General features: G+C 45.2%; 2 protein-coding genes across 2 annotated transcripts; both read right to left on the bottom strand.

Annotated features, from left to right (window-relative positions):
* Positions 1–4,913: 4,913 nt before the first annotated feature.
* Positions 4,914–31,968, bottom strand: PWP1 (PWP1 homolog, endonuclein). The gene is made up of 15 exons (XM_069952959.1): positions 31,810–31,968; positions 27,888–27,946; positions 25,203–25,375; positions 22,500–22,585; positions 20,415–20,511; positions 20,170–20,280; positions 17,111–17,241; positions 14,314–14,387; positions 13,376–13,472; positions 11,955–12,016; positions 9,222–9,333; positions 8,745–8,835; positions 6,629–6,750; positions 6,167–6,272; positions 4,914–5,290 (listed from the first exon to the last, which is right to left on the bottom strand). Exons 1-15 carry the CDS (start codon positions 31,873–31,875, stop codon positions 5,193–5,195), a joined length of 1,485 nt encoding a protein of 494 aa, XP_069809060.1. The 5' UTR covers positions 31,876–31,968; the 3' UTR covers positions 4,914–5,192.
* A 3,252-nt stretch (positions 31,969–35,220) lies between these two features.
* Positions 35,221–42,071, bottom strand: LDHB (lactate dehydrogenase B). The gene is made up of 8 exons (XM_069968600.1): positions 41,964–42,071; positions 38,576–38,709; positions 37,887–38,004; positions 37,447–37,620; positions 36,827–37,000; positions 36,632–36,749; positions 36,319–36,442; positions 35,221–35,490 (listed from the first exon to the last, which is right to left on the bottom strand). Exons 2-8 carry the CDS (start codon positions 38,702–38,704, stop codon positions 35,323–35,325), a joined length of 1,005 nt encoding a protein of 334 aa, XP_069824701.1. The 5' UTR covers positions 38,705–38,709; positions 41,964–42,071; the 3' UTR covers positions 35,221–35,322.
* Positions 42,072–60,948: the final 18,877 nt, after the last annotated feature.

Genomic DNA, 60,948 nt, shown 5'->3' on the forward strand with positions numbered 1-60,948 from the left:
TCCATGCCGCTGCTGCTTCTTAGAGTGTGTTCTAAAGATACAGAGATGCCGTATCCCCCCTTGTGTGTGTGTACAGTAGATGGGAGACATCACAGGAGCCAATCTCCACCCACTAGTTTGGAGAGGAGTAAGAACTGAAATGATATTTATCATCAGACATGGTGTAAAGTGAAACTGGCTCAGTTGCCCCTAGCAACCAATCAGATTCCACTTTTCATTTTCCAAAGAGTCTGTGAGAAATGAAAGGTGGAATCTGATTGGTTGCTAGGGGCAACTGAGCCAGTTTCACTTTACACCATGTTTGATAAATCTCCCCCATAATTTTTACATTTCATTAAGACCCCCATACAAGGACCTTTTCGTTATAATTATATTTTTGTCTCTTTTTGCTTTCGGATATGCACTAGTATTCGGTTGCTTTATGATACTGTTCATCCTCACGGATTCCTAGAGGTGACTTTGGCCGTCCTCTCACCACCCGCCGTGCAGGGAACGGTAACACAGCTGCACTCCAGTGAATAAGGCGATGTCATAGTGACATGCATGGTAGGGGTCCTGGAGCGTCGCTGGGGAAAGAAAATAAATAATGGTTCCCCTAGAGTCTGAGGATGAGAATCAGTAGGGAATCCAGCAGGCTGAAGGTGAAGAAGAAGAGATGGTTTTAACCTTTTAAACAGGCGGCCCGGTGACTTTTACTTTGGATCTGTCAACTATATCATAGTAGAGGGCAATAGCTGGGACACCCATCTATTATATATGGATGTCAGGCTGAGGGCATGCTGGGAGAAACAGAATCCCAACTATGCCGGATAAACCAGGGGGAAAAAACAACTCTGGAGCTTTGTAGATTCCTAGATAAAAGAGCATAAAGTGCCAGTTTTGGGCTTAAAAACTGCAAAAAAAAAAACAAAACAAAAAAAAGCAAACGTATATTTTATTGGCTTTGTTTGGCTATTTTTCATCTACTTTTTTTTTTTTTGGTTCATTACAAGTCATGTGATTTGTTCATTGTGTGATTTCAGGATATTACTTTAGGAACAAACTTAAAGGAGAAGTCCGGCCAAAATTAATTTTTGATATGTTGTTACTTATGAAAAGTTATACAAATTTCTAATGTACATTAATTATGGGAAATGCACATATAGAGCTATTTCCCTTAATTTAGTAGATCAGGAAGTGTTAGAAATATCTCTGAAGAAGTGACGTCACGACCCAGGGTGTAATTCCTATGGAGTGTCCAGCAGGGGGTGCTCTCTATAGAAGTCTATGGGACTTTATTGTTTCTATGGGTTTCTATGTAATGTAATGTAATGTAGTGTACAGTGCTTTATTGAATGAATACATCTATGGAATACTTTGGGGAGCAAGTGTCCTTGCTCCCCAAAGTATTGCATAAATGTATTCATTCAATACATTCAATACACAGTAAGCCCGCCGATCCGCCGCATTTCCGCCGAATTTCCGCCGATCCGCCACACGCTGATCCGCCGCATTCCCGCCGATCCGGACCATATACATTGAACTACAGCTCCCATCATCTGCTTCTAGTATGAACAGGTGATGGGAGCTGTAGCTGGGTAATGGATATGACATGCCGCCGGGCGCAGGGGGGAGCCGCTCAGTACACAGGAGCGCTCCCCCCTCCTCCTCCTCCTTCCGTGATAACTTCCGCCTATACCAATGCTGACTCCCTGCCTGGCCGCCGCTCTCCGCTCTCCCCCCATACATACCGGCTCCCGATGCATCCTGGTGTCCGCGCTGATGCCGGGAGCCGGTATATGTGAGCGGAGAGCGGCGGCCAGGCAGGGACTCGGCATTGGTATAGGCGGAAGTTATCCCGGAAGGAGGAGGAGGAGGAGGGGGGAGCGCTCCTGTGTACTGAGCGGCTCCCCCCTGCGCCCGGCGGCATGTGATATCCCTTACCCAGCTACAGCTCCCATCACCTGTTCATACTAGAAGCAGATGATGGGAGCTGTAGTTCAATGTATATGGTCCGGATCGGCGGGAATGCGGCGGATCAGCGTGTGGCGGATCGGCGGGAATGCGGCGGAAATTCGGCGGAAATGCGGCGGATCGGCGGGCTTACTGTGTATTGAATGTATTGAATGAATACATTTATGCAATACTTTGGGGAGCAAGGACACTTGCTTCCCAAAGTATTCCATAGATGTATTCATTCAATAAAGCACTGTACACTACATTACATTACATTACATTACATTACATAGAAACCCATAGAAACAATAAAGTCCCATAGACTTCTATATAGAGAGCGCCCCCTGCTGGACACTCCATAGGAATTACACCCTGGGTCGTGACGTCACTTCTTCAGAGATATTTCTAACACTTCCTGATCTACTAAATTAAGGGAAATAGCAGTATATGTGCATTTCCCATAATTAATGTACATTAGAAATTTGTATAACTTTTCATAAGTAACAACATATCAAAAATTAATTTTGGCCGGACTTCTCCTTTAAAGAACTCGGGGCTGGGGTGATTTTTGACAAAGTGCTGGGGAGGATGAAAGAAATAACATGCTGCCACCTCCCCCTGCTCCACCTGTTGACTGGCTGAGGAGGCCTAACACATCACGTCCCAGGTCCCCAGCCCCAGAAGGGTCCATGACTGGGGGACATGAGCTGCAGGATACCGGCACCAGGGCTGGAGCAGAAGAGGTGAGGGCATATGACTTCTTTCATCCTCCCCCTCCCCAGCACTCTCCCAAACTCTGAACACCAACACGTTTCAGGCACTCAGGCCCTTAGTTGTGATACCATGGCCATATTGAGGCAAGTCACATCCTGCCAGGTCAGCACTCACTTTGCCCTCATTCCCTGCTCACTGCCTGTGCTATTACACACACAGACAGCGGGAGGGGCTGCCCAAACAATCCTTAGATCGTTTGGGCTGCTCATTGAAGTCAGCTGACCATTGCTGACATGATCAGGATCTTTAAGCATGTTGAAAGACCATGATCAGCTTACATGTCGGTTGACTGTTGCCTTTCAACAAGCGGTATTACACTAAACAATTATCGGCCTGAACGGCCTGTAATTTGCCAAGTGAGGACAATAATCGTTTAGTGTAATAAGTTTCAAATAAGTTTCACCAAGTTGCTGGCTATCTTCCTTTTCCAATATGCTTCCATAGACCTCTATGGTTTGGAAAATGGCTAGAAGAATGTATGTGTAGGGTTAAGGGGGTTATATTGCAGATCAGTTCATTTTCATGTGAATTGAGCCAAGCTGTAATACCACACACAACCCTAGGACAGGGGTGGAGCAATTTTTTTCTTCTTAAAAACCTCTAAGGTTAGGTTACACTTTTTTTTTTTTGTGATTTTTTTTTTTTTTTTGCTATACAGAATAGCATAGTAGCTTGAGCAATTGTGTCCAGCAAAAAACGAACAAACAATAAACGCATCTAACAACGTGTCAGTAGGAAATAGATCTATTTTAGCCCCCTTTAATGTACGTTTATAAGCACACCTATGGATGTATAGAGCAGTGTGCCGGATGATTTGGTATATTATAGATGCTGGGAGTTGCAGTCTCCGAGCAGCTGGGAAGCAGCAGTTTGCAAATCACTGCTTCATTTAGATAAATGTTGCTTCATTCTGCGCCATGACAGCTTCCCGAAAATGTACGAAAATAGGAGATTTCCGGCTATAATGATGTGAAGCGCTCCTGTACCTTGGCGGCTGTAACCATTAACCATAGCACAAGCCTTAACAAGTATCACTTGTCTGCAGAATACGGCTTCTCCCTGTTAATACTGGAAAGGTTAATTCCTGTTGCAGCTGTCACCCGCTCTGCCGTGTGATGTCACTTATCTCTATACGCAGTCTAATTGGCAGCAATAGAGGGCAATGCTCTCTTATTTTTTTTCTCTTCCACCTAGGCCAATAATAGGGATTAGCGGTGCTTCTCATGACGACTGTACTCTCCAGCAAGAGCCAAACGTAAGAGGATGTAAAAGTCACATCATATTGGAGAATACCTCTTCATGTCGCTGCCAACTGCTCTTTCGTGTTTGTTTGTTTTTTTAACCCCTTAAGGAAAGGGCCAATTTTTATTTTTTTCTCTTCGTGTTAAAAAGGCCACATCGCCAGCATTTTTTCACCAACAGACCCCACATGAGGCCTTGTCTTTTGCGCCACTAATTGTACTTTGCAATGGTAGACTTAATTTTCTTCATAAAATTCATAAAAAATTATTTGCACAGGGAAATAAAAATAAAAAATAAAAAAAAAATATATATATATATATATATATATATATATATATATATATATATATATATATATTCCTCAAGTCAGTACAATTACAATATGTAATTTATATAATTTTTATTTTATCTGACTGCTCTTAAAAAATTAAAACCTTAACATTAATCAGAAATCAACTTGGGGGACTTCTAATACAACTACATTGCTCTCTCATAGAGATCAGTGTAATATACATTATACAGCACTGATTGACTAGATCAGTGCTGTATTGCTCTGGGTTGCTGCAGACCAGATCTATGGATTACAGAGCGAGGATTAGTGTCAGTGCGACGCTGAAGCCTGGCCACGTAAGATAAAGTAATCTCCCCTCTGTGATCGCATTGCGCTGGGGGTGGGGGGGTAGATCCCCTCAATAGACACCAGGAATGGCTATTTGGAGCCATTGAAATGCAGCTGTCAGTTTTGACAGCTGAATTTAAATGGCTAATTCGTCAGGATGACAGCGGTTCAGAGTGGGATCACCGCGGGACTGCTCTCTGAACCCACCAACCCGCATTCTGATGCGTGAAGGGGTTAAAGATGCAACTGTTTTACCTTCCCATTAGGTACCTGGGAGATGTGTCACCATATAGGACATCAGAACAAATCTAAAAAAAGAGATGTCACTTAAAAATAGGTTTTAAAATTTTAATTTTTTTCTAGAAACAGTTTAACCAATAGAAGAAGGTACGAGGCTGCACCCCGATACCGCTTGCTCAGGGTGTATGTGGGATTGTATTGCACACAGACCTCTCATCATCCAGAATAAGGCAGGTCTGGGATCACCGTATAGAGCAGTCACTATCAGATCAGGATGATGTCATTCTGGATAATGGTCTGATGTATAAGTTACATGGAGATGTTGTCTGGATGGTGGAGAAGAATCCGGGTCTATTTAATCCGCACAATGGTTGTCAGGATTCTAAGAATCCATTGAGTCTGCGGCTGCGTCACTGCTCCCTGCCGCGCTGGTGGATGTGGTCACCATCAGCCGCTCTCTGCCACCAAAAGCTTCTTTAACTAGAATAGATCAATGAGAAATTATTCATTAAGTTATGATTTTTTTTTTTTTTAATATAGCCATTAAAAACACAGATAAGAAAACTGCAGGTGTGATTCCAGCCTTACAAGATCAATTATGCTCAGGAGCTGCATTCACAATTCTGCTGGTTATCTGGGCTAGCTTTTTTGCAATTTTTGGGAGCCAAGGCTGGGAATGTACTGTAAATGAAGGACATGTATAAAGGAAACACTGTTCCTGCTGCATTGTGCTCAAGACACAGAAAACTGTGTGTGAGCTGTTCACTTCATCTCCGCTCTGATCTCCCTCCTCCTCCCTTCCAAGATGGCTCATGTAGGCATCTCTGGTCGGCTGTTTCTGCACTCTGTAATACCGGGAGGGTTAATCTATGGTCAAGTTGCTGGTGATCTCACTGTGATTAATCCTCCCGGCATTACAGATTGCAGAGACAGACAGACAGGGACGCTGTTTACATGAGCAGTCTCAGAAGGGAGGAAGAGGACGAAGCTCTGAGCTGGGATGGACTGAACAGCTTACACACAGTTTTCTGTGTATTTAGCAGAAAGCAGCAGCTCAGAACTGGGGGAAGGAGACTGATAAGGTAATAACCAGTATAGAACAAGGGGAGGGGGGATGACTCAACATGTATTTACCTGAGCGGAATACCCCTTTAGGGTAGCTTCACACATACTGTATTGCAGCAGATTTGATCTAAATAACTGAACACAGCATCAAATCTGCTGCGGATCCTGTATGTGTGAACGCACCCTTAAGGTTATCCACACAAGTGTCCTTGAACATTATAATTTTATCATTGATTCTGAGGCAATGTATTGCTTTTTATCATGACCAATATCACCGGGCCTTATACTTACCAGCTGCAATGGTGCTAATGTCCCATACTCTCAGTCCGTCCTTCTGACCGCCAAAGGCATAGAGGAAAGGAAAGTCTGGGCAGCAGGCCGTGCAGAACAATATGCCCTAAAATAGGATGAAAGGAAAGATGAAGATTAGGAAATTAGGTGCTATGGATGGAGCTGAATTGCAATACCACACACAACCTGAGGACAGGGGTGGTGCTGTACTGGCAAAAAAATATAGCCTTTTTTAAAATCCTGGATAACCCCCTTTAAGCACAGCAGTCTGAGATTTCCATATCCCCAACCTACGCCATCAGTCTGTGACAAACAGCCAAAATGTTGGAAAATAAAGCTATACACCCCATCACTAATTCCATAACGTAAACTTGTTTTTCAGGCCTAGTAAATGTAAGACTTGGAGACGTGTGGGCGGGTGATTCAGGAATGACTAATAAGGGGGGAGGGGGTGTTTCTTACCATCTTCATATCCCGGGAATGGATCAGACTCGGTTTGTCCATTAATATGTCCCAGATCTTGACGTGTTTATCAGCGGAGGAAGTGACCAAGCAGCCTTTCACCTGACTGCTCAACTCCAGACCTGGGGGCAAAAAAAATAAATAAAATATATCATATAAAATCACACAAAACATATCTATACTCATTCCAATTTGGTGCATTAAAAGAATTGTTTGAAAATGTAAAATAAAAAATCTCAACAGCGCCAGTTGTGTCTAGTGGTTAAACTTGGTATTGCAGCTCAGTCTGATTCACATGGCCGTACCATCCGAATATGGTGTCCAGCCCCAATTCTTTATCGGAGAAATGAAACCACAGGAATCTTAAACAATACAGAACAGTGGTAGGAACGGCTGAAGCCGACACAGATTACATCTGCTTCACTGGCGGACATTAAGCTGACGAGTGACCTTTACGTGGTGCCACAAATCAAAGTAATTGTAATCGAAATTCTGCAGTCAGCGAGATCTTTATATACAGCTACATTGTGAGGAGAGCAAATAAAACATCAATAGCGCATTGTTACAGCAATAGAACGAGACAAAGAATATTACCGCTTCTACTCGCTGCAGGTAATGGCTGAAGTCAAGAGACAAAGCGGCTTGAAGGGGTTATCAGAGATTAGGAAAAAACACAGCTACTTTCTCGCAAAAACAGTGCCACCCCTGTCCTCAGGTTGTGTGTGGTATTACAATTCAGCTCCATTCACTTTAATGGAACTAAGCAGCAAACTTCACACCTAAACTGAAGACTGAAGAGTGGCCCTGATTCTGGATGTTAAATAACCCCTTTTAAGGGAGATGGGTCCTTAAAGGGGGTTTCTACTAATAACTTAAAGGGGTACTCTGGCGAAAATCTTTTTCTTTCAAATCAACTGGTGGCAGAAAGTTATATAGATTTGTAGTTTACATCTACTATTATTATTATTATTATAAAAAATCTCAAGTCTTCCCATACTTATCAGCTGCTGTATGACCTGCAGGAGATGTCATTTTATTTTAAGTCTCACACATTGATCTCTGCTGACATCTCTGGCCGAGACAGGAACTCTGCCTCAGTTTTCTATGAATCCCCATAGAAAACCTCTCCTGCTCTGGACAGTTCCTGACATACACAGAGGTGTCAGCAGAGAGCACTGTGTCAGACTGAAAAGAAAACAACATTTCCTGCAGGACATACAGCAGCTAATAAGTACTGGAAGACTTGAGATTTTTTAATAGAATTAAATTACAAATCTATATAACTTAGCCCTTAGCACTTCAGCTGCTTGGGAACACCTCTTTGGGTCAGCAGCATGGAACGTGACAGATTCCCTTTAAATGAGTACTCCAGAGAAAAAAAAAAAATCTTTCAAATCAAAAATCATCAGGGGTCGGAAAGTTATATAGATTTGAAAGGCTGGGTTCACACTGCATTTTCAGCATCCGTTTAACAGATCCGTTTTTTTTAACGGTCAAAAAAGTAGTGTCAACAGTACTTTATTGTGCGTCAAAAAAAAAAAAAAACGCATTTGTTTTGTTCCTTTTTTTTTTTATAATGGAAGTCAATGGAAAAACGGTTTAAAAACGGATGCACACAAATGCATCCGGTTTTTGCAAAAAACGGATCTGTTAAACGGATGCTGAAAACGCAGTGTAAACCTAGCCTAATTGACCTCCGCTTGAAAATATCCAGTCTTCCAGTACTTATCAGCTGCTGTATGTCCTGCAGGAAGTGGTGTATTCTTTCCAGTCTGACACAGTGCTCTCTGCTGCCACCTCTGTCCATGTCAGGAACTGTCCAGAGCAGCAGCAAATCCCTATAGAAAACCTCTCCCGCTGTGGACAGTTCCTGACATGGACAGAGGTGGCAGCAGAGAGCACTGGAAAGAATATACCACTTCATGCAGAACACACAACAGCTGATAAGTATGGGAACACTGGAGATTTTAAAATAGAAGTCAATTACAAATCTATATAACTTTATGAAATCAGTTGATCTGAAAGGAAAAAGTTTCTCTGGAGTACCCCTTTAAGGCCATTAAAAACTACCACTATATAACAATCCATTGAATGACTTATAATGTGAGATACATACCAGACACTTCACAGTCATGAGCCTTCAATGTGAACAGGGGCTTGTCTGACCGGGCGTCTAAACAGTACACAAAACCGTCCTCTGTGCTGGCCTACAGCGGATACAAGGGTAAGTGATATATTAGTAGTATTATTGACCGTCTAACCTTTCTACCGAATCCAAGTGATCCGAGAGGACGGGACACAATGGAAACTCCCATCATCCGGCTTCTTACAAATCAATTCATTCTCGTAAACTTCATCCTGACCTCATATAGGTGGAACATACATCTATATACAGTCATGACTGGCTGGGCAGCTGTTGCAAAACTACAACTCCCATCATGCCTGGACAGCCAAAGCTAAAGCTTTGGCTGTCCAGGCATGATGGGAGTTGTAGTTTTGCAACATCTGGAGAGCCAAGGTTCCCTACCCCTGATCTATACTCAGGATAGGCCATCGATCACTGACTGAAGGGGTAAGTGACCCTTATACTTACTAAAAAGTTTCTAGGTGAAAAATGGTTCCATGTGACTCTCTCGACTTGTCCGCTAAACCTCCACATTCTGTGGTTTTGCTGGGGGCTCCTGCAGTCGTATAATATGACAGACCTAAAAAGGAAAAAAGACACGGTATAAACATAGGGGGGAGATTTATCAAACATGGTGTAAAGTGAAACTGTCTCAGTTGCCCCTAGCAACCAATCAGATTCCCCCTTTCATTCCTCACAGACTCTTTGGAAAATAAAAGGTGGAATCTGATTGGTTGCTAGGGCCAACTGAGCCAGTTTCACTTTACACCATGTTTGATAAATCTCCCCCATAGTGTGCTGGTGAAGTTACCCCTGAAGAAGCCGAATCTTGTGGAAGAAACTCCTCACTGATCGGAAAGTGATTTCTCTGCAGCACTACCAGTGGAGAAAAGAGGTATTACATGGTGTCTATTTGTCTGTGTAATTGACGGACCTGTCTGTTTTTTTCGAATAGGGTAAGTTAAAAGGTCTGTCTGATGAAGGACGTGTACTTTACGTTTGCTCCTCTAGGGGCAAAAATGGTGAGATTTTCGTGGACCCAAGCCAGCCTTCAAAGATAGTATTACACTGTGGCCATTCCAATAGATGTAATACTAAATTTCCTGGCTCCCATATGAGAGGGGATGTCTTAAATAAAATAACCCTTCAAGTCAGTGTTTTTCAGCCTTTGGCTACCAAGGAATGACAGAGGTGGCAGCAGAGAACACTGTGTGAGACTGGAAAGAATACACCACTTCAGGCAGGGCATACAGTAGCTGATAAGTACTGGGAGACTTGAGATTTTTAAATAGAAGTAATTTACAAATCTATATAACTTTCTGACACCAGTAGTCTCCCTTTAATTAAAGTTAGAATACCCCTTTAAGCATTTGCTAAAACAGACACATCAGGTTTTCTAATACCTTAATGGAGAATAGAGCTTTACTGGAACACAGCAGCACAGAGGAATCAGGAGCTGGGTTAGCTATCACTTTCTATCCATGACCATAAAACAGATTTCTAACATAGAAAAATCAGAAAACAAGAAGGAAGCCGATCCCCAGAAGTGCGAATCCTCACAGACTTCAGCTTCATCTACAAGTGTATCCGAGCACCAGGCATCAGAAGATAATTGACTATAAGTGCGTATGCTCGACGCATTTCAGACACGACGCCTCTGAAACCCATGCATCAGGGGAACCGCACGCGGTGACGTGATTGATTACAGCGCTCATCAAAAAGTAACACTCCCGTCCCACCGAGGGATCCGCCGCCTTAGATAAACGTTCTAAAAAAACAGCAGCACAGGCCCATCTGCTGCAGAGATAGCCGCGTCCCCCACGTGCCGCCATTTACATTATCGATGTGCTCTGTGACAAAAAAAAAGTCAGATGATGGAACTGGATACAGTTTTCCTTCAGAACGACAGATGGCCTGAGGTACTTTAGCAACGTTTCGCTGGTCTGATGGCTATTTTGCCCTTAGTTATCATTGATGAGAATTGTCCACTTCTCACAATTATTTGTAGACTTAAACCTTCCAGTACTTATCAGCTGCTGCATGTCCTACAGGAAGTGATGTTTTCTTTCCAGTCTTACACAGTGCTCTCTGCTGCCACCTCTGTCCATGTCAGGAACTGTTCAGATCAGTAGCAAATCCCCATAGAAAACCTCTCCAGCTCTGGACAGTTCCTGACATGGACAGAGGTGGCAGCAGAGAGCACGGTGTCAGAATGGAAGGAATACACCACATTCTGCGGGACATACAACAGCTGATAAGTACTGGAAGACTGGAGATTTTGAAATAGAAGTAAATTACAAATCTATATAATTGCAATGAGTTGGATAGATCACAGGGAGTAAACCGCACTGCTTTCTGCTGCTCCTGGTTATATCTGAGGATTACAAGGGGTCAGGGGTCTTAGCACCGAGACCGAGACCGCACTTTGGATATGTCTGTGTGACAAATGTCAAAAGTTGAAGTAATGATTTAACGTCCCTAGAACACAGTATAGGTCCTGTTATAGTCTATGGGCCAATGCACATTAACATGGATGCCACAGTCTGTGCACTTGCCCTGGTGAAGGGGCCTATGGAGCCCAAACCACAATCTGCCAGGCTTATTTTATTTGAGGGTCCGGGTACTTTAGACTTTAGGCCCCTTCACAAGTACATGGTAGGTTATTGCATATGGCCCACAGAGTGTCATCCACGGACTGACTACAATCGTGGCAAACAGGGACATATACAGGAGGCCTAATTTGTGAAAATCAATGCTCTGTGGTGCCACCACTGGTGAAATTAAGTATTACAGTTTAGACATAGAGTGGGAGATTTATCAAACATGGTGTAAAGTAAAACTGGCTCAGTCGCCCCTAGCAACCAATCAGATTCCACCTTTCATTTTCCAAAGAGTCTGTGAGGAATGAAAGGTGGAGTCTGATTGGTTGCTAGGGGCAACTGGGCCTGTTTCACTTTACACCATGTTTGATAAATCTCCCCCATAGAATATATAAGAATTTGCTACCAAGGTTTTCCCTTAGTCCGTCGTCTATTTGCCGAATGCCTGATACATTGTGGATATGACGTTTCTCCTATGACGAGTAATAAAGCATAATAATATGATAATATTGCTTTTCCAGCCACTCCATTGTATTTCTATAAAAGTAACATCTCACAGTTTCCTTCAGAAAAGACATTGAGAGGAATGGACGTTACTTACTTGTCAAATGATCCAGATATAAGCGTCTGGGGCTCAAAGGGATGAAACTGTAACGTCTGGACCTGGAAGAAAAGAGGCAGGCGGTCTTAAGATGAAGCAATAACAGCACAAGTATATATTATAAAGAGAGATGAGCGAACCGGGTTCGGGTTCGAGTCGATCCGAACCCAAACATTCGGTACTTGATTAGCGGGGGCTGCTGAAGTTGGATAAAGCTCTAAGGTTGTCTGGAAAACATGGATACAGTCAATGACTATATCCATGATTTCCACATAGCCTTAGGGCTTTATCCAACTTCAGCAGCCACCGCTAATCAAATGCCGAAAGTTTGGGTTCGGATCGACTTGAGCATGCTCCAGGTTCGCTCATCTCTAATTATAAGCTTATGTTCACCATGGATCTATGACCATCCTTATCCCATGCATATCTATGGGGCTTAAGCAACCCTGCTCACATGCCACCAAAGGTGATCGCTCTGTGTAATAGAGACAACGATCAGCCGACTAAGCGATCATCGGCTGATCGTTAATTTAGGTTTGATAACTGTGTGATAGGGATGCGCGGCCAAAAGCTGAAGATTGCTCAAGCACCTGACACCTTAGCTCTCCCCGCTCCCGGTCTTCTCTCCTGTGTTCCACAGCTTCCTGGTCCTGGTGGCTGCAGCATCTAAGCAGCCTGTCAGCTGACAGGCCACTCAGCCAATCACAGGACGGAACCACCGCGGCCTGTCAGCTGACAGGCCACTCAGACACTGCTGCCTCCAAGACAGGGACCTGCGGAGCAAAGGAAAGAAGACCGGGAGCGGAGAGAGGTAAGGCGCCAGGTGTTTGGGCAATGTCCATGCAGACCTTACTGCCCAATTATCAGGTCGTCTAATAGGCCAAGTAAACAAGCGCCTTTGTTAACTAAAATGATTGGGCTGTAGTGGGCCCATGTAATAGGACCTTTACATGTAACATACAGGCAGCTCAACCCTAGGAGGTGCGAGCACAGGATCGCTCACTATATAACTAGCTCTACCATATTAGCAGGGAAGCTGGGGATGGAAAGGTGCAAAGACAAGGAGATAGAGGAGAGGGGGCAAAGACAAGGAGATATAGGAGAGGGGGCAAAGACAAGGAGATATAGGAGAGGGGGCACAGACAAGGAGATAAGAGGAGAAGGTGCACAGACAAGGAGATAAGAGGAGAGGGGGCACAGACAAGGAGATAGAGGAGAGGGGGCAAAGACAAGGAGATATAGGAGAGGGGGCAAAGACAAGGAGATATAGGAGAGGGGGCACAGACAAGGAGATATAGGAGAGGGGGCAAAGACAAGGAGATATAGGAGAGGGGGCAAAGACAAGGACATATAGGAGAAGGTGCAAAGACAAGGAGATATAGGAGAGGGGGCACAGACAAGCAGGTACTGAGGCATGTTACCTTGTCTGTGTGCATTGTGAGGCTGGCAGCTGGTTTAGCCAGGGACATATCCCATAGTAACACTGTGTTGTCTGCTGAGGCGCTGGCTAACACATTCCTGCCAGGAAAAAAGAAAAGCAGTCAGCATCTAGAAGCTTCTTCACTAAAAATAATAATTACTATAACATCTATCCATTTCTACTCCTTGTGCTCCAAACCAAGAGGCTGGAGAAGGAAGCTGGGTGGCCAGATGAAGCCAAACAATGGAGAAACGCGTCGGCTGAAAACTCTTTACATTTACAGCGGATACAATTTAACATCTAGAATGTCTAAATTATTTTGGCATGAAGGAAAGAGACCAGAGTCCTGGTTCCTTCCAAACAAAATGCAGATTCATCGTGTAGATCAAACAGGATGACGCAACTCAGAAGCACGGCGACTGGGGTAACCGTTTCCAGAGACGTCCACCACGCTTATATTAAAGACAGATTTACCCCATCATCATGTAATAGAATACACGTCTACTGAGAAGTTATAACAGCGCGACCTGTATACCCAGATGTCTCCTGCTTCTGTGCCATTACACCCAATGCATCATGGATATAGGGGCAGGCAGAACATATGTGCTGTACAGCTGCGCAGGGGCCCGGCAGCGGGTAGCAGATCATTACTGACTATAACTATATACTGAATATAATACAGTCGTGGTTATAAACTGTATATAAAGAAGGAGACGTGTAACTATATATTAGGGGGATGGTTAAAGTGCATGTCCATATATTATAGACCAGAGGAGGCGAACCAGCAGCCCCCCAGCTATTGCAAAACTACAATTCCCACCATGCCTGGGCATGATGGGAATTGTAGTTTTGCAACAGCCGGTCTGCTTCCCTCTTGTAATTTATCTAGTAATGACCATCTCCACCTTCCTGCAAAGGAAATGACCAGAATCTACTCACCGAATCTGCTTATTCCATGACAGATCCAGGACTGCGTCAGTATGGCCCTCCTGGGCTTCCTGGGATGAGGCCCCCTGGTACAGAAGAAAAAAACGGTACAGCAATGAATGAATATATATGAACCAGCAACAAAAGGTAGGGAGTAGAAATCCCCTGCTGTTTAAAGCACCCTATAAGGGTATGTGCACACTACGGAATACGCGCATGGCAATACTGCGTGGCCTCCGTTTGAAGTTTCCCCCGTCCCATAGACTCAATGATATCGCCGGACGGTGGAGTCACTGAGTCTATGGGACATACGGAACTTTAAGCGGAGGCTGTGCGGTGGAATCCATTTGAAGTCTCTGCACGTATTCTGTAGTGTGCACATACCCTTAGTCAGAACAGATTTCCCTTAAAAGGTGTTGCAGTGCCTCTACTAATCGTAAAAACTATGCACCCCCCTGTTCCCCGACTTCCCCAGTAGTCACAGCAGGTTCCTCCCCCCTTTTTTTCACATCCTGTACCCTTCTCCTGCAATGTGTGCTCAGGAAGCTAACCTGTATTCTGCTGTCTCTCCCTGGTAGGAACAGACTGTGATGACATCTGCAGGTTACACCATGTAGACTCCAGGGAAGCTATTTTGTGCAGTTTCTGTGCAGCAGGAGCAGTCTGTGACCACTTCTGCAGGGTACTGTAGCCTCTACCATGCTGTCTCTTTCCAGTAGGAGCAGTCTGTGACCACTTCTGCAGGGTACTGTAGCCTCTACCATGCTGTCTCTTCCCAGTAGGAGCAGTCTGTGACCACTTCTGCAGGGTACTGTAGCCTCTACCATGCTGTCTCTTTCCAGTAGGAGCAGTCTGTGACCACTTTTACCAGCAGACTTCTTAAAGTATATCTATCATCTCTTGCAGGCAGCAGGATTTGCTGTTAAAATCCTACCACCAGCATGTCTGTTCGGGCACGCGCCAAGGATAAAATTCATCCAGCAGCCCCAATGACTGTATACCCAGAATCCTCGGGGCACGCCTGACAAGACATCCCAGCGGCAGGATTTTAACAGCATATTGTGTCATAGCCTCCTACATTGTAAGGCTACTTTGTACTGACTCTACCTAGCAGGTGCAGTCTGTGACCACTGCTTTTCTGGAGCAGTCTGTGACCACTTCTGTAGCCCCTACATTGGAAAGCTACTGTATGCTGTTTCTACTCTACTATGACTACTTCTGCCAGGAGAAATAGTGAGGGCATTCACGTCATCTACTAAGGCAGTGATTTTCAACCTTTTTTGAGCCGCGGCTCACTTTTTTTACTTAAAAAATCCCGGGGCACACCACCAACCAAAATGGCACAAAATGACACTAAAACAGCACATATTATACATATAGTTAATAATATAGATTCTAAAGGTGTGAAACCTGGGCCTGTTTTCTTCTCCCCCCTGTGCTTCTCTCCACCATACTAATCCCCCCTGCTTCTCTCCTGTGCTTCTCTCCCCTGTGCTTCTCTCCACCATACTTCTCCCCACTACTTCTCTCCACCATACTTCTCTCCTGTGCTTCTCTCCCCTGTGCTTCTCTCCACCATACTTCTCCCCCGCGCTTCTCTCCCGCGCTTCTCTCCCGCGCTTCTCTCCCGCGCTTCTCTCCCGCGCTTCTCTCCCGCGCTTCTCTCCCGCGCTTCCCCTCCCGCGCTTCCCTCCCGCGCTTCCCTCCCGCGCTTCCCTCCCGCGCTTCCCTCCCGCGCTTCCCTCCCGCGCTTCCCTCCCGCGCTTCCCTCCCGCGCTTCCCTCCCGCGCTTCCCTCCCGCGCTTCCCTCCCGCGCTTCTCTCCCGTGCTTCTCCCCCATCCCCAGGTTTCTCTCCCCCATTGTTTTCTCCTGTTTCACAGGGGCACCATAGTTTGGGGAACTTTCCCCACGGCACACTGGTTGAAAATCACTGTACTAAGGCAATAGAGGGCAGAAGGAAAAAACCCTGTAGACAAGGCTGCGCCTATACTGCTTGCTCGGACCAGCTAAGCTGCCATCTGGTGCTGCCACTTATGGGGAATCAACTGGGAATCTAAATTCAATTCAAAACTATTATACCAGGGAATTGTTAGGTATGCAATTCCCTAATATGATCATGGCGATGGTACAAAACCCCCAGCTCCACTGCTAAGCAGATGGCATCACGTATACTGTACATACAATCTATTTTACAGAATATCATATCATCCTAGTACAGAAAATATTATATTATATATATATATATATATATATATATATATATATATATGTAGGGGGCTCTATACTGCAGCATACTGTTGAGTGTGTTTGTGTGTGTGTGTGTATATATATATATATATATATATATATATATATATATACACACACACATCTATATATCTCTATCTATCTATATATATATATATACACACACACACATATCTATATATCTCTCTATATATCTCTCTCTCTCTCTATATATATATATATATATATATATATATATATATATATATATATATATATATATATATATATATATATATATATATATATATATATATATATATATATATATACACACACATATATACACACATACACACACACACACACACATATACTCAACAGTATGCTGCAGTATACCCGTAACACAAATTATCCAGCCCTAACATTTGTCTCCAATCTGTTTCCCATTGAGCGCAGTAACCACACTGGTATTTACTAGCGATTCTGCTTTCCAGTTCCATTAACCGCGAGATGAAACTGGTCCTGGATGGGTTATATTTGGGGTGGGTGTGTGTGTATGGGGGGGGGGTACGCAATTACCTTCTTTCCTTTCTTTTTCTTCTTTTTCATTTGTTTGCTTCCCAGGGAAAAAACAGGTTCTAAGCAGTCAACCAGATCCAGGTCCCAGACGTCAATGACGGGGGTCATGTTACCCACAGCTACGTAGTTTCCTGGTGACGGCAGAGAATGAGAGACTATATAGGAGAGGGTCCAGAACCCTCATATACACACACACACACATATATATACATATATATATATATATATATATATATATATATATATTATATATATATATATATACACATATACACACACACACATATATATCGCAATCTATGGCTAATATCTAAACAACACCACCTGAAAAATTCCAATAATCCAGAATGTCTAATAATTTGGCACCTCTCTGTATATAAGCCTGTCCTCTCTACTCTGTATACCAAGGATGGGGGACCCTTCGGCCCTCCAGCTGTTGCAAAACTACAATGCCCATCATGCCTGGACAGCCGGAGGCTGTCCAGGCATGATGGGTATTGTAGTTTTGCAACAGCTGGAGGGCCGAAGGATCCCCCATCCTTGGTATATCCATTCCACATAAAGTTTTCTTCTTTGTCTAGCGTATGGTGGAGATTTATCAACCCTGATGTAAAGGAACAGGGGGCAGTTGCCCATAGCAACCACAGACTGCTGCTCCAAATTTAAAAAAAATAAAAAACTCTGTCTGAAAAGTGAAAGCTTGAATCTGATTGGTTGCTATGGGCAACAGCTCCTCTGCACAAGGGATGATAACTCTCCCCTTACAACCCCTAGAACACAAGTCAATGGACAATGTCCTATACAGGAAGGGATTGCCATTCCTGTATCCTGGTATTAAAGGGGTTATCCAGGATAAGAAAAAAAAAATAGCTGCCTTCTTCTTAAGAACAGCGCCACCCCTGCTCAGGTTGTGGTATTACAGCTCCATTGACCAATGGAAGTGAGCTGCAATACTACACCTAACCTGGGAAGAAAAGTGGCACTTAAAGCGGCCATGTTTAATATCTAACCCTGGACAACCCCTTGATAGTTAGGAAATACTGTGGATTAAAGCCCTAGAAAAATATATAAACCTATGTTTAGGTAGTAAAACTTCAGGAAGACAACCCCAAACCACCTGCCTAATATTAAAGGGGTTATCTAGGCTTAGAAAAAGATGGCCGCTTTCTTCTAGAAACAGCACCACCCCTGTCCTCAGTTTGGGTGTGGGTTTTGTAGCTCAGTTCCAATAATGTGAATGGAGCTGAACTGTAATACCACACACAACCTGAGGACAGGGGTGGCGCTGTACTTTTTTAAAATCCTGGATAACCCCTTTAAGCAAGTCCCCTTGTATGAATAGACAGATAGATAGATCGATCGATCGATCGATCTATAGATAGATCGATCGATCGATAGATAGGAGATAGATAGATAGGAGATAGATAGATAGGAGATAGATAGAATTTTTGAACATATGTTTCATGTGGTTCCCATGACATACTCCTTTCCCCTGAATAAGCCGCAGCACATCACATCTGTGAGATTTCATTAAACTTCACATAAACATCCATTATAGCTGAAATTATTTGATGTTGTTAAGAAGCAGCAGCGTGAAGCCCCCCCCTGTGTGAACGAGCCCCAAAGACATAATAACCAAGCTGTGAGATCGATCCATAAAGCGCACCCCGGGATACTGCGGAGAACGGGCCAAACCCCATTCAATAAGAGCTTCACAGAGGAGAGGGGAGAAATAAAAGTTTTACAGCAAATAATGAACGCCGACCATCTATTGCTTCTCCCCCCCGGGGGCCTGTTCTATAGTTATTACATTAAGTAAAGACCATTATATATTGTACGGGAGGACGGCGGGGAGACTGCTGCCAAGTAACAGCTTCTTGGTTGTGTCTGGTCATAGCAAAAGCTGGGTGATCATCACTATGGCCAATATTAGCTTTCTATCCAGCTTTCTCAGATTCCTGAATGATAAATATGACTACATAAAAGGGTTAGCTACTTTCTTGCAAAAACAGCGCCACCCCTGCCCTCAGGTTGTATGTGGTATTACAATTCAGCTCTATTCACTTCAATGGAACTGAGCTGCAAAACTACACCCAAATTGAAATAGGAGTATTGCTATTTATAGAAGAAAGCGGGCATGTTTTTATAAGCCTGGATAACCTCTTTAATACAGGAGAAGAAGCTGCTCCTGGTCCGTACAGGTGCTATATAGACGGCCATGTATGGGAGAGGCCACCATGTAATACTACATGTATAGATGCCTGGGTGACCGTGGATGACTGCAGGGGGGATTTACAAGGTATTGTGAAAGTTAGATTACTTCCTGATGTTCCCTTTTCATACTTAAAGGGGTATTTCAACTTAAAAGGACTGTCAGTAGGTTTATGGTGTCCTATCTCAGGGTAGCATAAACTAGTGACAGAGAAGCTGAACAGAATGGTGTATCCCTTACATTGTTCTCTGCAGCTGATCCAGAGATATCCTCCTGAATAACATGGACAATAAGTAGTCGCCTCCATTATGTGCATGTGCTCAGTAGTCCTGGATATTCATGAGAAGCATAAAACTCCACCCTCCAGCTGCTGATTGGCAGTTACCTATCCATGTTGTGTATAGTCAGTCAACTGTCAATCAGCAGCTGGAGGGCGGGTGGAGGGGTGTGGCAAGAATCCTATTCTCCTGCATATTAGAAGAACGGCTGAACAGAACGATGTAAGCAATACACCGATCTGTTCAGCATTTATATCACTAGTTTATGCTTCCCTCATTTAAGGCAGCATAAACCTAGTGACAGATTCCCTTTAAAGAGTGAAATTGTGGGGGGAAGACATTGATCAGGGTGGGCACCCAGACTGGACTATGGCCACACAACCCCATACTTGTACCCCATGTACAAATTATATTGTTTTATTTATTCTGTATGGGAGTTGCCAAAGCTCCATTGTCTCCATAGACAGCTCTCTCACTTATCCTGGTAACATGTTTTAGAATACCCCTTTAAGGAGATTATCTAGACTAGGTAGATAGATGTTCTAGCACAGCGTGGGTTACCAACTTACCTGAAGACTCTTCGGGACTTGGGTCAAAGTTCAGCCATTCGGCACAGAGCGGGTACGCAGGTAAGAGGATGTCGTGGTGTACGTAGAAGGAATCCTCTTCTTGGTTATACACTGCGGATTACAAATACAGAACAAGACAACTGTTCAGCCATTAATGGTAACACCCTGTTAGGAGGAATTGTACAATGTAGAGTCGTGAAAAGAGATCCCTTTAGCTGGAATGAATGACGCCGGATCCCACTTACCATGGATTTCCAGATTACAGTGATCCTTCTCTGCCCTTCCACACACTAGAAGGTTATCTGTGGGTTTAATAATAAAGTCCTCGGTCTCATACTGCTCCTAGAACGAAAGAACAGGCAAGAGTGTCAAGTTAAAGGGGTATTCAACTCAAACATAACTTTTGATATGTTGCTGCCCATGGTGAGACTAACAATTCCTTCCATACTTGTTATTATCTATTCAGTCTCCTTCCCCCAGTTCTAGGCCGCTGCTTTCTGCTGAAGACACAAAAAATTGTGTGTGAGCTTTTCTCTCTGTCTCCCCCTCCTACTCCCTCCCTTCTGAGACGGCTGATGTAAACAAGTCCCTGGCTGGCTGCATCTGAAACTTTCTAGGCTCTTTGTAATGCTGGGAGGGTTAAAGAAGAAGTCCGGTGAAAATTTATATTAAACTATTGTATTGCCCCCCAAAAGGTGTACGAATTACCAATATGCACTTATTACGGGAAATGCTTATAAAGTGCTTTTTTCCCTGCACTTACTACTGCATCAAGGCTTCACTTCCTGGATAACATGGTCATGTCACTTCCCGGATAACATGGTGATGTCACTTCCCGGATAACATGGTGATGTCACTTCCCGGATAACATGGTGATGTCACTTCCCGGATAAAATGGTGATGTCACTTCCCGGATAAAATGGTGATGTCACTTCCCGGATAACATGGTGATGTCACTTCCCGGATAGCATGGTGATGTCACTTCCCAGATAGCATGGTGATGTCACTTCCCGGATAGCATGGTCATGTCACTTCCCGGATAACATGGTCATGTCACTTCCCGGATAACATGGTGATGTCACTTCCCGGATAACATGGTGATGTCACTTCCCGGATAGCATGGTGATGTCACTTCCTGGATAACATGGTCATGTCACTTCCCGGATAACATGGTGATGTCACTTCCCGGATAACATGGTGATGTCACTTCCCGGATAGCATGGTGATGTCACTTCCTGGATAGCATGGTGATGTCACTTCCTGGATAGCATGGTGATGTCACTTCCTGGATAGCATGGTGATGTCACTTCCTGGATAGCATGGTGATGTCACTTCCTGGATAGCATGGTGATATCACGACCCGACTCCCAGAGCTGTGCGGGCTGTGGCTGCTGGAGAGGATGATGGCAGGGGGACACTGAGGGACACAGGGCACTGGAGGGACACTGAGCATCCCTCTGCCATCATCCTCTCCAGCAGTCACAGCCCACATAGCTCTGGAAGTCGGGTCGTGAAAAAACCATTTTATCCAGGAAGTGACATCACCATGTTATCCAGGAAGTGATATCACCATTTTTATCCAGGAAGTGAAGCCTTGATGCAGTAGTAAGTGCATGGAAAAAAGCACTTTATAAGCATTTCCTGTAACAAGTGTAAATTGGTAATTTGTATACCTTTTAGGGGGGGCAATATAATACTTTAATAAAAATTTTTGCCGAACTTCTCCTTTAAAGGGGTTATCCAGTGCAACAAAAACATGGCCACTTTTCCCCCTCTTGTGTCTCCAGTTAAGGAGTTGTTTGTAATTAAGCTCCATTAAATTTCAATGGAACTGAGTTTGAAACCCCACCAAATCTGGAGACAAGAGAGGGGGGGAAAAGTGGCCATGTTTTTGTAGTGCTGGATAATCCCTTTAATCTGAGGTCAAATTGCTGATGAACTCACTAGGGGAGAGTTATCAAACATGGTGTAAAGTGAAACTGGCTCAGTTGCCCCTAGCAACCAATCAGATTCCACCTTTCATTTTCCAAAGTGTCTGTGAGGAATGAAAAGTGGAATCTGATTGGTTGCTAGGGGCAACTGAGCCAGTCTCACTTTACACCATGTTTGATAAATCTCCCCCACTGTATTTAACCACCCCAGAGCATGCTGTTACTCAGTCACTCAGGGGAGACCTGACCCCAGTACTCTGGATCAGTGAGAATCCCAGTGGCCTGATCAGTCATGTTTTACTTATCCTGTGGATAGATGATAATTGTTACTCCTGGGATAAAGAGCAATAAGCATAAGTTTCTCATATCCATGAAGTATATATATATATATACACATACTGTGTCTTTTAAAGTGACGTAAGCATCGGCGTCATTGCTGGAGTAGACTGAGAGACCGGCCAGACTGTCTCCAAGGTTCACCACATCTATGACAAAAAGAAACAGATAACGGGTACAATATATACAGAAAGTACAGTACTTTCATATAACATGAACATTTAAGGGGTTGTTCACCAAAATAATCTTTCAACTCAACTGGTATCAGAAAGTGCCAGAAATCTGTAATTTACTTTAATTAAAAAAAAAAAAAAAAAAAAAAAAAAAATGTTGTCTTCCAGTACTTATCAGCTGCTGCATGTCCTGCAGGAAGTGGTGTATTCTTTCCAGTCTGACACAGTGCTCTCTGCTGCCACCTCTGTCCATGTCAGGAACTGTCCAGAGCAGGAGAGGTTCCTGACATAGATAGAGGTAGCAAAGAGCGCAATGTCAGCCTGGAAAGAATACACCACTTCATGCAGGACATACAGCAGCTGATAAGTACTGAACTACTTTTTTTTTATAGAAGTAAATTACACATATTTGGCACCAGTTGATTTGAAAGAAAAATGCTTTGGGTGTATTAACCCTTTAAAAGAAAACAAACAAACAAAACATGACAAGCAAAAAAAAAAAACAAACGTAAGAAAAAGAACAGAACAATGTCTATGCTGTAGGAAAGCATGCATGCACTCGAATACAACTCTCTAGCAAAAAAAACTTCTCTGTCAAAGTTGCAGGAAGGTGTACATGCAATCTAATACAATAATCGAGCAAAGAGTTATCAAAGCTATTCCTCTGTCAAAGCAGCAGGAAGGCGCGCATGCAAACAATCACCATTCTCTAACAAAGTTATCAAAACCAGCCCTTTGTCAAAGTTGCAGGAAGGTACAAAGGCAATTAAACTACTCCTGTGTTGCAGATAGGCAGGGGCAATAACCCTGTACATGAGCTATACAAATGACATGTCTGAGCCACTCCGCTCCTCAGCTAGTCAGGATATTAAGACCTCTTGTATTTCCCCTACTCACCATATATCATAGGGGGGGAAAAAAATCAATTCTTTCTAATTAATTCCGAAAAAAAAAATCATCTCATCTGGTGAGCCGAGGCGGCAGAAGTGAATTGATTCCAGTGTGATGACCGAAGCTGTAACCTCGCACCTTCCACTAATGTGATTGATCCGCTGGAGGAGTTTACAAGCAACTTAATTGTGCAACATTGTCAATGAGTGACGGCTACCACCCAGAACAAGCCACCATCCTATTCCTTAAAGGGGAACTCCAGCCAAAATATTTTTCTTTCAAATCAACTGGTGTCAAAAAGCTATATAGATTTGTTATTTACTTCTATTTAAAAATCTCCAGTCTTCCAGTACTTATCAGCTGCTGTATGTCCCGCAGGAAAGGTTGTATACACAGTGCTCTCTGCTGAAAGAAAACCTTTCCTGCTCTGGGCAGTTCCTAACATGGACAGAGGTGGCAGCAGAGAGCACTGTGTCAGACTAAAAAGAATACACCACTTCCTACAGGACATACAACAGCTGATAAGTACAGGAAGACTTGAGATTTTTTAAATAGAAGTAAATTACAAATCTGTGTAACTTTCTGAAACCAGTTGATTTGAAACAAAAAGATTTTCAATGGATAGGGATTATCCTGCGCCACAAAAACTTGGCCACTTTTCCCCCTCTCTTGTCTCCAGGTCAGGTGCAGTTTGCAATTAAGCTCCATTTACTTCAATGGAACTGAGTTTCAAACCCCACCCAATCTGGAGACAAGAGAGGGGGAAAAGTGGCCATGTTTTTGTAGCGCTGGATAACCCCTTTAAGGGTTATGTGCGTGGAGCATACAAGCCTGGTACAGTCCACAGGAAGAAGCTTTCAAGGGATTATCCAGGCTTTGAAAACAGCACCTCTCCTATCCTCAGTTTGAATATGGGTTTTGCAGCTTAGTTCCATTGTAAGGAATGGAGCTGAATTGTAATACCACACACAACCTGAGGACAGGGGTGGCGCTGTTATTGACAGAAAATAGCTATGTGCTCCTTTAGGCTGAGAAAGTCCTCAAATCTCTCTAAGGGGCAAATGGCAAAAGAGAGCCCCACTTAGAACTTGCTGTAAATTCCTAAAAGGGGTTGTCCAGCGAAAATCTTTTTCTTTTAAATTAACTGGTGTCAGAAAGTTATATAGATTTGTAATTTACTTCTATTAAAAAATCTCAAGTCTTCCCATACTTATCAGCTGCTGTATGTCCTGCAGGGAGTGGTGTTTTATTTTCAGTCTGACACAGTGCTCTCTGCTGACATCTCTGGCCGAGACAGGAACTGTCCAGAGCAGGAGAGGTTTTCTATGGGGATTCATACAAAACCGAGACTCTGTCTCGGTTTTGTATGAATCCCCATAGAAAACCTCTCCTGCTCTGGACAGTTCCTGTCTCGGCCAGAGATGTCAGCAGAGAGCACTGTGTCAGACTGAAAATAAAACAACATTTCCTGCAGGACATACAGCAGCTAATAAGTATGGGAAGACATGAGATTTTTAATAGAAGTAAACTACAAATCTGTACAACTTTCTGATATCGGTTGATTTGAAAGAAAAAGATTTTCGCTGGAGTACCCCTTTAAAGTACAGGTATAGGTTCACTAGACGCAACTGGTGTAGCAAAGTTGCAGCACGGTGCATAAAGGTCATTCAGGACAAATGCAGATGACATAGTGACCTCGTACCTGTTTTTCCTTCTTCGTCGTAATTGTCCAAGTCGTATTCTGCAAGTTCATCGTCGTTCAACTTAGAGATGTTCTCCTCCTGCTCCTCGGTGTTCTCCTCCTGCTCCTCGGCTTTCTCTGCATTGTCCATCCCATCCTCTCCTTCCTCATCTTCATTATCCTCAAGTTCTTCCCTGAAACGTCAAGAATGACCAACCACAAAAGTATAACTCTATTACAAGAAAAATCTGTGTACCTGTCATAGGAATGTATAATTATATATATATATATATATATATATATATATATATATATATATATATATATATATATGTGTGTGTCTGAGATAGTACAGGGACGTCAAAGGCTTTGACTGGAGGGGGTCTCAGTGCTCAGTGTCAAGACCCCCACCGATCAGGAGAACGAGCAGGAAGCAGGACGCTGCACTTCCCTCCTATCAATCTTCTAGGTTAGAGGCCCCATAGACTTATAATGGAGCAGCCTTGGTGGAGATGCTTCTCCCCTGATCAACAGTGAGACCCCAACTGATCAAAACCCTCCAGAAAAAAAAATCTTCTAAATCAACTGGTTTCAGAAAGTGCTAGAAATTTGTAATTTACTCCTATTCAAAAATCTCCAGTACTTACCAGCTTCTGTATGTCCTGCAGGAAGTGGTGTATTTTTTTCCAGTCTGACACAGTGCTCTCTGCTGCCACCTCTGTCCATGTCAGGAACTGTCCAGAGCAGCAGCAAATCCCTATAGAAAACCTCTCCTGCTCTGGACAGTTCCTGACATGGACAGAGGTGGCAGCAGAGAGCACTGTGTCAGAATTAAAATAATACACTACTTCCTGCAGGACATACAGCCAGGCCTGTATTTAGAGTTCATGCTGCCCTAGGCACTTTACATGCTGAGGCGTGACCCCAGAACATCACTAATAGGGGGGGGTAGATGTTTTTGTTCTGTCCCCTATTAGTGCTGTTCTGGGGTCACGTCCCTGCACTGAGCCCCCACAGATCTATGTATTCTTATATGCCACAAAGCATCCAGTGTATAATGCACCTAGGACCCAACTACAACAGCTGCAGGCACTACAACTCCCAGCATGTACTGAAAGTCTGCAGCCCTCAGCATATGCTGGGAGTTGTAGTACCTGCAGCTGTTGTAGTTGGATTCTAGTTTAAAAGTTTGTGCTAGTGTACTGTAGTGACCGCAGGGCTGTGTCAGTACACTACCGCAAACAATGCACTGACCCATTTAGACCCCAATGGTACACAGGCTCTGCACACTATAGAAGTGATTACAGTGCAGTTACTAATGACTCACAGGTGACTTCTTCTCCGATTGCCGTCGCTCACTTTTTGCTTTCTTCTCCATCTGGTGCAGCCATCATGATGACTTCTCCGGCCACAACTCGTCTGCAGGTGTGCAGAGCGGGGTGACTAAGGGTGGCAGGAGCAGCTGGGGTGACAGGGGGAGGGGAAGAAGCTGGGGAGTAGCTGGAGTGACAGGGGGACCAGGAGAAGCTGGGGAACAGGGGGAGCAGCTGGGACGATGAAGGCAGCTGGGGCGACAGGGAGAAGCTGGGGCGACAGGGGGAGAAGATGGGGTGATAAGGGGAGGGGGAGAAGCTGGGGAACAGGGGGAGCAGCTGGGGGTGGCAGGGGGAAAAGATGGGAGGGCAGGTGGGGTGACAGGGGGAGGGGGAGAAGCTGGGGAACAGGGGGAGCAGCTGGGGCGACAGGGGGAGGGGGAGCAGCTGGGGCGACAGGGGGAGGGGGAGAAGCTGGGGAGTAGCTGGAGTGACAGGGGGAGCAAGAGAAACTGGGGAACAGGGGGAGCAGATGGGGCGACAGGGGGAGGGGGAGCAGCTAGGGGTGGCAGGGGGAGAAGATGGGAGGGCAGCTGGGGTGACAGGGGGAGAAGCTGGGGCGACAGGGGGGCAGTCGGGGCAAACGGAAGGGGAAGAAGCTGGGGAACAGGGGGAGAAGCTGGGGCGACAGAGGGAGGGGGAGCAGCTAGGGGTGGCAGGGAAAGGGGGAGAAGCTGGGTAACGGGGGAGCAGCTGGGGCAACAGGGGGAGGGGGAGCAGCTAGGGGTGGCAGGGGGAGAAGATGGGAGGGCAGCTGTAGTGGCAGGGGTGAGAAGATGGGAGGGGCTGTGTGACAGTCTGTGCTGGAAGCTCACGCCCGACCTTCCCAGCCTGCCTCTGTCCCTGCCGCCTGGCTGATCCCCCGGCCGACCGATCAAGACGCCCATCCCCCCCCCCGGGCACCACCCAGGCGCAGACGTCAGCGGCGGGGCAGCCGTAAACAAAAAAAAAAAAATTAATAAAAAAACGTGTCCTGCGGGTGCCTAGTGGCAAATACGGCCCTGCATACAGCAGCTGATACGTACTGGAAGACTGGAGATTTTTTTATAGAAGTAAATTACAAATCTCTGGCACCAGTTGATTAGAAAGAAAAAAATGTTAATCGCTGTAGTACCCATTTGGTGACAGCGCTCATTTAAAGGGGTATCCCTATGGCATAGGATGATGGCAAATAGCCGGGATCCCGAAAACGAAAGGGCTATCACAGTCTTCCCCAGTATAGTGGAGCCATAATGCAAATCGTCAGGATCGGTGAGAGTCCAAGAGATCAGACCCCCCCACCGATGATAGTGTGATGGCTATCCTGGTGATATAGCACGGACACTGTACTCACTCCAGCTGTTCCTTGGCCTCTGTTATAAGTTTGTTCAGCTCCTCCTGACTCAGCTGCACCTGGAAGGTAAAAAGGGACAAGATGGAGGAAATCCGCAAGTCACATGACACAATTCTTATAATCTGATCCCCATCATAGCATCCTCTGTCTATGAGTCACATAGCATCCTCTGTCTATGGGTCACATGACATGTTGTCCACTCAGACTTCTGAGATTGTCAATGAAGAACACATCTAGTGTGAAGCGGACAGGCCGCTCAGCCAATCAACGGCCAGTGATTGGCTGAGCGGCCTGTCAGCTCAGAGAAGCTTCAGCCACGGATCCGGCAGGAGAACTCCGGGAGCATATAGAGAGAGGTGATGTATGACGGTTTAGGGCAAGGGCTGCATGGACATCGCCAACGGTATCCGTGCAGCCCTTGCTAAATGATAATCGAGCCGTGTAATAGGCAGATAGAAGCTCAGCGTTTATTTACATTATTGATCGCCCCGTGGAATAGGACCCTTAAAGTGTTAGGGCCCCATTCCACGGGACGATTATTGTTCGCATTACCGTTAACGATAAACGAAAGACCTGAAATCGTTCACCCATTTACATGGAACGATAATCGTTACTTATGATCGTTCTTGCGGTCGTCTTGTCGTCGCTATTGCGTTCGTCACTACTGGAAACGACCGAACAACGTCTTATTCCATGCGAACGATTTGTAAACGAGCAACGATAAAAATAGGTCCAGGTCCTATTAAACGATCAACGATTTCTCGTTCGGTCGTTAGTTGTTAACTGCTATTCAACCGAACTATTATTATCGTTTAGATTCGAACGACTTAACGATTATCTGAACAATAATCGTCCCGTGGAATAGGGCCCTTAGGGTCCTATTACAAGGAGCGATTTTTAATGACTAACGATTAACGATCGCAAACGAGATTTTTTTATCGTTAACCTGAAATCGTTCACCGTATTACACAGAGCGATGGTCGTTAGTTACGATCGTTACTATGATTGTTACTATGATCGTTTATTCCTTCTGATCCCAGCAAAACAATGAACAATGTGGAATTACACTGAACGATTAGTGAAAAGACGCGGAACTTGAGCGAACGAACGTGGAATTACAGCGAACGATTAACGATAATTTTAGGTTCAGATCTAAATCAACGATCAACAACATACGAACGATTTTCCGATCGTTACCTGCAATTACACAGATTGTTTAAATTCGAATATAACAATTTTTCGCACGATAATCGTCCCGTGTAATGCTGCGTTCACACGGAAGATTATCGTTCTAATTTTTTCAATAACGATCGCATTTGAGTGATAATCGTTCCGTGTAAACGCAGCGAACGATCGAGCGACGAGCGAGAAATCCCACCATGTTCTCAAATCGTCGCTCGCTAAAAATTCGCAGAGCGCTTCGTGTAAATAGTCTTTCAAAGATTCACCCTATGTGTGAGATGGGCTTAAAGGGGTATTCCCCCCAAAATTATTTTTGCATTAATACGTTGCCCACCCGTAGCTTTCTACCTTTCCAATATAAATTTATTACGGATTCTGCACAGTTTTGCTGTTATCTAGGTGCCCCCACCCCCACGGATTGCAGAGAATCATCAGCTCTCAGTCCACTCCGACACGCTCCCTGCTCCTGGCCCTGACCCTCCGAGACGGCATCACGTGTCCTCCTTCTCTTCAATGGGCCGAGTTAGCGCTTCTAACCCAGCACACTGAAGAGAGGGAGGGCACTGAGACAGTGACAGCTGCTGCTGCTGAGCACTGTCACCCTCTCTGACAGCAGATTGTACCCAGCCCCAAGCTCACCCCACTGTGTGCCCCCCCCCATCCCTCCCTCAGTAGAGGCCGTGGCGGCGTTCGCCCGCCGCTCACCCCGGTGCTCCTGTGCACCTGCAGCTGCGCCCGCCCGCCGGCTCCTGTGTGTGATCTCCCGGTGGCCGCCCGCCCCCTGCTCACCGCTCACCCCGGAGCTCCTGCAGCGGCGGCGCCCGCCACTCCTGTGCACCTGCGGCGCCTGTGCTCGCCCGCCTCTGCCACTCACCGCCGGTGGCCGCCTGCCCCCCGCTCACCCCCAGGAGCTCCTGCGACGGCGGCCCAGTGCTCCTGTGCGTGATCTCCCGGTGGCAGCCCGTTCAGAGCTCACCCGGCCCCGCAGTGGCCACCCGGCCGGTGAGTGCACCCCCCCCCCCCCAGCACGCTCGCCCGACAGCCGCAACCCCCCCCCCCCCCCCCCCGCCGCTCAACCGCCCGCCGGCTCCTGTGTGTGATCTGCCGGTGGCCGCCCACCCCCTGCTCACCGCTCACCCCGGAGCTCCTGCAGCGGCGGCGCCCACCGCTCCTGTGCACCTGCGGCGGCTGTGCTCGCCCGCCCCCGCCACTCACCGCCGGTGGCCGCTGCGAGGCCCGGTGCGCCTGTGCGTGATCTTCCAGTGGCAGCCAGCTCAGAGCTCACCCGGCCTCGCAGCCGCCACCCGCCCGGTGAGTGCGCCCCCCCAGTAGAGCGCCGGGCCACCCGGCACCCGCACCCCCTTGCAACTTACCCAGCCCTCTCAGCTCTGCTACATTGCCCGATCGGGTGAATTATCGCTTCGTGTAAACGCAGCATAATAAGGCCCTTATGGTGGTTTTACATGGAGCGATAATTCGCCCGATTAACAATTTTGAATGAACGATGTTTTCTTTATAGCCATCAGCTTTTAGACGGAACGATACATCGTACGGAAAAATCGTTTAGCGATCGCTTAAGCCTATCTCACACATTTTTTGCGAACGACCAATGATGATTTGAGAACATGTTGAAAGATCAAAATGAACGATTTCTCGCTCGTCGCTTGATCGTTCCCAGCGTTTACACTGAACGATTATTGCTCAAATGCCATCGTTATCGTGCAAAAACGAACGATAATCGTTCCGTGTAAAAGCACCATTACTGTCGTTACAAAAAACTTTTGGCATGTCATAGGAGTTTTAAGAGTTTTGATTGGTCCAGGTCTGAGTTTAAGGACCCGTACTGATCGGGAGAACGAGCCGGGAGAAGAGCGCTTGTTCACTCTTCGCTCTGAGTTTGAAAAAAAAAAAAAAAAAAAAGTTGGACTTATGGAACTCTATGAAGCTCGATTCATTTTTCTAACTCGGAGCAGAGTGAACGCACTGCAGCAGGTCTTCTCCCCGCTCGTTCTCCCGATCGATACAGGTCTGCACACATAGGGCCCTATTCCACCGGATGATTCAGATAATCGTTAAAATAAATCGTTCGAATCTAAACGATAATCGTTCGTTTGAATAGCATTTAACAATTAATGACCGAACGAGAAATCGTTGATCGCTTTATAAGACCTGGACCTATTTTTACCGTTGCTCGTTCGCAAAACGTTCGCATTGAATAAGACGTCGTTCGGTCGTTCGCAGTAGATACGAACGCAACAGCGAAGAAATAGCGAATACGATCATAGGTAACGATTATCGTTCCATGGAAATGAGTGAACATTTTCAGGTCTTTCGCAATAGCCGTTGTTTGAGATCGTTAACGATTATGCGAACGATAATCGTCCGGTGAATTAGGGCCCTAAGACTCGGACTGATCAAAACTTTTCACACGTAAAAACTTTATTGTAATGACAATGACACTTAAGGGCACAGATGTCAACATCACGGCCCTCCAGCTGTTGCAAAACTACAATTCCCAGCATGCCTGGACAGCCGAAGGCTGTCCAGGCATGCTGGGAATTGTAGTTTTGCATCAGCTGACACCCCAGCTAAATCAGTCCATCATAGAAAGGTCTGGTAGGAGTTACCAATGTGATTACACCAGGCAGCACCATGTGTGCTCACCACTTATACAGTACAGCCAGGTATAATCCCTATAAATGTCTCCTGCAGGCTCCCGTAGTGACCAGTGTCTTCCCACCTTATCAGGGACCTCCTTAGCGACCCCTCGCTGCACCCAGGACACGCAGGTGATCTGACAGCTCATAGCGCACACCGGAGCGATCACTACGGCGATGTGTGCGACTTCCGGGAATCAATGGCAGCCCCCGTTGGGCACACGTGGGTTCCTGCCTGATTCTACTTCCGGTCACATGACATATTTGCTGCGGAAGAAAACAGCCGCCATCTTTAGTACTGGAAACACGCAGAGAACCGTTGTCAAGAGGAACGCCCCCCCCCCTTGCATATATAAGCTAGTGGGACTGCTAGCCGCCATAGTGTGTCTGTCAGTGACTTCTATAGGATATTTACTCACGTTTATAGTGCTGTAAGGCCTCATTCACATATTAATTGGTTGCTGCCTTTTAGTGTGTAATACAGATGCATGACATGGAACCCCCCCATCAGTCCAAATGAGATGATCCTACACTATAGGGTTCTACCCTGACCTGGGGTCAGTTCATCTAAACCGGGGGGGGGGGGGGGGGGGGGGGGGGGGGGGTCCACCTCATACAGCCTCAATTTATACTGTCATTGAAGCTTTACAGTGCTGTGAATGTATATATCCTATTAAACCCAATTACGCCTTCTATTCATAGACAATTATTAGGGTCCATTTACACAAGATTATCTGCCAAAGATTTGAAGCCAAAGCCAGGAATGGATTTGAAAAGAGGAACAATCTCAGGCTTTCCTTTATGACCTGATCTGTTTAATCTGTTTCTGGCTTTGGCTTCAAATATTTGTGTAAATGGACCCTAAGGGCCCTATTCCACCGGACGATTATCGTTCAGATTATCGTTAAATCATTCGAATCTAAACGATAATCGTTCAGTTGAAATGCAGTTAACGATTAACGACCGAACGAGAAATCGTTGATCGCTTTATAAGACCTGGACCTATTCTTATCGTTGCTCGTTCGTAAAACGTTCGCATTGACTAAGACGTCACTTGGTCGTTCGCAGTAGATACGAACGCAATAGCGAAGAAAAAAAAACAAATCGCAAATACGATCATAAGTAACGATTATCGTTCCATGGAAATGAGTAAACGTTTTCAGGTCTTTCGCAATAGCAGTCGTTTGAGATTGTTAATGATTATGCGAACGATAATCGTCCAGTGGAATAGGGCCCTAAGGCTACAATCGGTACTGACACAATATGGCGCTTAGCAGTCACACTTGCTTATATAGTGAGTCCAAGTATTGGGAGATTATTATGGTTTAGAAGTGTTTATAGTACAAAGGATTTGACATGTCAGCCATGCATCTGGTTTGGTAGATATCTAGTCATGTGGCTCAGACATTGACTTAGGGCCCTATTCCACCGGACAATCATTCACATAATAGTCAACGATCTCAAACTACTGCTATTGCGAAAGACCTGAAAATGTTCACTCATTTCGATAGAACGATAATGATCGTATTTGCGATATTTTTCTTCGCTATTGCGATCGTATCTACTGCAAACGACCGAACGAAATCTTATTCAATGCAAACGTTTTGAGGAAAAAAAAAAAATAGGTCCAGGTCTTATAAAGCAATCAACAATTTCTCATTAATCGTTAACTGCATTTCAACTGAACGATTATCGTTTAGATTCAAACTATTTAACGATAGTCAGGTGGAATAGGGGCCTAACACGGTCGCTACCTATAAGTGGTGCGAGAAAACTTCCCTCCGAAGGAGCCAGTTTGCGATTTCATACATGGGCCCGTAGACTCCATATACCAGCTAATGGTATGTTTACACAGACAGATTTTTGAAGCCAAGCCAGGAACAGACCATAAACAAGGAACAGGTCATAAAGACTGAGATTTCTCCTTTTTTCAAATCCATTCCTCACTTTGGCTTCCAAAATCTGTCAGATAAATCTGTGTAAACGCACCATAAGTCTCTTCAGTGAGAACCATTACCCATCTCCCTCGGTATCAGTATGCATAAAAGGAAAGAACCCTAAAGGACATTTACACAGGTGGTACAGTGACATAGTGGCTACCTATAGTGGCCACTAGAGATATTTCTTCTCTATGAAACATGGCCCGCAAGACTCCATATATAAACTGGGTCTTTTCAATGAGAACCAGCACCCTTGCTCTGTAGTCGTTAGGGTAAGAACCCTGAAATAGCCATCTATAGATGGGCATCTCTGGTCATGTTACTGTGACTTAAGCCCATTTTAAGACAACTGCTAATTCTGTCCGTAGCTGCAGGTCCACATCTGTATGTGCTATGGCTGATATACCTGCTGCAATAAAAATAGCTGGTGAGCCGTAATACACTCCTCATTCCCTGTATTAGGTGTGCTAGAAAGACAATTTGCAGACTTTAGTAAGCGAAGACACCTAAACAAAGGCAATACAGCGGATACACCTGCACTCACAACTGACCAATCCTTTCAATAGGAATTACCAGCTCTGTCCACCATCACCCAAGACATCTTACTGCTATGTTCACACCTGGTGTCTATGTACGCCATAGTATGTCCTATTAGATTAAGACTAGTTTTGTACAGCACCATTAGGTGCCCATAGGTTTTATTCATGCCTCAGACCAGGTGAAGAGGGGGGGGTTAGAGCAGTGCTTCTCAATGCCAGTCCTCAACAGGTCATGTTTTGAGGATATCCCATACAATGAATACTGATGCACTGAATAAAGTTATATCTCCAGTGAAACATCACCTGTTGGTGGCCATGAGGACTGGAGTTGAGAAGCACTGGGTTAGGGTATCTACCAGACTATGTACAGATCTTCCCTCCTTTGCTGTGTACAAGCCCAATATAGTGAGGCAGTGTACAGTGGGTGCACAGAGTTATATGCCTCCCATAGAGTTCTATTGCAATCACATACAATCTTTGTAAAACTACAATTGCAGTATATTACACTGTACATGACCATATTGTAACCAACAGGCCACTATGGAGCCCCGGCCTACAGCCGCTTTCCTTTATCTGGCCATTTCTGCAATTCCCATAGTCTGTTAGGAAGTCACCACACATACAAACAGGAGTAAATCCCATACGTACAAGCTGGATCTACTGCTCCTCAACATGTCATTAGGATATAAGGGTATATACACATGCAGAAACTTTAACACATCTGCTGTCACTAAAGCCCTGGTAAGATGAATGGGTCACCAATGTAAGTTTGTTTTATACTTTATTACTTGTGCAAGATCTGCTACATGTGAACATATACTCAGTGTTGACCTATGGGTCTATTGCACTAATCTTTCCTGTTTGTAGAACAAGTCATTGTAGTTCTGGGTTGTGCTTACTAGGACACTGTACAGTACATACAGGTCTTACATTACACTCCGGCCCAGCTGGCCCTATGCTGAACCCCCTTCAGTTTATGGGTCTACAACACCAAAGAAAAAGCTGCAACAGCAAGTTGTTCAGTAGCCGATTTTATTCCGACAACTATTGTTACTCTAGAAACCAGTATACAACAAATCCATTAGTGATGAAGGCATGATGTGCGGTGAGACGACATTTACAGGTCTTTGAGGTCTTTCTGGATGTCCCACAGGGTGTCTGCGCTCTTCTTCAGCTGAGCCACCTCGGAGTCTGTCAGTTTCTGGTTCACCACCTGGACGAGTCCTTGGCCGTTCAGGACGCAGGGGAGACTGAGGAAGACTTCATTGTCGATGCCGTAGTAGTTCTGCGGGGAGAAGACAATTTGTTCTGACTGTTTCAAATTGAGCATCAACCATAACAGAAGTAGAAGCCTATATTCCCTTTAGCTCTGGTGATTTTGTTGCCCGACATTAAAGCCACATTGGGTACGTATTTATGGTCTATGGCTCCATTTACATAACATTAGGAAATCTGATATTCGTGGGATTCTCCATGCAGATTCACACTCTTGGAGTAAAAGGGGTATCCCAAGATCAAACATTAACCCTCATATATAGGAGAGAGTCATAACCAGATTGGGAGTGTCAGGAGAACAAGGGGATCACACTGGGTCCCAGTCCGAAGGCCCAACCATCGTTCTAGCCAGAAAGAAGCACATGGACAGGCTTCACTACCACCCCAGTCAACCTGACTGATCGCAGGAACCCAACTTGTGTAGTCAGCCAGGGAATAAAGAGCACAACCTTGTGCTTCCTCTGGTTACAACTCAGGGATCACTATGGTCACAGGACTAGGTACTTCACACAGCCAGATATGGAGCAGTGCAAGGACCCATTGGTGAAATCAGTGCTTTCAAGGCACAAGTGATCATTTGTGTGGCCGTTGAAATATACTGCCATTGGTCACACAAGTTGATGTGCAGCTAATAGCAAGAAGTTTTGACACCACACAAGATGTGGTCTGCTGAGGATTGGGAGTTTTCCCTGCTTCTCAACCGATTGATGCCATGTTTATATACAGGCAATGCCATGTTTATATACAGGCAAAACAAGAGTTTCTAGTAACGTTCTTGCCGATTTAAAGCCTGCATGAAATGGAGTTAAAGGTTTAATATAAGATTAGCCCTTCTTACCTTCACCATTGTGGAGACAGGATGTACTCTAGACAGGTTCTTGGTCATGGATTCCGACAGGTCGGCTACGCTCATGCCGATGGCCCAGTTGGTGTATCCCTTAAGCTTGATTACTTCATAGGCGCTGCAATCATACAAGAAATTATGGTCTGATATATTAAGTAGACTTCCCATCCAGTTTCATCAGGAAGTTAGTGACTAACCTACGCTAGGAGCAAGGTTTATGTTCTATACCTCCTAACCTGCATTAAATAGGTCCATAATGAGGGGAGGGGAATCCTTGCATATATATGTCTCTTCTGTAACTCCTTACCTGTCGACCACCTGCTTGTGAACATCCTTCCAGTTCTCTGGGTCCTTTTCTGTTCCAATATCAGGGTTAAGGGACTGAAGGGAGACACCGGCCACATTGACTCCACTCCAGACAGGAACTGCAGAACAAGAGCATCAAGTCACGACTCAATTGTGTATTATAGCTGGGATACTTGCCGATCACGTAGTCACTCACCACTGGAGTCTCCATGTTCTCCCAGGATGTAACCATGGCAACTGCTGGTGGCGATGCCGAGCTTCTGGGAAATTATATAGCGAAACCTTGCAGAGTCCAGATTGGTTCCACTTCCGATGACACGGTTCTGGGGCAGACCGCTCAGCTTCCATGTCACGTAGGTCATGATGTCAACTAGAGGAAAATGGCCATATGTTTATCAAGGCTTATAAAACACAGCTTTCTTTCAGAAACAGCACCACTAGTCCTCAGGTTGGTTATGTAATTGCACCTCAGTTCAGTTGACGTGAATAGCGCTTAAAGGGGTTATCCAGTGCTACAAAAACATGGCCACTTTCTTTCAGAGACAACAACTCTCCAGTTCAGGTACAGTTTGCAATTAAGCTCCATTCACTTCAATGGAACTGAGCAGCAAAACCCCACCCAAGCTGGAGACAAGAGTGGTGCTGTCTCTGGAAGAAAGTGGCCATGTTTTTGTAGCGCTGGATAACCCCTTTAATTCCTATACCACACAACCTGAGGACAGGGGGTGATGCCGATTTTATTGCAAGTAGCTGAGTTTTTCCCCCCCAATTCTAGACAACCCCTTTAAGACACCAAAATAGTCTAGTTTTTGTTACCTGGATTGGACACTACAATGATTGTGGCATCAGGACTGTATTTCACAACCTGTGGAATGATGAACTTGAAGACATTGACGTTTCTCTGGACCAAGTTGAGACGACTCTCCCCTTCCTGTTGTCTGACGCCACCGGTGACCACCACAATCCTGGAATTTGCTGTTACGGAATAGTCTGCAGAGCGATGTAGGATACATTAGCATATGGCACCCTATAGTCTTAATCATGGGTTTCAAACTCCAGGCCCTCCAGCTGTTACAAAACTACAATCCCCATGATGCCTGGACAGCCAACAGCTTTGGCTGACCAGGCATGATGGGAATTGTAGTTTTGTAACAGGTGGAGGGCCTGAGTGACACCCATGACTCGTAAAGCTCCTTGTCCAACAGATACACAGGCTTAAATCATGGCCCCCCCCGACTTTCAGCCGCACTCCTCACCTTTGTCTGCAACAATTGTTGGCGTTTTAAGGAACAAGCTTCCATGTTGCAGATCCAGCATCTCACCCCTCAGCTTGTCTTCCAAGATGTCAACCAAGGCCAGCTCATCGGCAAGATCCTGTTCAAGAAACAAGCGGTCATTGACACCATGCAGAGTTGGAAAGGGACGGACTGTGCTACGCAGTTGCTTTATTAGTCTTGACTAGAAGTGCAGCTGATTTTTTTCTAAGCCCCAGTTCACACTGAGCAAAACGGTGGAATTCTGCAGTGGAGCTCTCCGTTGCGCTCAGTGTCCTGCAGAATCTAAGAACGCGCCCATAGGGATGCTGCAGGACTCCCACCATTTTTGCTCAGTGTGAACTGGGCCTAAGGGTATGTTCACACTGAGAAGTAGGTGAGGAATTGGAGAAAATTTTCTCTTGTATTGGCATGTAATTTCCAAGCCCTAATGACTTCCCATCGCAGACAGTCATTTTTGCCCCCCCTACCAGTCCAACACCATTGCTTTACTGCTGCCCCATTTGCTGTATGCAGCTTTAGGCCAGCAGAGAGCACTATCACTCCAGCAGCTCCCATTGTTATGCTTGAGGCCATTGTTCCTCTCTGCTTATGCGGAAAGGGATTGCAGAAGGTCATCTGTGCGGGAAGCGGTCACGCGCTGTGTGAGTGCGGCTATATTTGGCACATACCTTCTGGAGGATGCTGATGGCACATGCCATGCCGACCTGCCCGACACCTACGACTGTTATCTTGTTCCTTGGAGCAGCGGTCTTCTCGCTGGTGGTGCTGCTCAGCAGTTTTTCAGCTACGGTTGCCATGGTTACTAGACAAAAAAAAAAGTTTGTTAAAAAGCAAATTTAAAAACTAATTGCCCGACAGTCACCCCGATCCGACCCTACTCAGGCATTGTTCACATGTGTCAAATGGAAGCTACTATGCAGATGTGTTCGTGTTCTAAAACTAAGCTTTGCCATTTTTGAGAGCTCTGCTTGCAGTCAGTGAATGGAGACCAGAACTGAAGCAGGCTAAGGCTGGGTTCACACCACTACATTTTAGCAGTTCCTGTTTTATGCAAATGAAAGTGCGCACATCCAATTTTTTCCATTAAAAAAAGCGGATCAAAACGGACCTGTTTTTTTAAACTGACATAAAAAGGTTGACTGTTTATGTATGTTAAAAAGGTTTTTTTTTATAATTGCATTAAATGGAAAAATGGACGCACGCCCACCAGTTTTTGGAAAAAAATTTTTTTGCAGAAATGTAGTGTGAAACCGGCCTAAGACAGTGTTCAGAGATGTGCCATGTTTCTGATAATCCCAGCAATATTACACGGTCATTGGTGAACACATAGCAGTGTGGTATTGACTGCATATGTCCCCCACACCCCCAGCCACAAGGTGTACATGTTCCACAGCTTCATTCGTGGTCTAGTCAGCTGCCGAGATAGCCAAGCATTGTTCTTGGCCATCTTCAGCAGCTCCATAGACAACGAATGAAGCTGTGGGACATGGGGAACTTGCAGTTCCTGTTAAAACAATGCCTGAGGGCCCATTCAGGATCTTAGGGCAGGGATGGGGAACCTTTGGCCCTCTGGCCGTCCAGGCACAATGGAAATTGAAGCTGGAGGGCTGAAGGTTCCCCATCTTAGGGGATGTATCAGAGTGTAGGGTTCTGACTGCTGGCACCCCCTATGGATCGGAATAAGCAGTCCAGTTCTGTACCCCCTATTAAACACTTGTGGCATATGAAGGATGGGCCATCATCAGCCTGGCAGTGGTCCATCTAACAGCACCCCTTGTGTACAATTAATCAATGGCATCTCCTGTTTGCAGTAACAAAACGATTTGCGGTATTTAAAGGGGTTATCCAGTGCTACAAAAACATGGCCACTTTTTTTCAGAGACAGCACAACTCTTGTCTCCAGTTCAGGAGCGGTTTGCAATTAAGCTCCATTCAGTTCAATGGAACCGAGCAATAAACCTGGAGACAAGAGTGGGGCCGTCTCTGGAAGAAAGTGGCGATGTTTTTTGTAGCGCTTGATAACCCCTTTAAGTTAACAGGACATCGCTGTAGTAACCTTCACCACTACAACTAGTATGGCAACACATCATATCCTATTAGAGGCAGAGCACCACAGCCCGTCCAGACATCTGACTGGTGGGGGTGCTGGGAGTCAGACCATTATGGTGCGTTACACAGATTTGACAGATTTTGAAAGCCAAAGCCAGGAACGGATTTGAAAAGAGGAGAGATCTCAGTCTTTCCTTTATGACCTAATCCCTGTTTATAGTCTGTTCCTGGCTTTGGCTTCTAAGATCTGTCAGATAAATCTGTGTAAACGCACCATTAGTCTATCCTGAGGCTAGGCCACTATCATTTAACTTATCTGACATAGGTGAAGGGTTCATCTTATGGATGCAGCCAATAAGGCTTCCATTCACTGACAGCTAACAGATCAGCTATAGGAGTATACAAGTTACAAAACAAATAGGTTTATTCACATTATAGATTTTGTAAGACCTTAACACCCCCTTCCCGGCCAGGGACACCCCAAATCTATATAGCGCCTCCAGTGTCAGGAGATTGAAGTCTGACATTGTGAATGGTGCAGATATTCAGAACCAATACACATTGACACAGATTCCATCTCAGGTTCAATACACTTAGAGGGGTGGGTGGTGTTACACAAAACTAGTTTCTAGTCATTCTTGAAGCACGTTAAGACGTCACGTCTCATGCATTTCCCATTATGTGATGGGGGAAGTACTCAGATTTCCATTAACGTAATCTACACAGTAATTCATAGAAGTCACCATGTGCCCCCCCCCCCTCTCATCTAGCAGAGCTCCGTACGTGCCTCCAGACTTACATCTAATGGCAGCAGCGCAGACTACGCTAATACTACATGGGTGTCAGATTTCCATGTCAGGTGTATGGCATCGGATCAGAGTTCCCCTCGAAAGTAGTGGAAAGTATTTTATTTTGAATGGGTGTTAGTATATGTAACAGGAGGAGGGTATTCACATAGAGCAATAATCTAGGCCTCAAGTCAAATGCATTTACCTAGAAAACTGGTTGAAACGCTCAGTCTTATGCAAAACTACAACTCCCATCATGCCCTGACAGCCAAAGGCTGTCAGGGCATGATGAGAGTTGTAGTTTTGCAACATAGCATGTCCGTATTATTCCCTAGAATACTTATACAATATGCTTAATATTAAAAATTATACGAGATAGGAGTCACTTTTTACAAAATCATCTTCTGAAGCTCCCATTAAAATCAATGGCTTGCCCCCCCCCCCTGAAGATCATGGTTGTGAGAAACCTGTAGGGCAACACATTTAAGGAGGTATTCCCACATTATAAAGACCAAACACTTTAACCCATAACCAACATTTAGTCAAGGACTGCATCATAAACTAGACTGCTTTGAACACACCCCAACAAGCAAACTAAACTTTCCCCCCTAGTTACAGTATCAGGCAGCACGGCCATCTCTACGTGTATAGGAAATTCTTACTTTTGATCGCGAACGTCTCATTTCCTGCTTAGTAATCGTTCCAGTAACCAAGACGCGGTTATGAAATAGTTAACCTATAGGGAGCACATGCATCTATCATACCCGGGAGCCAATATATTGTATATGGCACATTCTGGATTTAAAGGGCAAGGCGCACAGGTCTGCATCATGCTCTTTAAATGCAGGCGTGGAGACCTGGCAGACGTCCAGCTCACGTCGTACGATAGAAGAGGCCTGATATAGCACGAGGTGTGTAGTGATAACAAAGGGTTATACAACATCCTGATCACTACAGGGTTAAGAGAACGCATCGCTCTGTGCAAGATGGGAAGTCGTCTGTGTAACCAGTGATGTGGCGGAGAGATGCCAAGGAAGCTGAGCCTAGGGATCCCTGCCAGGGCCAACAAGGGCGGCCTGGTCCTCTCACTAGGATACAAGTATATAGAAAGAGGATGAGGGCTTAACCCCTTCACCGCCAAGTGCAATAGTCATAAGACCGGCCTATACCCTGGCTTACCGGAGCAGGGAGCACAATGACATAATGGCAGATTACATACGTGACTTAAGGCCGGGGAAGTCTGCTGCTTCTACGAGGCGTCTGCTGTCAGAGTGAGGCAGAGGAGTGGCTACAGCCTTGTTACTTCAGTCAGCCAGACTACATCACTACAGCTACAGACACACCCCATCACCTCACTCAATCCCCTCCAAGGACAGCTCTGCAAGGGCATCCTAGGCCCGGCCCTTCTTTCATATACGCCTCCCGAGCCTTAAATTTTTTCCAAGGCCGTACAGGAGCCCATTGTCAGAAGAAGGTCCCGTCTTTTAGGCAGACAAGGGTTAACCATGGAGGGAGAAGAGAACATGTTCTAGAGTGAATATATGCACAGACTACAATTACTATCTGGCCGGGAATGATGGGAATAGTAGTTTTGCAGCAGCTGGAGGGCCAAAGGTTCCCCATCCCTTGCTATACAGAGTCCATACAATATAATACACATAGAAGCAGCATTACTCAGTTTATACAGTCTCCACTATTAAGGGTACATTCACACTTACCAGATCCGCAGCATATTTCATTTAAATAACCGAACACAGCATCAAATCTGCTGCAGAGCCTGTAGGTGTGAACACAGCCTAAAGGTCATAAGCAACTCTACTCCATCACTATGGGATGCAACAGGCTGCATTCATCTAGTTGGACTTGTTTTCTATGGTATGGGTATAGATGTAGCAGAGCTGTGTGTGATAGCTTAGACCATTGTCTTAAGAAAAAAAAAAATAGCTGCTTTTATGCTGAAACAGCACCCCCTCATCCTCAGTTTGTGTGAGGTATTGCAGGTCTGGCAATGTGAATGGAATTGTAATACCCAATACAGACCAAAAAGTAGCAATTTAATTTTTTTTTTTTAAACATGGATAACCCCTTTAAAGTGACTGTACCAGCAGACCCAGGCAGAAGCACTGGAGACAGGCCAACCCACCCTTAGCAGGAGGAAACCCTAGCCCCTTTATGATAGGGTTCCATTGATTTTAATGGAGTCACATCATGCTGAGGGAGCCATTGATAGTGATAAGTGAACCTAAGTAGTGGTACAAGTATAGGGTATATAGGTTGTATACTACAAATACCTAGTCAGCTAGTGAGTGCCCCACAGCTCCTCCACAGGTGAAGTTAGGTACTGCAGTTGAAGTCCATATGAACATACTAAAGCCTCCAGAGTAGCAGACACAATGTACATTCAGTCTGATCTATAGATGAGCAGGGGGGCCCCACTATACTAACCCAGAGCATAAGTACTACTTACTTTAGATGTAAAAGAGACAAAATAAACCACAAGCACTACATACCTTCCAGCTACTCCTAGCACCACTTCTGCTGTCCAAGGCTCAGGGGGTGAATGGCTGTAGGAACCAGACCCGGCTATTTATCTGATCAGTAATTCTAATCAGATGTCAGCTGACGATCAGAGAGATCTGAGGAGGATTTAAAGGAACACTCCAAGTAAAACTCATCCTTGAGATTTGGACCCTATTAAAAAGATGGACCCCGTGTAGCCTGTACATTCACACTGACTATTACAGCACAGTCCTTTTTACACAGCTGCATGTTAGTATCTATATCATACCCATAATGGACGCTCATCATAGCGCATTATTAGCTTATATATCACTAGATTACTCCGTTCAGCCATTGAAATGAATGACCCCCACTTCTACTAAACTTATTACTTGTCTCCATAACATGTTAGAAGTTTTGTTAAAGGGTTTATCCTGGATTAGCTAAAAAAACAAACAAAACACAGCTACTTTTTGGCAAAAACAGCGCCACCCCTGTCCTCAGGTTGTGTGCGGTATTACAACTTGGCTCCATTCACTTCAATGGAACTGAGGTGCCAAACCAACACCCAAACAGGTGTATCTGCATGTTTTTCTAAGCCTGAATAATCCCTTTAAAGTTTCGGTGCAAAGTATTAACCTATTACAACCGTCTGATATTGGACATAGAACTTTTAGAGGTTTTTTTTAATTATTTTTTTTATGTGGATTACATGCAGATCCAGATGAATCTACATCACTTTGATTTCAATTAGAAAATGTATAACTGCATTAAAAAATCCCTTTAAATTCAATGAGACAATAAAATAATGCATGTATCCACTGATCTGTGATGAGAACACACCAGTCGACCTCAGGTTACAGCATGTTTCCCAGATAGCATGATCTTCTGGGTCACCTTGTCACATAACCGCATAGCAGTGGCAGCAGCATAGAGTCACCTGGCAGCAGCATAAAGTCACCTGGCTGTATCTGTCACCTTCACCGGCTCAGGATGAGAAGTTACTAGAGTGCACTGGGCAGGCTGATCACTTTGTATGCAGTTTTGCAGCAGTTAGGCTGGGTTCACACTGCGTTTTTGCAATCCGTTTTTTTTCTTTTCAAAAAACGGATGAAAACGGATTGCAAAAAACGGATACATTTGTGTGCATCCATTTTGATCAGGGCATGATTGGAGTTGTAGTTTTGCAACATAGCATGTCCGTATTATTCCCTAGAATGCAATGTGCTTATTAAAAGTTATCAGATAGGAACCACAGAAGTCACTTTTTGCTAAATTATCTTCTGAAGCTCCCATTGAAATCAATGGCTTGCCCCCCCGATGATCATGGTTGTGAGAAACCTGCAGGGCAACACATTTAAGGAGGTATTCCCACATTATAAAGACCAAACACTTTAACCCATAACCAACATATCTTCCAGGACTGCATCATGTGTGTGAACACACCCCAACGGGCAAACTAAACTCGTCTCCACGTGTATGGAAAATTCTTACTTTTGATCTCAAACGTCTCATTTCCTGCTTAGTAGTAGTTCCAGTAACCAGACGCGGTTAGGAAATAGTTAACCTATAGGGAGCACATGCATCTATCATATCCGGGAGCCATTATATAGATGATATATGGCACATTCTGGATTTAAAGGGCAAGGCGCACAAGTCTGCATCGTGCTCTTTAAACGCAGGTGTGGAGACCTGGCAGAAGTCCAGCTCACGGCGTACAATAGAAGAGGCCTGTGCACAAGGTGTGAAGTGATAACAAAGGGTTACACAACATCCTGATCACTACAGGGTTAACAGAACGCATCGCTCAGTGCAAGATGTGAAGTCGTCCGTGTAACCAGTGATGCGGCGGAGCGATGCCAAGGAAGCTGAGCCTAGGGATCCCTGCCAGGGCCAACAAGGGCGGCCTGGTCCTCTCACTAGGATACACGTATATCCTGCGTTTTTGCAATCCGTTTTTTTCATCCGTTTTTTGCAAAAAAACAGATGAAAAAAACGGATGCATTTGTGTGCATCCATTTTGATCCGTTTTTCCATTGACTTTCATTATAAAAAAAAAAAAAAAACGGATCAAAATGAATCCTTTTTTTTTTACGGACACAAAAACGTTGCTGACACAATTTTTTTGTCCATAAAAAAACAGATCCGGATTGCAAAAATGCAGTGTGAACCCAGCCTTAGTGGAGCTAATCCCGACAGGGTTCCCCTTTTCTATATAGGGTACTGGCTAATTTCCACTAGGCTGGGGCTCCGTGTATACACAAGGTCCTCACTTAAGGCTACACAGTGACTTTGGCAATGGCACAGGCTGCACAGCCAAAGATCATACTACATAAGTTGCATTCTAGAACTCACTATAAATATATATATATATATATATATATATATAAATGTATATTACATCGATATCATCTATATGGATTGTTGATACACCCAGTTTAGCAGTGTTGTATGAGTGTAAAAAAGAAGTCTGATCTATAGATTATTTAGTGTTGCATGTCACATTCATAGACTTGTAGTCATACATCATATAGGGGAGATTTATAAAACATGGTGGGAGATTTATCAAACTCGGTGTAAAGTGAAAGGGGTTCAGTTGCCCCTAGCAACCAATCAGATTCCACCTTTCATTTTCCAAAGAGTCTGTGAGGAATGAAAGGTGGAATCTGATTGGTTGCTAGGGGCAACTGGGCCAGTTTCACTTTACACCATGTTTGATAAATCTCCCCCATAGTCTTGTTGGCTCTTTCCAGAACACAAGCTTAGAGCTGAATTGCCCTATCACCATAGGCTGCTCCCGTTTGCCTAACAGGCTCTGAGCCCTTTCCAGGTAAGGCTATGTTACCACGCTGTAAAAACAACAGGCTTTCCGCTATGAGTGGTCGTTGTTTAACGCTACCTTTGTCCGGATTTGATGATCATGATCATTGATTCCGGACATAGGAGAGTTAAACAATGGCCGGTCACGGCGGAACGTCCTGTGTGAACATAGCCTTACCTGGTACTAAAACTAGTCCAGAACTACAGTCTAGCATGGATTGTTATGGTGCAATGTGGGACGTTGTGCATGAAGATTTACTGTGAAAAAGTGCAGAGCAGATGGAGTAATGTTAGATTGCTTACTAACTGTGAATCCCCTGGAAAATGTGTCTAAAGTATAACAGATTTATGATGCCAGTAGTTTTCATAGAGGACAGTGGGCTGTGGCAAATACAAAAATAGGTGCCTTTCAGAAGCTGCTTGACACCTTTTCCCTTAAGATGCCCATAAACATTACATGAACTTTGACCTAACCTGCTGATTCCTGTAGGACGAGCCAACTATCTAATGTATATGGGTTGTCCTGACCCTCCAAAGGCAGCAAATGTTACGGTAAATAAAAATTGCCATGTCACATTCAGTGCCCAACTCTCAGAGGAAATAATCTGCCAATAGAGGAGTGTGCAAGTATACGGTGGGTAAAAAGAGATATCTGTTGTCAGAATGTATTTTTTTCCACCCATGGTTGGTGGTCGGGTGAAGCCATTTTTCCGTCAAACTATTGTGTTTTGTCTTTTTAACTCAAAATGACAACCAAAAACATCCAAATGACCTTGATCAAAAGTTCTTAATACTTTGTATTGCCTCCTCTAACATCAATGACAGCTTGAAGTCTTTTGTGGTAGTTGTGGATGAGCCTCTTTATGTTCTCAGATGGTAAAGCTGCCCATTCTTCTTGGCAAAAAGTCTCCAGTTCCTGTAAATTCCCGGGCTGTCTTGCATGAACTGCGTGCTGGAGATCTCCCCAAAGTTACTCAATAATATTGTGGTCAGGAGACTGAGATGGCCACTCCAGAACCTTCACTTTGTTCTGCTGTAGCCAATGACAGATCGACTTGGCCTTGTGTTTTGGATCGTTGTCATGTTGGATTGTCCCATGTACGTCCCATGTGCAGCCTCCAGGCTGATGAGTGCAAATTTGCCTCCAGTATTTGCTGATAACCGGCTGCATTCATCTTTCCTTCAACTTTGGCCACGTTTCCTTTGCCCTTGTAGCTCACACATCCCGAAAACATCAGCGATCCACCTCCATGCTACACAAGAGCAATGGTGTTCCTTTCATCATAGGCCTTGTGGACAACTCTCCAAATAAATGTTTGTGGCCAAAAAGATTGATTTTGGTTTCATCACTCCAAATGACCTTGTTCCAGAAGTTTTGAGGGTCTTCTCTGTGCTGTTTGGAATATTGTAGGTAAGATACTTTGTGTTATTTGCGCAGTGATAGCTTTCTTCTGGCGACTTGACCATGCAGCCTTTTTTCTTTAAGTGCCTCCTTATTGTGCATCCTGAAACAGCCACACCGCTAGTTTTCAGAGAATCCTGGATTTCAGCTGATGTTATTTGCAGGTTTTTCTTTGCATCCCGAACAATTTTCCTGGCAGTTGTGGCTGAAATTTTTGTTGGTCTACCTGACTGTGGTTTGTTTTCTACAGAGCCCCTGATTTTCCATTTGTTAATCACAGATTGACATTATCAATTCATTGGATATCAGAACAAAGTGAAGGTTCTGGAGTGGCCATCTCAGTCTCCTGACCTCAACATCATTGAGCCACTCTGGGGAAATCTCCAGCACGGACAGCCTGGGAATTTACAGGAACTGGAGACTTTTTTTTTTTTACCATTGGAGAAAATAAAGAACCTCATCCACAACTTCCACAAAAAATTCTGCCGGTGTATGTAAACTTTTGAGCACAACTGTAGGTGTTGGTGGTAGAATTAGTGTAATTCTTTTGAAGGTTTCTACCACGACACTGAAATGGGCCCCCTCCTTTCTAGTTGTGGTACGTACCCCCTTGTACAGGGCCTGAATACTATAACTTCCTAGGTATAATTTCATCAATACACCGGGTCCTATCTTTTTAGTAATAGTTTATAATTCTCCACCACAGAGACTCCGCACGTAGTCCGCTCTCTAATCCATCGCTCTGTAATTACATTTTTACATGACTTTTGCTGCTAGTTACATTTGTTCTACCTCAGTAATAACAGCGGTTTAAAATCCTGTCCCACTGGCCTCAGCCACATTCCACTATCATAACTTTAGGCATTTTTTTTTTTTAAGATTTTTGAAAACCAATTATAGAAGACTGATGATGCTTTTAAGTCCAGAAAAATAATGCTGATTTACTGTTTATTATGTAGGTTAAAGAGCATGTTATCCGCAGGGTAGGGTGGGGGTCCGAGCACTGGCACCTGCATTGATCTGTAGATTGCTCAATGGGATGAACAGATTTTTTGCTCCATTCATTGACTATAGGGTTTATAAACAGTGTCAAGCTTAGCTGATAGGGGATCATGTGTTGACATGGGAATACTGTCCAGAGCAGTAGAAAATCCTCCTAGAAAACCTCTCTGGACAGTTCCTGACATGGACAGAGGTGGCAGCAGAGAGCACTGTGTCAGACTGGACAGAATACACCACTTCCTGCAGGGCTTACAGCAGATGAAGTACTGGAAGACTGGAGATTTTTAAATAGAAGTGATTTACAAATCTGTAGTATTAAGCATGTCCCAGGTTCAGCCATGGCCCTATGCCTGGATAAACAATAAGTGGCATTGTGAACTAGAGATAAGGGTCCATGTGGTTGAGCCCCTACCAATCACACAGTGAAAATCTGCACAATAAAAACACAAACATTTAAATATTTATGACCTCTAGGGGCTTATTTTATGAAAAATTAAAAAATAAATAAATAAAAAATATTCAAAAATAAATTTAATATATAAAAATAATCAAAACTGTATAAATACAAATAAAATTAAATTAAAAAACACCAACCCACACCGCATAGTTAAGGATTTTAACCCCTTCAAGACCAAGCCTATTTGCACCTAAAAGACCAGGCTAATTTTTCAAAATCTGACCTGTCTCACTTTATGCTCTTATAGCTCAGTGGTGCTTTAACGTATGCTAGCGATTCTGAGATTGTTTTTTCGTCACATATGACACTTTATATTAGTGGCAAAATTTGGTCACTACTTTGTGTGTTTTTTGTGAAAAACATCAAAATATCATGAAAAATTAGCATTTTATGAACTTTGAAATTCTCTGCTTCTAAAAAAAGAAAGTTGTATTACATAAATTAGTTACTAAGTCACATTACCAATATGTCCTCTTTATTCTGGCTTCATTTCATAAACATATTTTACTTTTTTAGGGTGTTACGGGGGTTAGAAATGTATCAGCAAATTACCACATTTTCGTGAAAGTTTCCAAAACTGATTTTTTTAGGGACCAGTTCTTATTTTAAGTTGATTTAGGAGGTTTGTATACTGGAAACCCCCATAAGTGACCCCATTTTGGAAACTAGACACCTTAAAGAATTAATCTATGGGTATAATGAGCATTTTAACCCTACAGGGGCTGGAGGAAAGTATTCACCATTAGGCCGTAAAAAAATGAAAAATTAAAAATTTCCAATAATATATACATTTAGATTAAAGTTTCTCATTTTCAAAAGGAACATGAGAGAAAAAGCACCCCAAAATTTGTAACACATGTTCTCTTGAGTACTACGGTACCCCATATGTGGGCGTAAACCACTGCATGGGCACACAGCGGGGCTCAGAAGGGAAGGAGCGCCAATTAGCTTTTCCATTGCAGATTTTGCTGAAGAAGTTTCCGAGCGCCAGGTGCATTTGCAGTGCCCCTGTAGTGTCAGCAGAGAGAAAAAACCCGATAAGTCACCCCATTTTGGAAAGTACACCCCTCAAAGAATTCATCTTGGGGTAGGATGAGCAATTTGACCCCACAGGTGTTAGAGGAAAGTATTCAAAATTAGACAGTAAAAATGAAAAACTAAAATTTTTTCCAATAATATGTTCCTTTAGTTTTAAATTTTTCAATTTCACGAGGAACAAGAGAAAAAAAGTACCCCAAAATTTGTAACGCAGGTTCTCATGAGTACAACGGTACCTCATATGTGAGCATAAACCACTGCATGGGCACACAGCCGGGCTCAGAAGGGAAGGAGCGCCAATTAGCTTTTTCAATGCAGATTTTGCTGAAGAAGTTTCCGAGCGCCAGGTGCGTTTGCAGTGCCCCTGTAGTGCCAGCGGAGTAAAATCTCGCCATAATTCACCCCATTTTGGAAAGTGCACCCCTCAAAGAATTCATTTTGGGGTGTGGTGAGCATTTTGACCCCACAGGTATTAGAGGAAAGTATTCAAAAGTAGACAGTAAAAATGAAAAACTCGAATTTTTCCAATAATATGTTCGTTTAGTTTGAAATTTCTCAATTTCACGAGGAACAAGAGAAAAAAAGTACCCGAAAATTTGTAACGCAGGTTCTCCTGAGTAAAAAGGTACCTCATATGTCGGTATAAACCACTGTATGGGCACACAGCCGGGCTCAGAAGGGAAGGAGCGCCAATTAGCATTTTCTCTGCAGATTTTTCTGAAGAAGTTTCTGAGCACCAGGTGCGTTTGCAGAGCCCCTGTAATGTCTACAGAATAGAATCCCCCCAAAAGTCACCCCATTTCGGAAAGTACACCCCTCAAAGAATTCATCTTGGGGTAGGATGAGCATTTTGGTATTAGAGGAAAGTATTCAAAATTGGCCAGTAAAAATGAAAAACTTGAATTTTTCCAATAATATGTTGGTTTAGTTTGAAATTTCTAAATTTCACAAGGAACAGGAGAAAAAATGTACCCCAAAATCTGTAACGCAGGTTCTCCTGAGTACAACGGTACCCCATATGTGGGCATAAACCACTGTATGGGCACACAGCAGGGCTCAGAAGGGAAGGAGCGCCAATTTGCTGGAGCAAAACCGCAGCTAGTAACAGTTATTAGAATAGCGCAGTTACTAAAATACAATAAAAAAAATTAGATTTCAGGTAATGTGGGGTGGTTACGGACAGTCTGGGGTGGTTCCGGGTAATCTAGAGGTGGTTACGGGCTGTCTGAGGTGGTTACGGGCAGTCTGGGGTGGTTACGGGCAGTCTGGGGTGGTTACGGGCAGTCTGAGGTGGTTACGGGTAATCTGGGGTGGTTACGGATAATCTGGGGTGGATACGGTCAACATGGGGTGGTCACAGGCAACCTGCTGTGGTTACGGCAACCTGGGGTGGTTACAGGCAACCTGGGGTGGTTAGAGGCAACCTGGGGTGGTTATGGGCAACGTGGGGTGAATACGGACAACCTGCTGTGGTTACAGACAATCTGGTATGGTTACAAGCAACCTGCTGTGGTTACGGACAATCTGGGGTGGTTGCTGACAATCTGGGGTGGTTGCGGACAATCTGGGGTGGTTACGGGCAACCTGGGGTGGTTACGGGCAACCTGGGGTGGTTACGGGCAACCTGCTGTGGTTACAGACAATCTAGGGTGGTTACAGGCAACCTGCTGTGGTTACGGGCAACGTGGGGTGGTTACGGGCAACGTGGGGTGGTTACGGACAATCTGGGGTGGTTACGGACAATCTGGGGTGGTTACGGACAATCTGGGGTGGTTACAGGCAACCTGCTATGGTTACGGATAAACTGAAGTGCTAATAAGTAATCTGAGGTGGGTACCTGTAATCTGGCAAGGTTACGGGCAATCTGGAGGGGGTCACTGGCAATTTGGGGTGGTTAGAGGCAAGGTGCAGTGTTCAGAGGCAAGGTGCGGTGGTCAGATGCAAGGTGCGGTGGTCATAGGCGACGTGCGGTGGTCATAGGCGACGTGCAGTGGTCAGAGGCAAGGTGCGGTGGTCATAGGCGACGTGCGGTGGTCATAGGCGACGTGCGGTGGTCAGAGGCGACGTGCGGTGGTCAGAGGCAAGGTGCGGTGGTCAGAGGCAACCTGCGGTGGTTGCGTGCAATCTGGGGGGTTACATGTAATCTGGCATGATTACGGGCAATCTGGGGTGGTTATGCCCAACCTGCGGTGGTTACAGGCAACCTGGGGGGTTACAGACAATCTAGAATTGTTACGGATAGAGTGAAGTGCTTATAGCTAATCTGGGGTGGTTACATGTAATTTGGGGTGGTTACAGGCAATCTGGGGTGATTACGGACAATCTGGAGGGGGTCACTGGCAACGTGTGGTGGTTACGGGCAACATGCGGTGGTTACGGGCAACGTGCGGTGGTTACGGGCAACGTGCGGTGGTTACAGGCAACGTGCGGTGGTTACGGGCAATGTGCGGTGGTTACGGGCAACCTGCGGTGGTTACGGGTAATCTGGGGAGGGGTTAGGGGTAATTTGGGAGTAAACTGCAATTATTACTATAATAAAAAGTGTGTGTTTTATTTTTTTGTATGTTGGTCACTTTTTGTACTTTATACATTCATTTTCACTGTATTACTATGATTACTGTGATAATTTCTATCTCAGTAATCATAGTTCAGTGACAGAGACCAAATTGGTCTCTGTCACTTTAAATTTTCAGAGCTTGGCTGGTTGTGGAGCGCATGCGCACTTCATAACCAGCCAGGACACGGAAGAGGAAGGAGCTTCAGGAGCAGGTGAGTATATGGGGAAGGGGGGGGGGGGGTGACTGGGGGACGGGGGTGACAGGGGGGGTGGGGGGCGACTTGGGCGGTGGGGGGACATCACTTTTTATCCCCTGTCACCAATCATTCATGGTGACAGGGGATAAAAATTGCCGGCGGCACATGGCACAAGCGATCAGCGGTATATAGTATATACCGCTGATCGCTTGTACCGGGACCCCACAGGGGGGGTCCCGATGACTGCCCCATGCTCTCCGCTACCTCCGGTGGCGGAGAGCATGGGGCTTTCATTCATTTTTCTTTTTTGATCACTGTGAACAGACATTAGTCTGTTCACAGTGATCGCGGCGGCCATCTTGGATCCGATGGCCGCCGCAGGAGGGGGGGTTAGTGACTGGGGCACTAGGGGCTGATCTGGGGTCTGATTTTTACTTATTTCATCTCCCCCCACCGTGGATTCATGGTGGGGGGAGATGAAATACAGCGGCGGCACCGGCCCGGAATCGCAGCTGATCCTCATTATCTCCGGTGCTGTACACAGATGAGAGTGGGATCGCTGTCCCTGCACGGGGCATGTGCAATAGGAACGTATATATACAGATGGCTGACGTGAAGGGGTTAAAATCGTCACTTGCAGACTAATGGTCCTTTTACACGGAACGATTTATCGTTCGAATTTGCACGATAACAATCGAATTCGAACGATAATCGTACGTGTAAACGCAGCGAACGATCAAACGACGAGCGAGAAATCGTTCATTTTGATCTTTCAACATGTTCTCAAATTATCGTTGGTCGTTCGCAAAAAATTCGCAGATCGTTCTGTGTAAACATTCTTTCAACGATTTCACCTATGTGTGAGACAGGCTTAAGCGATTGCAAAACGATCGCATAACGATTTTTCCGTACGATGTATCGTTCCGTCTAAACGCTGATCGTTATAAAAAAACATTGTTCATTCAAAATCGTTAATCGCGCGATCGGGCGAATTATCGTTCCGTGTAAAAGTACCATTAGGCTATATTCACACTACGTAAGTCTCCGGACGTAGCGCGTTCCGTGAATAAGCGTCCGGAGACTTACGTAGTTTGCGTACAATGGAAAGTATACGATGTACGGCGGCACAGTTCACACTACGTAAGAACTTACGCGAGTATCGTACGCGGCGCCGTAAAAAATGAACCAGACCATTGTTTGAGGACGAAAATGCCGTAACTTACACCCGTAGCGTAACATGCGGTCCCGTACGTAGTGGTGATTTCTTCATTTTTCAAGCTTTTTGTGCAGATCCAAAAGGTTCTGTGGGGTGTCCGGGGCTAGGCGAAGCTTTCCAAGTAAAAGACCGCTGTCAGATCGCTACGTAGGGCGCTAGGGAAGCGTAAGTAGACTGCGTAAGTTCGCGCTCCGTACGTAGCCGACCGCAAGTAGCGTAAATCCCCGGCCGGAGTTTAACGCGTATATGTCCGGCCGCGAAAATATGCGGCCGGACATATATGCAGTGTGAACATAGCCCTAAAGTGTTTAGTCATTGACAACCAAAACATGGAGGATCCGCCACAAAAAGTAGCATGACTCAGCATTTTCTGTCCCATTCAGGAAGAGACGAGGACATGTTATACGACCGTACAAATAGGATTCTTCATGGGAAACCCTCTAAATGGTGGAGCAGACTGTGTAATGATCATCATCATTAGTGATGGCCAGCTAGGAATTTCCCTGTGGATTCTTCCTCTATTTTACTTGTTATATAATTGTAATGGATGGTCCAAGCACGAGGAGGTGGATCCCCTGGATCACTGAGGAGTGCTGGCGTTCCCTCTCCGAGAAGCGGAGTCTAAGGGGCCTATTTCACGGAGCGATAATCATCCGAATTGGCCCGATTCGGCCGATTATCGCTCCGTGAAATAGAGACATTGATCAGCCGATCAGTCGTTTATTTAGATTCAGATCTAAAATCATCGGGCACCAACCGCTCATCGCTGCGTGGAATAGCGATGCACGGCGGGCCTGTCTTAGCTGACAGACCGCTCAGCCAATCACTGGCCAGGACCGCCGCGGCCAGTGATTGGCTGAGCGGTCTGTCAGCTCAGACAGGCTGCACCGAAGCTGCTGCTGTACGTGGGATTGGGAGGAAGAAGAGCGCAGGAGAAGACCTGCAACATGTTTAAGTAATGTATGGGGTTTAAACCAGGGCTGCAAGGACATCGGTAACAATGTCCCTGCAGCCCTCGCTAAACGATTATCGGGCCGTGTCTAGCAGCTGGGTCGGTTGGACTTCGCCGCTGGAAACTCCCAGGTCACTACCCTCAGAGAAGGACCTCAGTAACCACCGACTGAAAAACTCAAGAAGTGCTGGAGTCCAGGACTTGGTGACTCTGTGGTAGACGTGCAGGATACAATATTAGGATGTAGTTCAGACTGAAGCTGTGCTGGAAGATTGCTAGAAAGGGGCGGATAGCCAGGGACACAGTCGTGGTTGCTGACTGACAAAAAACTGAGCAAAGAGGTGAGGAGACTATGAGGGGAATTTATCAAACATGGTGTAAAGTGAAACTGGCTCAGTTGCCCCTAGCAACCAATCAGATTCCACCTTTCATTGCTAAGTCTGTCAGTTGTATATCCTGCTCAGAGCTGCAAACATGGGCAGACAGCTGTTAGAAAGACAAAATTAATTATTCCTGTTATAAAGTTATAAAATCATGTTATTCTCTTGAGTTACATCATGCATGCCCATTCCCTCCCCTACCTGTCTCTGCATGACTGATGCACAAGAAACCCTGTACATCAGTCCTGCAGAGCTGGGAGGGTGGGGGAGGAGGAAAGGGGTGTGCATGCTGCTGCTCAAACTACAGTATATGACACTAGAGCTGAGAAGGAAATCATGATTTTATAACTTTGCAGACAGGTGTCATTTGCTTTATCTCCCTATCAGCTATTTGTCCACATCTGCAGCTTTGAGCATGATATAAAGCTGAGTCCCTTTAAATCTCTCGGTTTTTAGTCACATATCCTTTATAATCTGCAGGACCCACGTCTCCCTGTACCCCAGGGATATGCTATAAATGTCTTGTTGTCAAATCCATTAAAAGTGATTTTCCATTGCGTAGGTGGTAAATATGAGGAGGGTGGCGGTCTCACCTCTCGGCAGGGCCCTCCCCGATAATTACACTTTTATTGACTCATCTCAAGGTGCTTAGAAATATACTGTATAATTCCATCACCAGCTATATATATATATATATATATGTATATATATATATATATATATATATATATATATATATCCATCTCTTCAGGTCACATGTTATTGTGATATACTTCACCGTGTATATAAATCACTATATGACAGCCGTTCAACAGGTCATAATTTAGCCAGTTGATTCTAATGGAGGGGCGGGGGTTTCATCCTACTGGGGGCGGGCCGGCCCGTCTCCCGGTGACCATAAATAGATGTGCGCCGTACGCGGGAAGCGGGCCACCAGCTTCCCTGTAATTTTGAAGAGAGTGTACCTGATGGTACATCCTCTTTAAGCTTCTTTTATCTCTGATTTCCCATGACAACAAGATGTCAGCAGCAGATCCCAAAAAAAACCTGATACACCTAGTTATGCCTAGTGTTAGGGTCCTATTCCACGGTCCGATGGGGGCCCGATCAACGATATAAACGAGCAACGATCTGCTAGATCTGCGCTCTTTTTCTAGGCCTATTCCACGGCCCGACAATCGTTTAGCGAGGGCTGCAGGGACATTGTTACCGATGTCCTTGCAGCCCTTGTTTCATACTTTACCTGTCCAGGCTGCAGGTCTTCTCCTTCTCCCGGTCCTGCGCCGCAGCAGCTTCGGAGCGGCCTGTCTGAACTGACAGACCACTCAGCCAATCACGGCTCGCATCGGTCCTGGCGGTGATTGACTGAGAGGTCTGTCAGCTCAGACAGGCCGCTCCGAAGCTGCTGCGGCGCGGGACCAGGAGAAGACCTGCAGCCTGGACAGGTAAAGTATGATGTTTGTGAAATCGTCGGTCGCCCTCCACGCCCGATATTCCACGTAGTGATGCGCGGGTGGCAACTGATGATTTTAAGTTTGAACCTAAATGAACGATCAGCCAATGACACGATCATCGGCTGATCATTCTCTCTATTCCATAGAGCGATAATCGGCTGAATGGGGCCGATTCGGCCGATTATCGCTCAGTGGAATAGGCCCCTTAGGCCCTAGGGGGCAGAGCCCTACACAGAACTCATGTGGTATCCCTCTATTCAGTGCCTGAGGCCCCTGTTGCAAAGTTCTCACTCTAGGTTAAAGGGGTGCTCCAGCGTGGGGGCACTTTTTGGGGGGGACCAGGGAGGAGGTGGCTGAAATAAAAGACGTCCACTCACCTCCCCGGTTCCATCGGCGGGTCACTCATTGCGGCGCTCCGGTCCCCGGTTCCCGGCCGCTTCCTGGTGTCTGACGCCGCTCGAGACTCTACGTTTCAGGGCCGCTCAGCCACTCAGTGAAGGAGACGGGATCCAAGCGGACTTCAAACGGATCCCGCCTCCTTCACTAAGTGGCTGAGCGGCCCTGAGACGTAGCGTCTCGGGCGGCCTCAGACACCAGGAAGCCGCTGGGAACCGGGGACCGGAGCGCCGCGATGAGTGACCCACCGCTTGAACCGGGGAGGTGAGTGGTCGTCTTTTATTTCAGCCACCTCCTCCCTGGTCTCCCCCACGCTGGATAACCTCTTTAAGTGTTGATGAAGGTGTTCTATAGTTTCACCACTAGATGTCAGTATCTTTTGTATGCTTATATTCTTGTCCGCAGAGCTGAAGTTAGCAATGGGTTAATGTTATTGTTGTATCATGTGTTCTATGCTAGCCAATAGGAGGTGCTTTCTCTTTCTATGCCTATCCCTGCTCTCCACACACACTCACCCCGGTAGATGGAGTTAGTTAACAAAGTGTGGGAGGAAGTGACTTGAGTTCACTTCAGTGAAGTCTAGTTTAAAGGGAACCAATCAGCCCAATCGGGCTGATATGGTTCCCAGGAGCGCTGTATAGAACTCTTGCAGCAGCCGCGGCACGTTGGCATGCCTGTCAGCACGCTCCGCAGGATGATTGACAGGCAGAGAGGCAAGTAACAGACCTCTCTGCCTGTCAATCATCCTGCGGAGCCCAGATGACTACTTCCCCATCCGTGTCTGTCTTGCACCCGGAGAATAAAACTTTTTTCTCCGGTAAAAAGCTCCTGCTGCGGCCGCGGCCAGTACGTGCCGCGGCTGCTGGAGGAACTTTATACAGCGCTCCTGGGAACCATATCATAGCCCTTTAAGACACGTGATGCAGCTACAGACAACCAGTTCTACTACTACTTCTACTATATCTACTATGCAGTGCTAAGCACCTGAAGGGAAAAGAGTCTAGGAACATCCTGAGACACAAGAGGAACTAGCCTGGATAGGACAAAGCTACCAAGGAAGGTCTATGTATTCTATCTCACAGTGCAGGTAACTGGGACACCCCTGGAAACTTAGCTTCACCCAGATAACCATGACCTGGGCTTGTATCACCCTATTAGGACAGGTCACTCGACACTGTAGGTCAGATGGTGGTCAGACTGAAGTTTATACTATATGTTCTATTTTTACTATCACTGGGACTCTGTCATCCTTCATCCGCACCAGCACCCACACACACTAAACGCTTTGATTTAATTTTCCCCTTTCTGTGGGTGGCGGTAACAATAGTCCGGGTGGGTCAGTTGCCACTTAGGACTACCATGACAAGAACCCAAGGGACTTGAACAAGCCCGGCAGGTCACCGACCATTTGGGGATCACAGCCAGCCGTAACACAAAGCAGGTACCAACATCACACCTGTGTGCTGGACAAGCACTGGCATCACGACAATACCATCTTTGGCTGAGCTGTCACAACAACACCTCTACCTCACCACACACCCAATAGAATTCATTTCTTAAGCCCCACCCCTGCAGAGCTTGCTCTAGGTTTAACAGTTTATTTTTTATCTACCTTTTATCTACCACATATCCTTTTTTGCCGTACTCTTCATCCCCCCCCTCCATATTTCCATCACTTTAACAGGCCCTTGTAATTGCACGCTTAAAATACAATACGACTATCCAGATACAATTGCATCAGAGTCCACCAAATAATATCTTTACGGTGGGGAGATAAAATACGCCGGAGGGGGATCGCATATTTCATCCTCCAAATTACCACTGCAACCCATTAACCTGCCATAGAGACTTACACTACGAGCAGATTATAGGGCATCAAAAAAAAAAAAAAAAATCGCCAAATGTTTTTGAAAGTAAATAAATTAAACAATGTAACCGATTAAATCTTCAATCTCCAGACACAGCGGCGAAGGGACAGGACAGCGGAGATAAACAGCACCGGAATACAAATCCAGTCAGATAGTATCTTTACCGAGGGAAAAAAAAAATACGACTTCTGCTGGCAGGTGGTAAAAATGATATAAGAAAGCAATCCAATGCCCCAGACAGATCTAATAAAGCATCCCAGTAAATAAAACACCTTTATCTTTTCAAGGGATCTCGGTGATATACGGTGAATAAAGTCTATCCGCCTCTCGGGGGTCAAGTGGGAACAGTTGTGACTGATGTAGAGAACTGATCCTAAAACCCATCGACCTTACAGAATTTGTCCAATTCCACCAATTTGTCCAATTCCACCAAAAAATCTTTAGATTTTTTTTTTAAAAATGTTATCATATATGATATTTTTAGCCCTATAGGGAAATAAAAAGTAAGCAATTACCACTATAGACTAAGGGTCTTATTACACGGGCCCGTTTACTGGACCTATAAGGGTCTATTTACACAGAAAGATTATCTGACAGATTATCTGCCCAAGATTTGAAGCCAAAGCCAGAAACTGACTATAAACAGAGGTCAGGTCATAAAGGAATGACTGAGATTTCTCCTCTTTTCAAATCCATTCCTGGCTTTGGCTTCAAATCTTTGGCAGATAATCTGTCAGATAATCTTTCTGTGTAAATGGACACTTAGACAGCCAAATAATCGTGCAGCAAGGGCTGCATGGACATCGTTAGCGATGTCCATGCAGCCCTTACCCAAACATCTGATACCTTACCTCTCCCCTCTTCTAGTCTTCTCTCCTGTTTTCCGCAGCTTCCAAGTCCTGGTGGCAGCAGCGTCCGAGCGGCTTGTCAGCTTACAGGCTGCTCAGCCAATGACAGGATGGGACCGCCACAGACTGTGATTGGCTGAGGGGCCTGTCAGCTGACAGGACACTCAGATGCTGCAGCCGCCTGGACCAGGAAGCTGCGGAGAACAGGAGAGAAGACTGGAAGAGAGGAGAGGTAAAGTATCAGGTGTTTGGGCAAGGGCTGCATGGACATCACTAACGATATCCATGCAGCCCTGGCTGCCTGATTATCACGGTGGTCTCGTTGGTGATTGGCTGAGCGGGCTGTCAGCTGTCAGGCCGCTCAGATGCTGCAGCCGCCGGGACTGGGGAGCCGCAGAGCACAGGAGAGAAGACCGGTAGCGCGGAGAGGTAAGGTATCAGGTGTTTGGGCAATCTACAGCCGCCGGCTGCGCGTCGCTGTTACATATAGCGATGCCCAATTGGCGCCCCATTTTAAAGGGGTTATCCAGCGCTACAAAAACATGGCCACTTTCTTTCAGAGACAACACGACTCTTGTCTCAAGTTCAGGTGCGGTTTGCAATTAAGCTCCATTTACTTCAATGGAACTGAGCAGCAAAACCCCGCCCAAGCTGGAGAGAAGAGTGGGGCTGTCTTTAGAAGAAAGTGGCCATGTTTTTGTAGCACTGGATAACCCCTTTAAGTCCAAATCTAAACCAATGGTCAGCCGACAATCGTTTCACCGGCTGATTGTTGTTTCTATTACACAGAGCGATAATTGGCCGAATTATTGCTCGGTGAAATAGGGCCCTAAGGAAGGGGTATGACGTGCCGTCTGCTTATATGGTGTCGCCAGGCCCGGTTGTGGCTGCTGTGCCCCAGGGCTAGGCCGCAGCTACTTATGTAGCATGGTCTCTGCATTGTCAGATGTGTGTATATTATCATAGATGCACATATCCATAGACAAATACAGGAAGAGATAGAAGCTGCCCCCTCCCCGGAGACCAGGAGAGATACATACAGAGTCTTCTTTGTGTATATAGCGTACAGTATTATTATCCTGACTCATCTAGATCTCCAGCTATTCAATAGAGCTATA

This window comes from Dendropsophus ebraccatus, chromosome 1 (assembly GCF_027789765.1).
Source record: "Dendropsophus ebraccatus isolate aDenEbr1 chromosome 1, aDenEbr1.pat, whole genome shotgun sequence".
NCBI lineage: Eukaryota > Metazoa > Chordata > Amphibia > Anura > Hylidae > Dendropsophus > Dendropsophus ebraccatus.

Excerpts from the sequence above, each read along its gene's own strand:
- LDHB (XM_069968600.1), bottom strand. The coding sequence starts at position 38,704 with ATGGCAACCGTAGCTGAAAAACTGCTGAGCAGCACCACCAGCGAGAAG. Across the intron at positions 36,750-36,826 it reads AGAACATGGAGACTCCAGTG|TTCCTGTCTGGAGTGGAGTC; the intron begins GTGAGTGACTAC and ends CTTGTTCTGCAG. Across the intron at positions 36,443-36,631 it reads CACAAGCAGGTGGTCGACAG|CGCCTATGAAGTAATCAAGC; the intron begins GTAAGGAGTTAC and ends GTATGATTGCAG.
- PWP1 (XM_069952959.1), bottom strand. The coding sequence starts at position 31,875 with ATGAGCTGTCAGATCACCTGCGTGTCCTGGGTGCAGCGAGGGGTCGCT. Across the intron at positions 9,334-11,954 it reads ATATCTGGATCATTTGACAA|GTCTGTCATATTATACGACT; the intron begins GTAAGTAACGTC and ends TTTCCTTTTTAG. Across the intron at positions 5,291-6,166 it reads CATTAGCACCATTGCAGCTG|TTAAAGAAGCTTTTGGTGGC; the intron begins GTAAGTATAAGG and ends GATCTATTCTAG.